The 70,521-nt window shown below is 52.0% G+C and overlaps 1 protein-coding gene and 1 long non-coding RNA gene across 3 annotated transcripts; one reads left to right on the top strand and one right to left on the bottom strand.

The window, feature by feature from the left end:
• The first annotated feature begins 19,955 nt into the window (after positions 1–19,955).
• On the top strand, positions 19,956–22,278 carry LOC147363953 (uncharacterized). Its single transcript, XR_015133603.1, has 3 exons — positions 19,956–20,023; positions 20,379–20,669; positions 21,835–22,278. It is a non-coding gene; the product is annotated as an uncharacterized LOC147363953 (long non-coding RNA).
• A 13,442-nt stretch (positions 22,279–35,720) lies between these two features.
• On the bottom strand, positions 35,721–46,284 carry IRF2BPL (interferon regulatory factor 2 binding protein like). 2 transcript variants are annotated; one of them, XM_086318906.1, is made up of 2 exons: positions 46,120–46,284; positions 35,721–44,522 (listed from the first exon to the last, which is right to left on the bottom strand). In XM_086318906.1, exon 2 carries the CDS (start codon positions 38,903–38,905, stop codon positions 36,581–36,583), a length of 2,325 nt encoding a protein of 774 aa, XP_086175032.1. In that variant the 5' UTR covers positions 38,906–44,522; positions 46,120–46,284; the 3' UTR covers positions 35,721–36,580. The 2 variants fall into 2 exon arrangements, with proteins under 2 accessions (XP_086175032.1, XP_086175031.1); XM_086318905.1 differs by lacking the exon at positions 46,120–46,284 and having other exon boundaries at positions 35,721–43,558; positions 44,296–44,771.
• Positions 46,285–70,521: the final 24,237 nt, after the last annotated feature.

The following is a 70,521-nucleotide window of genomic DNA, read 5'->3' as shown; positions in this document are numbered from 1 at the left end:
AAAACAGCATGGAGGTCTCTTGCTGCTGCTGCTGCTGCTGCTAAGTCGCTTCAGTCGTGTCCGACTCTGTGCGACCCCATGGACAGCAGCCCACCAGGCTCCCCCATCCCTGGGATTCTCCAGGCAAGAACACTGGAGTGGGTTGCCATTTCCTTCTCCAATGCATGAAAGTGAAAGTGAAGGTGCTCAGTCGTGTCCGACTCTTAGCGACCCCATGGACTGCAGCCCACCAGGCTCCTCCATCCATGGGATTTTCCAGGCGAGAGTACTGGAGTGGGGTGCCATTGCCTTCTCCGATGGAGGTCTCTTAGAAAACTAAAAATTAGAGTTCTCATATGATCCAGCAATCCCAGGCCCCTCAGGAAGAACAGGCTGGGGGCCTGCCCTTGACATTTCATGACATTGGGAACCCCAGGCCTGTCTGAAAACCAAGGTGATCTCTAGCCCACCTTCAGCCCCTCTTACCTGTGTTGCAGGCCCAGCTGTGTGTAAGGCTGGCCCTGGGGCAGTGAGGAGGGGAGGGGCAGGCTGAGGGTGGAGCCGCCCAGAGTTCTGCCGGGGGCCTGAAAACCCTAAAGCGTCCAGTGGGTCTGCAGCCCAGCAGGCCCCGGCTAGCTTTTCATTGAGTTGCTGGTGTTTCAAGGCTATCTTCCCTGGTGTTTGTATTCCAAATAAGAGCCTGGATAGCCAAGAATGGAATTTCAGGGGTAGTGACGTGTAGTTTTTCCTGTGGTCACGTATGGATGTGAGAGTTGGACTGTGAAGAAGGCTGAGCACCGAAGAATTGATGCTTTTGAACTGTGGTGTTGGAGAAGACTCTTGAGAGTCCCTTGGACTGCAAGGAGATCCAACCAGTCCATTCTGAAGGAGATCAGCCCTGGGATTTCTTTGGAAGGAATGATGCTAAAGCTGAAACTCCAGTACTTTGGCCACCTCATGCGAAGAGTTGACTCATTGGAAAAGACTCTGATGCTGGGAGGGATTGGGGGCAGGAGGAGAAGGGGACGACAGAGGATGAGATGGCTGGATGGCATCACTGACTCGATGGACGTGAGTCTGAGTGAACTCCGGGAGTTGGTGATGGACAGGGAGGCCTGGAGTGCTGTGATTCATGGGGTCACAAAGAGTCGGACATGACTGAGCGACTGAAATGAACTGAACTGAACTGACGTGTAGTGGTCGTGCACTTGCACGCTGCTGCTGCTGCTGCTAAGTCGTTTCAGTCGTGTCCGACTCTGTGCGACCCCATAGATGGCAGCCCACCAGGCTCCCCCGTCCCTGTGATTTTCCAGGCAAGAACACTGGAGTGGGTTGCCATTTCCTTCTCCAATGCATGAAAGTGAAAAGTGAAAGTGAACACGCAGGAAGTTCAAATTCTCCATCTTGACTTTGGACAAGTTTAACCTTCTGGTGCCTCTGTGGCCTCATCTGTAAAATGGGGAAATAATAACACCGACCTCACAGGGTTGTGGTAAAGGATTTAATGAGTACCTGGCATCTAACATGTATACATGTGGAAGTGTGAGTAGCTATTGTATTTTGCGGTATTTCTAGGAGACATCTGTTTAGAAGTGGAAATGTCTTTCAGCGCTTCTCAAATCGTCTCCAAAGGTGCTTAACTCATCTCTTGAGAGGCCATCCCAGCTGCCAGGCCAGGACAGGGACTTTCAGAGACCAGGTGGATGGGGTGCCTGATCCAGATCAGGCACTGGGGCCTTTGAAATGTAAATGAGGATTGTGTTTTGACTCTCAGTTCAAAGGGAAGCAATTGGATGCAAGCACTGTTTCCCCTGGGAGCAGGGCAGGAAAGCCCCAAGGTTGGGAGGAGGGGAGGTGGGGAGGAGGCCACTGGCCATTAAACCACTATCCGGAGAACTGGAGAAACCGCCTTGGACATCACCAAGTCCAATCCTCCCTTGTACAGATGGCGAAACTTCCTCTCTGATAAGTATTTCTGTCCTTGGAGACTCAGTTTCCCCATCTTTAAAGCAGAGGTGTAACCTCGATTCTGCCCAACTGCTGGGCATGTGTAGGAGGCAGGGAAGGTGGCATGGTGGAGCCCCTGGGAGAAGTGTCTTCTGCCATAGAAGGCACCCTGGCGGGCCCCAGAGCTAGTCATGGGGAGCTGGGGGATGGGGTTCATGGTTGAGGTCAAGTCCCTGCAGCCTGCCTCTGCCGGGCCCTTCCATACTCCAGTGGGAATATGGCAAACCATGAGATGAGTGGATATGGTGCCCCAGAGGGCCCCTCATGGCCACTTTTGCAGCACCAGTCCCTGTTCTGTGTCCTCCTTTGGATCATTTTTGTGCTGCCCTAATTTCTAAGAATTTAGAAACTCCTTCAGCGGCAAAACTCATCATGGGAATAAAAACTCAATTCAATTCTCCACTAAAAGCATCTCCTCCACTGAAACACTTTGCACGCATATTGCTGCTGCTGCTGCTGCTGCTAAGTCGCTTCAGTCGTGTCCGACTGTGCTCGACCCCATGGACAGCAGCCCACCAGGCTCCCCCGTCCCTGGGATTCTCCAGGCAAGAACACTGGAGTGGGTTGCCATTTCCTTCTCCAGTGCATGAAAGTGAAAAGTGAAAGTGAAGTCGCTCAGTCGTGTCTGACTTTGCCATTGCCTTCTCCATGCTCGCACGTTAGATTCTAACAAATCCAGATTTGAAGTCCCATTGCACCAGTTACTGGGGCAACAGTGTTGAACAAACCTTGGCTGTTGGAGCCTCAGTTTCCCCATCAGTAAAGTAGAGAAAGTCATCTCTGTTTCACAGATTATGGAGAAGATAAAATTAATTCAGGCATTCATTCAACAAAGTTTTACTAAGCATCAATGTGCCAGGCATTGATGATACAGCTCTGACCAATATTAACCAGTGAAAGTGAAAGTGGTTGTCACTCAGTCACGTCCAGCTCTTTGCAACCCCATGGACTATATAGCCCGCCAGGCTTCTCTGTCTGTGGGATTCTCCAGGCACGAATACTGAAGTGGATTGCCATTCCCGTCTCCAGGGGAATCTTCCTGACCCAGGGATTGAACCCAGGTCTCTCACATTGCAGGCAGATTCTTTACTGTCTGAGCCACCAGGGAAACCCATATGAACCAATAGTGACCCCAAAATCTGTTACCGATTGTGTTGAATGCTATGGAGGAAAAGCACTCATGAGGAAGAACTGGGAAGTCTGTTCTGAAGGATAACAGGTGTGATCTTTTTCACTGAATCTAAAGCACTATTATTTTATATATTTAGTTTTAAAATAACTAAAAATTGTAACGTATTTAGTTTTGGCTGTGCTGGGTCTTTGTTTCTCTAGTTTCAGGGGGTGGGGGCTACTCTAGCTGTGATACTCGGGCTTCTCACTGTGGTGGCTTCTCTTGTTGCAGGGCATGAGCTCAGGGCACACAGGCTTCAGTAATTGTGGCACGAGGGCTTAGTTGACCTGTGGCATGTGGAATCTTCCTGGACCAGGGATCGAACCCAAGTCCCCTGCACCAGCAGGCGGATTCTTAACCACTGGACCACCTGGGAAGTCCTCTAAAACAATATTATTTTAGATATCACCAAGAAAGAAAAATTTTACTAATTAACCATGACACAGAGCATTCTCACCTTTAGAAATGTTATTTTGTGCTTACTGAAAAAACTCTTTTAGACTTTCCTTCAGCCCCAGAGGAGTTTCCTATCTTCCACCCAATTCCAAACAAAAAAGATCTGTAAAGACAGAGGTCAGAATACAGTAAAATCCAAGAGAAATCCACTGTGCCCTGCAGCAAGCTTGTTTGGTGTAAAATCGGGCTCTCTGGCTGTGGTTCAGTGGAAAAGGAAGACAGGACAGAAGGGTGTGTGAACTGGGCAGAGAAAAGGGCAGGAAGGGTGGGAATGGAGTCCTGGCAGAGGACTCACTGCTGAGCTCAGCTTCAGGTTGAATAGAAAAGTAGCCAGAAGGAAAAAGAGTCAAATGCCAGACCAGTGGATCGGTACACACCGTGGTCTGTAAAATGCATCCTGTTGTCAGAAATTTAACAGGTGTCTCTTCCTCAGAAGCACAGAGCACCCCAGTTCCCAGACATTGGTTTCTAAATGCCATTCTCCACTAAAAGGAACAGTGGCACTTTGGGAAAACAGCCAATTCCAGGGCTCACTCGGGCAAAGTATAAGATGACCCTGAAACATTTTGTTGTGCCAGAAAGTGATGATGTGCTTAAAGGAAAAAATAATATCAAGAACATGTCAATAAGAATGGAGCCAGCCTGAGATCAGAGAAGGCAATGGCAACCCACTTCAGTACTCTTGCCTGGAAAATCCCATGGACGGAGGAGCCTGGTAGGCTGCAGTCGATGAGGTTGCTAAGAGTCGGACACAACTGAGCAACGTCACTTTCACTTTCAGCCTGAAATGGTTTCTCCTGGACAAATCTGGCATAATTTGAGCACTGAAATAAATCATGAGACTTCTAAGTTATAACCCAAAAAACAAAAGAAGAATCCATGAGTTCATCTTGATATAAATAAATTAATGAATAAACAAATGAATAGGGAAGGAAAGAATATTCTTTAGGAAAAAATTATCAGTGGATGCTATAACTAGCAGGGGATACAAAACAAGATATTTACATAATACACACAGCAGACATTTTTTCTTTTTTTTTTGCTATAAAGGACATTGTCAGGACATTTGAAGACGTTTGAAAGTAGGGAAACCACCAAACCATTCAAGTATGACCTAAATCAAATCCCTTATGATTATACAATGAAAGTGACAAATAGATTCAAGGGATTAGATTTGATAGAGTGCCTGAAGAACTATGGACGGAGGTTAATGACATTGTACAGGAGGTGGTGATCAAGACCATCCCCAAGAAAAAGAAATGCAAAAGGCAAAATGGCTGTCTGAGGAGGCCTTACAAATAGCTGAGAAAAGAAGAGAAGCTAAAGGCAAAGGAGAAAAGGAAAGATACACCCATCTGAATGCATAGTTCCAAAGAATAGCAAGGAAAGATGAGAAAGCCTTCCTCAGTGATCAATGCAAAGAAACAGAGGAAAAAAATAGAATGGGAAAGACTAGAGATCTCTTCAAGAAAATGAGAGATACCAAGGGAACATTTCATGCAAAGATGGGAACAATAAAGGACAGAAATGGTATGGACCTAACAGAAGCAGAAGATATTAAGAAGACGTGGCATGATACACAGAAGAACTATACATAAAGGATCTTAATGACCCAGATAACCATGATGGTGTGATCACTCACCTAGAGCCAGACATTCTGGAGTGCGAAGTCAAGTGGGCCTTAGGAAGGCCCCCCAACACACACAAAGAGAGAGAAAGAAAAGAGACTGATACAAGGGTAGCATGGTGGTAAATGTTTAACAGCACTTCCTAGGGGGAAAGTCCCTGATTACTAGTTTCTGTTCTGTAAATTCTCTGCCTCCACACGAGTTAGTTTCAAGCCTCCAACATGAAGTCACTACCCAGGGAGTTGGGCAGAAATACACAAAAATGGCTCTAGCATCCAATACACCGGACAGATGTAAGCATGCTAAAAACCAACGATGGGGGAAACTCAGTGAAGGAAATATGGAAATTATTTGTACTAATTTTTGCAATTTTTATGTAGTCCGCAATTATCTCAGAGTACAAGTCGGTCTTTTTAAGCGTGTCTCTTACAACTGATAAAACTGGGGAAAGCTAGTAAATGTGCATCCAGGTAAAGGTATCTACGTGTGCAAAAGCTCTGAGGCTGGAGAAGCACAGTTTGTCTGGAAAAAACAAAACAAAACAGGGATTTCCCTGATGGTCCAGTGGCTAGGATTGTTGAGGGTCTGGGTTCAGTCGTCCCTAGCAGGGGGACCGAGATCCCACAAGCTGCATGGTGAGGCCAACAAAACAAAAGCCAAAGAAAGCCTGAGTGCTGGGGGCAGAGTGGCTGAGGACAACGTGAGCTGAGAGGTGGGCAGCGGCCAGGACACGAGGGTCGTGTGGGCTGCACGCAGGGTTTGGGTTCCGGTGACAACAGCAGGGAGGACCCATCAAAGAGCTTTAAGCAGTGGAGGGCAGGGGGTATGTGGCTTCATTTGCATTGATCACTCTAGCCCCTGGCTGATCCTTAGTAAACAGTGGCCATTAATTCGGCCTTGCTCGTTGGGCTCTCTGCTGTCACTTCCCTTAGGGTCCCGTTGGCTCTATTGGAGTTGACAGCAGGTGGCCCCATACTCACTTCTGCCAAGTGGACATCCAGAATTCCAGGCCCTGCCCTACCTTCTCCCCTCATCCCACTCAGCCCTGCTCTCTGAGCGCATAGACCCGTCCCTTTCTGGGAGTCCCAGAGCCCAGGGGGACCTTGAGAGGTTTGAGTTCAAGGTGGAATGAATGGGCTATTTGATGGGGATCTCCCAGGGCAACCTCCAGGCTTCATACAGTTTGAGTGGCTGTGGGCTTCCTTTTTTTCCATATGAATCACTGTTCTGTGTGTCTGTGATGGCGTGTGCCCTCCCACTGACGTGCCCTGGGGCCCTGCAGTAACAGGAGCAGGCTGGATCTGTGCACAGAGCAGCTCCTCCTGTGAGTCGCCTTAACTGAGCCAAGGATCCCACTGGGTATTACCGTGAGTTCCTCATCGAACCCTTATAGCAACCCCTTGGGGGTCCCGGACTGTTCAGGTTCACACAGTTGGCCCCCAAAAATCAACTCAGGCCCTTGGGCCCCTAAAGCCTCCACTTCCGCCCACAGTGCCACCTCTCATCTTTTAGTGGCATTCAGGCCACGTAGACAGGCGACCTGGTGTGACGGAGGGCCCTGCTGTGTCAGAAAAGGGTTAATTGGGATGCCTCAGCGAGCTTCAGTTTGGTGAGGTCAGTTGTCATGGCAACAGGAAGGTTTGAGGGGAGAGGGAGGCGGGCACAGCAGGATCTTCTGAATCACTGGATGTACAGCCTGTATGTTTATTTTGTGGTGAACCCCTTCCTTCTGGGGTCCTCGGGGACCGCACGTGGTCAGCAGGAGCGGCTGTGCAGGGCCAGGGTGACACCAGGGCTGCTGCAGCCCCTCCCCCAGGGTACTCTGACCAGCCCACCCTGGGCACCTCTCCCACCAGGAAGACCCAGGGTTTTTGCCGGCAGCTTCCAGATCCCCAGACTAGGTGGAAACCGAGGAAAGAACACAGACTTGGGACCAGAAGGAGTTGCACGATCATTCATGTATTCATTCTTTTACCAGATACTTATTTCTTGCCTACAACACACCAGTCACTGCGCTAGGTGCTATGACCTGGGTTTTAGCTGGAAGCCAGATGGGCTCTGCACACGCACTCATGGGCCAGAAGGCCCCACCACTTGCTTTCTGTGTCACCCTGGGCAAGTCCCTTTCCCTTCTGAGTGTCTGCAAAATGAGGCCCATTTTGCAAAACGGGGCTGTGTGGATGAGACCATATATTTGAAGCATTTACCTGGGTGCCTAGCCCATAGTCCCCTGGAGAAGGGAAAGGCTACCCACTCCAGTATTCTGGCCTGGAGAATTCCAAGGACTGGATACTCCATGAGGTTGCAAAGAGTTGGACATGACTGAGCGACTTTCACTTCACTTCAGTAGCCCATAGTAGGACTAAATATGCAGTTATGACAGAAAGGCCTGTAGACTGTTCCCCTTTCCCTCCACCTTCAGAAGGAGCCAAGTGATGGTAAGAGTCACCCATGAGGGGCCCCAACTCTGGACCCCGAGGATCACTGTGAGGCCAAATCTCCACACTGACTCAACTAGAAGGCCAGGCTCTTCCCTCACTGGACATGTGTGGCCTTGGCTTCCGTTTGCCCATCTGTAAGGAAGGAAGGATCCTCCAACACTTACCAGAGGGAATGGATCTGAGCTGACAGACAGCCTCACAGTGGGCACGTGACCATTCCATCCCACCATCTGATCCGCCCCCAGGTCAGAGGAGCCTGAGGCTGCTACCTCCAGGCATAATTAGATCCTACTTCCAGCCTCACACTCTAGCCTACATTTTTGTCTGCAATGGACCTCAGCATCTATCTGTTAATTTGATTCAAGTTTGATTTTCTAAGCTGAGCTACCCTAGCCAAGGAGAAAGACCCATCCCGAGGCTCATCCAAGACCCTGCCCTTCCTGATCCCTAATTATTTCGTTCCTCATCAGCCCTGAGCTTGACTATATGACCACCCCCCACCCCCACCCCACACCAGGCCTGTTCTCCTGTACCGACCCCTGACATCCTCAAGGTCAGCCCGGAGCCACCCTCTGCAGCTTCAGCACAGGGCAGGCCTGGTGGGGGACAGGAAGTTCAGCTGGGCTGATTACAGATACGGGCAAGACGAAACCCACCCTTAGGGACCCGGCAAAGAAGAAAAGCATTTAAGAATTTTACATATTTCAAAACACACAGAACTTCACCATAGTCGTGATGGGAAAATTCAAAACGTTGAAGGACTTCATCACACTCGTTTGTGCTCAGTATTGATTTATGGTGTGCTGCTCAGGGAGACAGAGAAGGCCTAACCTTCTTGCAGCTTGATGTCTCCAGAAGTTTTAATGTGGCCTGGGAAATGGAAATGGCGCCCAGTCTGTGGACGCCCCTCAAGTTCTGTTCCTGGAGACAGGGAGGGAAGGTCTTTCCTCTTGCTTCACTCTGACATCAAAGGAGGCAAGATAAAGCTTCTCAGTAGGTGCTGCTAATGAGGCATCCAAGATTTTCTTCTCTCTCTGCTCTTGAATTTCCTTTTCCTTAGCTGAGCGTTGGGGGACATATTTATACCAGGACAGGGCTTCTAGAGCAGATCATAGCTGTCCTTTGTTGGTGAGATTCTAGAAGTTTCATAGACTGGGAGGAAGCTGAAATGAGGGCTTGCAAGATTGGCAAAGGAAGGGCAAAGATGAAAAAGCTCCAGGCCAGGCTGGCCCCTGAGCTGGAAAATCTCTATTTTATTTATTTATGTATTAGTTTATTGGCCGTGCTGGGTCTTCATTGCTGTGCGGGCTTTTCTCTGGTTGTGGCGAGCAGGGGCTGCTCTCTAATTGCGGTGTGCGGGCTTCTCATTGCAGTGGTTTCTCTCGTTGCAGAGCATGGGCGACAGGGCACACGGGCTTCATAGTTGCAGCTCCTGGGCTCTAGCATGCAGGCTCAACAGTTGTGAAGCATGGGCTTGGTTGCTCAATGGCATGTGGGATCTTCCCAGACCAGGGATCGAACCCGTGTCTCCTGCACTGGGAGGTGGATTCTTTATCACTGAGCCACAGGGGAACCCCCTGGAAAACCTTTAACAAAGACTTAGGGCAAACATAAAAGAGAAGGACAGACAGATATGCCTAGCAAATGTGTCCTCCTGTGAAGAAGTCAGAAAATGCTTGCACAGCAGAAGGACAGGGTAAGGGTGGGAAGAGAGGAGAAGGGCGTCCAGGGGAAAAGTCTGAGGACTTTCTTTCTTTCTTCCTTCCTTTTTTTAAAATTTATTTTTATTTATTTATTTGACTGCACTGGGTTTTAGTTGCAGCATGTGGGATCTAGTTCCCTGACCAAGAATCAAACGCTGGGAGAATCCCCCTGCATTGGGAGCATGGAGCCTCACCCACTGGACCACCAGGAAAGTCCCCTTTCTTTCTTTTTTAATAGACTTTTTAAAAGAGCATTTTTAAGTTAACAGCAAAATTGCACAGAGTTCTTACATACTCCTGTGCCCCCTCACACACAGCCTCCTTTCTATCATCAACATCCCCACCAGAACGGTACATTTGCTGTAATCGATGCACCTACGCTGACACATTATTATCACCCAAAGTACATAGTTCACACTTGGGTTCACTCTTAGTGTTGTACGTTCTATGGATTTGGACAATATGCACCACGACAGTGTCACACAGAGGAGTTTCACTGCCTTGAAAATCCTCTCTCCCTCCCGCCTAACTCCTGGAAATCACTGATCTTTTTTACCATCTCCATAGTTTTGCCTTTTCCAGAATGTCATATAGTTAAAATCACTATGTAACCTTTGAAGACTGACTTCTTTCACTTAGTAATATGCATTGAAGATTGCTCCGTGTCTTTTCATGGCTTGAAAGCTCATTTCTTTTTATCGCTGACTGAGAGCCCATTGTCTGGATGTACCACAGTTTATGTATCCATTCACCTATTGAAAGACATCTTGCTTGCTCCCAAGTTTTGGCAGGTGTGAGTAAAGCTGCTACAAGCATCTGTGTGCAGGTTTTTCTGTAGACACAAGTTTCAGTTCCTTTAGGTAAATGCTAAGGAGTGTAGTGGCTGAATCATGAGGGAAGAGTATGTTCAGATTTTGTTTTTGTTCTTTGTATGTTTAGTTTTGTTTAAGAAAAAAAAAAACATTAAACCATCTTCCAAAGTGGCTGTACCATTTTGATTCCCACCAGAAATGAATGAGAGTTCCTGTTGCTCTACATCCTCAACAGCATTTGGTGGTGTCATTGTTCTGGATTTTGGCCATTCTAATAGGTATATAGTAAAATCTCATTGTTGTTTTAATCTGCAATACCCTGAGGACCCATGATGTGAAGTATCTCTTCATATGCTTATTTGCCAACTGTATATTTTCTTTAGGGAGGTGTCTGTTTAGGTCTTTGGCCTATTTTTTTTTTTTTAATCAACTTACTGAGTTTTAAGAGTTCTTTGTGTATTTTGGATACCAGTTCTTCCTGAGATCTGTCTTTTGCAAGTATTAATATTCTTCTCATCTGTGGTTTGCCTTCTCATTCTCTTCAACCTTAGCTTCTGTGTTGATGGTTCCAGCCCTTGACTGAGGCCAGGTATGGGGTCAGGTTTAGCCATTTCCACCCAGTTCAGGACTCCTCTCGTGGACGGTCTTTGCTCCAGGCACTTAGGAGGCTGGCAGAGACCTTATCAGATCTATATTGTGGTCAGCTGGCCCTTCCCTGCTCTGCCCATTCTGGGGTCCTCTCTATTCCTTTCTAGGGGCTGCTCCCCACAAAACCCTGTGCACACCTCGCTCTGTCTCAGCACCTCTTTCAGACCCAACTGACTTAGCACTAGAGAGAAAAGAAGTTGGAGTGATAGCACAGAGGGGGCCTGGAGGGAGGTGGTCAGAGAATGCCCCATGGATAATATCAGGCTGAAATCTGGAGCCAGGAGAGTGCCCAGCAGCCAAGGGAGCCAGAAGAGGGAAGGACAAGAACAAAGGCTCTTGCCTGTGTGACTGAGGCAGCGGGTGCCTGCCTGCGGAGTGGCAGGAGATGAGGCCACAAAGATCAGACTGGGATGGGGGACGTATCCGCCAGGCCATAATCAGAAGTTTGGATTTATTCCAGTAGCCCTCAGAGGGCTTTCAGCCTAGCAGTGACGTGATCTGATTTGCAATTTTAAAAGCTCACACTGGCTGCAGGGTGGAGAACGGATTACAAGAAGGGAAACAAGGAGACCAGTTGGGCATTTTATTGCTTTGGTTAATGGATGTATCCCAGCTCAGCAACTTCTGCCCTTCAAAGACAATCATGCTGGCCAATTGCATAGAATCCCATGCACACTCACTGCGAGCACTCACATGCTTCAAGGACCCCCGCACTCATAAAGACCCCCCAGACTCTTCTGGACACATGTGCATATGTGTGCATTCATGTTTCCCCGTGTGCACAGAGGCTGACAAGTCTCATGCACAAGTGCTCCCCCATACATGGCACCAGCAGAGATATTTGCATGCACTCGCAAGCTCACACACTCCCATTTATACTTCCTCATGCATATATGAGATACTTTCATGCACATATCCACACAGAGCTACACACATTTCTACACAGCTACACAGGCACACCAGCCCCATTTTCCAAAGAGAAGCAAGTCTGGGCAGGGGAGGTGCCTGGGGAAAGGTGTTAGGGTTTTTATGAGAGGAGGAGGGACCTGTAAACCCACTTAGTCATTGGAGAAGGAAAATGCCCAAACACATGTCTGCTTTCCCCTAAATTACTCCTGATGGTTGGGTCAGCCAGTTACTAGGGAGACTGCACTAAAGCCTTCATTTATCAGGTTACCTTGGTCTCCAGCTGTGTAGCTCCTCTTCTCTCAGCCACCCTCCTGCCCATCCACCCCCTCATCCATCAGTCCTGCGAGTAAGGACTCGCAGGGCATGGGGGCAGTCAGCCCCCAAATACCTGAGAAGGCCTACAGTTCCCAGGAGGAGGAGAATGGAGGTTTTCTTTGAGGCCTCGCTTGCTAAGCCCGGTGGAGGGCAGAGGACAGGCTGGAAGGTGGGGACATAGCAGGACTAGGGGCTACTCTGGGATACTCTGGACTCCTCAGAGAGGCCCTGGAGGACCCCCCTACCCCGCCACCCCACCCTGCCATCGGCTCCTCCCAGAACACCTTCCCTTCTGGCTCTAAGCCGCAGCCCCAGTGACCTGGCAGCTGCTCCTCAAACTCACACCCATTCAGATCCTAGCACATGCCGCCCCCAGTGCCACCTGGAGCAGCTTCCTTTTCCCTCCAGACTGGGCTCAGGAGAGCCACCTTCTCAGGAAAGTCATCTCTGCCCCACGGTGTGGCTCCAATCAGAGCCCGTCCCCCCGCCCTCACCCCACCGTGCTCATCTCCATCTCAGCACTCCTGCTGAGCTGCTCAGCACCCACCGGCTTCTACTTGGCTGTCTCCCTTTCAGGGCAGACAGCTGTCTGTACCCAGCCCATAGAGGTGCTCCGTAAATATGTCTTGAATAAGTGAATAAGCAAAGGTTCCTTCCACGTGCCGGTGAAACTAGAAAGAACATTCTGTGTGCAAAGGATTTCTTATTCCCTTCTTCCTCTAGTTACTCCAGGGGCCACGTGGTGATCACTGAGGCTTCTTCAGCTCGCCCCATAGGATGCCTGTGGCTGTGATTTCTACTCCTTCTACCTTCATCCAACTCTGATATGTGTTGCTGGAATAACGTCAGGCCCCCTGAGTTGGGGCAGGCGACAATGGGAGATGTGGATAGTGGGGTGATATGGAGTGGAAAAACTTGAGTTAATATCAATAATTCCCTGTAACTTACTATGAGGACGTGGTGGTGAACATGGCAGGGTGTATGTGTGTGTGTGTGTGTGTGATCTGTTGGCAGGGAGGGTAAGGTTGGTATTTGAGGATGAAAAGAGCAAGAAAGTCCCGGGAGGAAGAAGACCTTAAACAATCCCGACAGGGCTGACGCAGTCTGCTGATTAAAAGATAGGGCTGGCTGGAGCATCCTTGCTGCCAAAGAAGTCTGTGCTGAGCCAGGACAGCAGGCTCAGTGACTTTGGGACCTGGGCAGTGCTGGTGGAAACAGCCACTGGTCCAGCAGGATCCTGGCCTTTCTGAGGCCAGCAGAATCCTACGTCTTCTCCCAAGGAGCAGAGAAATAGGAAAACTGATAGCCATACTTCAGTGAGTGTCTGCTATGGAAATGTAAGCTCATTCTACTGCCGCTTTCTGGTCCACACCATGACCGCCATCACCAATCGTGAGTGTGCCCATCACCTCCAGGCCAGGATGGGGAGTCAGAATTCTTCTCCACACAGGGCTTCAAGGAGCCATGACTGGTCAGTTGGAGCAGACACACAAGGTGGACCCCTTGGGCCATCACCGGTCCCCTGTGTGACAAGTGCTTTAATAAATCTCTCATTCAGTTCTCATGACAAACCCAGGGGATACAGATTAACTTTTATTTCCCAGGTAAAGAACAAAGGAGGGTCAGCCTAGCTGAGGAACTTGACCAAGTTCACACAGGTAGTGAGAGCTGGGGTGAAAATTCAGACTCCAGGAGGTCTGTCTCCCAAGTCCATGCTCTTGCCACCTAATCAGGCTGCCTGCCCCCCTGGGCATTGGTACCACCATATTGTGAGCATTTGTTGGGGCTCTATTGCCTCCCAGTCTCCCAACTTCCTGTATCATTTGAGGTTCCAGCTGGAAAGAGGTGTTACCAGCAAACAGGGCAACAGGGGAGTCTTTCAATAAGGGACTGTTTGCCAAGGGTAGGCAGTGCCACAAGAAACGAAAAAGAATGGTTAAGACCCTGATGGACAGGAGGGAGATGATTGGAAGCTGGAGAGAGCCATACCTCCAAAGGAAAGTGGCAAGGGGAACAAATGCCCCAAGCTCTCTCCTCGAACCCTCTAGACTCCTCCAGTGGGCCCTCCCATTGGACAGACCCAACCAGAAGCCAGAAGGCATGAGACTTCAGCTCATGTTGCCCACACAGGTCAGCCTCCTGGGTTTCAGAGTCAGCGGGGAAGGATAGAAAGATGGAGCTCTAGATGAGCAAACTGACAAAGCCTTCCAGAATGTTCCTTTCCTATTTAGGGGCCGAGGACGGGAATTTCCCTTCCTGAGAGGTGTTTATGAGCTGATAGTTTAAGTCCCATTCCAAGGTCAGGAGAAGATCGAGGTCTCTGCTCAAGCGGTCAGGCAGAGAGAGACAATTCTTCCTTCCTCCACCTTTTTGTTCTATTTGGGCCCTCACCTGATTGGGTGAAGACCACCCACATTAGGAAGGACAACCTGCTTTATTCAGTCTAGAGATTCAAGTGCTAATCTAATCTAGAAACACCCAGAATTATGTCTGACCAAATATCAGGGCATCCCGTAACCCAGGGAGGTTGGCACATAAAATTAGCCATCATCACACCATGAATGGCAGAAGGGTGGTGCCAGCAAAGGCATGCTAAGCAAACTGCCCTGCAGTGTGACCTTGGCAACGACGTTCACTACCTCAGTTCAGTTCAGTCGCTCAGTCATGTCCGACTCTTTGTGACTCCATGGACTGCAGCACGCCAGGCCTCCTTGTCCATCACCAACTCCTGGAGCCTACTCAAACTCATGTCCATTGAGTCAGTGATGCCATCCAACCATCTCATCCTCTGTTATCCCCTTCTCCTCCCGCCTTTGATCTTTCCCAGCATTAGGATCTTTTCCAATGAGTCAGTTCTTCGAATCAGGTGGCCAAAGTACTGGAGCTTCAGCTTCAGCATCAGTCCTTGCAATGAATATTCAGGACTGATTTCCTTTAGGATTGACTGGTTGGATCTCCTTGCAGTCCAAGGGACTCTCAAGAGTCTTCTCCAACACCATAGTTCAAAAGCATCAATTCTTCGGCGCTCAGCTTTCTTTATGGTCCAACTCTCACATCCATACATGACCACTGGAAAAACCATAGCTTTGACTAGATGGACCTTTGTTGGTAAAGCAATGTCTCTGCTCACTACCTAGCATCACCTAGATCCTGCTCCTCCCGCCTCTTTTCGAGCTGGACCTCCTGCTGATGTTGCGCGCATCCCTAGATCCTTCCAACAAATCTTTCCTGTGCTTAGAAGTGTCAGAGTCCATTTCAGGGGCTCACAGTAAGAACCCTGAGAGGACAGAGTGCTGATGCATGTGGTGGTGAGTGGTACTTTGACAGGAGCACCAGGAATGACCAGAGGAGGTGGCATCTAAGCCACACCTCAGGGAGGCCCTCAGAGGCTCCCAGTTCCCCTTCTGAACGTCATGGCTTTGCCATGTTAGGCAAGCTTGCTCTGAGGTCATCTGTGTTTTCAGCTGAGTTGCCTCCAGGACACCCCAGGAAAGTGAATCCTCCTGTGTGTATCCCATTCACAGATGTGGTTTGCCTTTGGAGGCTAAAGAAGGACAGACTGCCCTGGCCCCAAGCCAAGACCCTGTCACAACCCTGTGTGGCTGCCCTGAAGTCAACGGTCCTGCGGCAAACATTTCCTCCCAGGAGGAAGCCTCATCCTTAAAGGGAAAGCTGCTTCCCTGCCCACTCACCCCTCAGGAGCCTCCCTCTTCCAGAAGCCTGCAGCTGAGGTGAGTTTATCTTGACCGAACTGCCCTTAAGAAGTAGCCAGCTGTGTGACCACCCCAGCCCCACCCAGGATTTGGGTGTCTCTCTGGATGTTCAATATTTGCTCAGGGAATTACAAGAAAAGCAAAGCGGAAACCTCCAAAGTGACAGGTTGGTGCCTGAGGTAACTAGGCCACAGAGCCGGCAGGAAGGCTGGACACGGCAGCCTGAGGACTGGCCAGAGGGACCAAGAGGGGTCTGGAGACCCACGGGGCTCTGGCCTCTCCCTCTGCACACACCCCCTCCCGGGGCTCTGGTCCACAGGGCCTGTGCACACACCATCACTGAGTCTGACCGGTCAGCAGGATTGATGCCCCGCACCAGGGCCCATGCTGTCACCGGGCTGCCGTCAGAGCCCGCATGCATGTTCCTGCCCTCAGAAAGCCTCCCCTCGGGCTTGTGGTGGATACAGCGGGTTAAGCGCTCTGGTGGGAAGATGCAGGGAAGCACTGGCCTGTCGCGAGGGTACCTTGAATCAGCTCCTCCCTCCCTGAGACCCCTACCTTCCTCCTCTTCCTCCAGCCCCAGGGGCCCAGAGGACGAGCCCATGGCTGGCCTCCCAAACGTCTCCCCTCACCTCCTCCATCTGCCCTCACGGCCCGGCTGGAGGCAGGGCCCCGGAGCTGGTCCGGGGAGACCTGCCCTGCCCTCTCACGGCCCAAGACACACTGGCTGCCTCTGCCCGCTGGTGTCACCATTCCACCCAGAAGCCCCCAAGTTTAGGTCAATAGGAAACCCCCACCCTGTTCCAGGACATAGAGACTCCCCAGTCCCCACGGAGTCCTGCATAGAGCACAGCTGGGCAGTCTTTGCTGAGACGCAGAGAAAAAGGCCCCATTTCGTAGAGGAGAATAAGGATTGGGAACCATTGGACCCCACCAGGCCCAAGCCCATCTGTGTCTGGGCCACCTGTCGACCCCACCGGGGACCACCAGCCTGCCCTTTGTCTGAGGTAGCCGACACAGTGGAAGCCCAGGGCAGGGCACGCACCTCTGCCCACCCTGTCCCCCCGCCCTTCCCTGTCTCCCCAGCCTTCCCAAGCTGCCCATTCGGGGCTCCTGCCTGGCTCCAGGCTGCCCAGGACGGACGAGCAGGGCTAAGCCTTCACGAGCTCCTCTCTGCCCCGGGGTCTCTGGTGGGTCAGGAGGGAGGGCTTGACTAGGTCGGGGGGCAGGACCGGGTGAGGAGGGCCGCTGAGCGCTGGAGAACCAGCCTTTCATCTTGGCTTCAGTAAAGCCACCCCCCCCTCCTTCAGCCCAAAGCTGGCTGGCATTGGCATGCACCATAAATCTCCAGGATGCTGCAGCTGTGACTGGATTATTTATAGCTCCAGTCTTAGATTTCTAACATGAAAATATCACACAAAGGGAAAGGTAATGAAATCTCACCTCTCCGCACACGTCCCTCACTCACTCCAAAAGGCAGGGCTTTCCAGAAGCCGCTGTGGCCGAAGGTGGCATGTGGGGAGCCCATCGCCCCCCACCCCTGCCTGCCTACCTCCTGTCAGTCACAGCACATCTCTCCTCACCCCTCTCGCACACACCCGCTCCTGTTTCTTTCTCTGTCACTCATGCATTTCCTCACCAAGGATCCTGTTCCTTCTCTCTCCCTCTCAGCTCTCCCTGCCCAAGCCCTTCCTCCCCCTCCTCCCACCCCCAGACACTCACACATCCTTGGCCTTTTCCTTCCACCACTGCTGTCTCCCTGCATGACTCACCCCCTTGGCAGGCGTGTTTGCTTTTATTTTTGCTTTGTCAATGAAGACGCCGGCACATTAATTCCTGGGCCTGTCCTCCTCTGTGAGGCACCTCAGCTCCTTGTCATCAATCGTGGGTGGAAGTGGCCGCTTTCATCCATGTTGCTCGGCCTTTTAAAACTCCCGTGGGCCCTGTCTCTCCCCAGAGGGACCCTTTCTGCAGCCCATGGCTTTGACACACACAGACATGCCGAGAATGTGGGCCAGGGAACACGCCTCTCAGCCTGAAGGAGGGAACATCAAGGCCTGGGCCCTGTGAACTGGACTCCAGCTCAGGTGCAGAGGACCGGGAGATTCCTGCCTGCTCCCTCCTGGGTGGCACTCTCGGTGGTGTTACGGGAAGATCGGCCTCACACCGCCCCTCGGGCACAGGTCAGAAAGTCTGAGCCTTATGCAAGCTCCCACAGAGAACCAAGGCCCCGCCGCCTCCCTGCCAGGCCTCTTGGCTCAGCTGCCTGGGCCCACAGAAGGAGAATCAGAAAGGGACACGGCAACTCCACCTGCCATGGCCCGCGATCCCTTCTACCCAGACAGTCACAGTGGTTGGGGATACCCTGTGTGTGTGTATGCAGTTGTGTACGTCTTGTGCCAGGATGGAGGGTAGAGAGGCACAGACAAGAGCAGTTCACCCCGGCTAGGAGCTGAGAGAAGAGTGTGGGGACAGAAACCCTGCAGCTCCCCGTCAACTCCCCATCCAGGCATTTCCTGGAAAGCTCTCTCCTTTTTTATCTTAAAAATTCACTTGGCTTTGGGTTTTATATCTGTCATCATTACAGTATAAAAATGTCTTAAATTACTTGTAATTAAATACTTAATTTTTTTTTCTGAAACCTTTGCTTAACTATTACCTTCGTGGAAGCTGAGTCTCAAAAACCTTCTAGCTCATCCCAGAGACTGAGAGCACAAATGTCTCAGTTAAAGATCTAGGAAACCAGTCTCTGAGGTAAGGGTATGGGGTGTGAAACAATGGGGTAAGAATAAGAACATTGGAAAAAAAAAAGAATAAGAACATTGGGTTTACATTCTGGCTCTACCAATTATTAGCTGTGTGACCTTAGCCAAATCACTTAACCTCTCTGTGCTTTAGAACCTTGACCTATAAAACAGCATCCATCCCACAGGGCTTTTATGAGGAGTAAATGCATTAATGTATATAAAGTGCTTAGAACAGTAACTAGCACACTACTAGTAAATAGTACTAGTAGTCCTACTAGTAAATACTACACTATTAGTAAATAGTAACTAGCACTATTCAGTTCAGTAGCTCAGTCATGTCCAACTTTTTGCGACCCCATGGACTGCAACACACCAGGTCTCCCTGTCCATCACCAACTCTCCGAGTTTACGCAAACTCATGTCCATTGAGTTGGTGAGGCCATCCAACCATCTCATCCTCTGTCATCCCCAGATGTTTGCAATTGGTTTTCTGTAGAAGACCAACATGAAACCACTGGATCAACTGCCAGGAAGTGAAATTAGAGATCACTCCTGCCTCCCTCCTAGCCTGTGCTTCCGTCCCCCAGGCCCGTACCTCGCCCCACCCACTGCGGGCTTCTAATCATGCATTCTATCTGCAGCGCAGTCCTTCAGAAACTTTCTCTATTCCAGGCACTGTTCCTGGACTGAGCCTGGAGTATTTCACGAGCCCTTCTGGGAGCGGGAGGTGGAAACATGCAAACAGCCCTTGGGTCACATTCAGAACTGAAGACCCAAAGATGAGTAGTTGTCATCCTTTTTATCAAAGAGTCCCTGCCTCACTGAACGGAGCCAGCAGCAGAGAGATAAAAGAATGAGGGCAGTGCAAGTGTGGTTATGACGTTGACACACAGCATGGAACACCCTAGCCTCGTGTATATATCAGATCTCTTCTCTGACGTCACCTTCCAGAACCAACTGTATAAAACAACGCTCTCCCCATCCTGTCAACCACTCTCCCCTTCCCTACCTTATCCACCTAAATAGTATATGACATGTACTGACACATTTTGAAGTATTTATTTGTTGTTGGTCTGCCACACCAGAATGCAAGCTTCCTGAAGACAGGCCCTTTGTATTGCTTCCTCCTGAATGCTCTGTGTTTGCAGAGACAATGGCTGAGAGTAGGTGCTCCATAGGTGTCTGCTAAATAAAGGAATTGTGAGCAAATCCATCTTTAATGTCTTGATTTTTGCTTCGATAAAATAGGTGACGAAGCACCATTCTCACTTGCCACATGGGGAAACTCTAACTTGAAAAGAGACACTACATGATAATCAGACACATTTGTGACTCGTCTAAAGGCAGATGCAAATTAATTTAGCTGAGACCGAGGCCGTGCATGGTTTGCATTCCCTGATGTTTAAGTGATGAGGGGCCCATGTTCACAAACAGCTCAGGTGTGCCTACTCCACAAGCTCTGCCCTGCAGTTGATCCACCTGGTCCTGAAAATGGTGAGCGTGGATGCCGGGGAAGTGACTGCCTGTGGTCAGTTTTTGTAGCTGGTTTGGGATTGTGGGCTTTTGCCATTCAAGAGGACTTACCTGTAGAGTTCTTATGGGGCTGCAGGCTAGTCAGGCTGTGTGTGCAATGCCAGGACCTAAGGAATAACTGGAAATGGCCATCATTAGTCAAGTGAGAGGCCTAGAAAAGGGCATGTCAAGGATTCAGCCAAGCTATTTCAAGACCAAGCAAGAACAGGTTAAGAGAGATGAAGTTGCCTGGTGGCTGCGGCCAGGGCAGGTGGGGAAGAGGGCAGAGGGTAGGGAGATGGGGAGGGCCTCCCATCTGTGTATTTTTATTCTCCAGGGCACCAATTAAAGTCCTCCCTTGACCTCTGTGCTGCTAATTATCAAGACACTGGTTGGCCCACTCAGAGAGAGAAATTTGCTTTGGGCCAAGTTTTCTTTCAGCAGAGCCCAGAGAAGGGCTGGAGGCCTGACCAGGGGGGCCGAAGCCAAAATTGCTATATCCGGAAGATCTACCATCAGACCCAGAACAGCCTCATCCCTGAGTCACACTTTCCTGCCACCTCGGTGTACCTCCCAGCACTCATGTATTCTGCACAGGGCTGTTTTTTCATCTTAAACCAGCGGACAAGTAAGACTCGGGATTTTTCCCTTCCCTGCTCGGTGAATTCCTATCTGCTCATCAAAACCCAAGCCAAACTACCCAAGCTAAAGCGGTTGCCCCTCTATTACCAAATTTTACGTTTCTGGAACTCTTCCCCGAGACATTGTAAGCCTATCAACATGGACTTTTGCTTATTTATGACCACATTCTCCCATCCAAGTATTAACCAGGCCTGACCCTGCCTAGCTTCTGAGATCAGACGAGATCAGACGCATTCAGGGTGGTATGGCCATAGACTACGGCCACATTTTAAATGCTGAATAAGTGATAATTGAGAAGATGACCCAACACAGCAAGGACAATCCATGCTTCCTGGCTTCAAGAGCCTGATTACATCACTCATTCCTCCCCCCATAAGCCAGGCGTCTGCTCAGCTGAGAGGGCAGGATGTTCCTGTTTGGCAGGGACAGTTCCAGGTTTTGATGACCTGCCTCAACCAGATCGATAGCTATTCCAAGTTATTGTTTATGTATGTTCCGTGGGGGCCAAGGGGAATGGTTACATAAGCCAGTGAGACCACATTCACCTGCAGCAGCTCTCTCTTCCTGGTGCCGTGGTCGCCTGGCTCCATTTAGGGGAGGGTTCCTCATGTCTTCCCCCAGCCTCTAAACTCCCCGCAGCCACCTGGGCAGATTGGGAACAAGAGCTCCTGTCAATTGCAACCCGTCAACCTTTCAGACAGGCCAGAAGCCCCTCCCCTCTGGGGGACCCTGGGGTGGAATCAGCTGGGAGAATGTCACTGCTGTTGTCTGACAGTGAGCACGGAGGCCCTGTGCTCTGGAAGGGCGAAGGGTGCACTCCAGGCTGGGCCTTGTAAGAAAATGCAGCTTCCTAAGGCAGCCCAGGCAAAGCCAGCTTCTTGATCCACCAGGGCCCCGGGGGATAGGGCACAGGCAAAGCAAATCTTGAACCATCTGCAGCCTCTCCCCTGTAGCTCAGAGGTCTCAGGGCTCTGGGACAAAATTCACTTTATCAACAGCCCGTCTGCCCAGCTTGTCACTACCCCAGCCACTTTCACTGTCCCTCAAACTGACTTCTTCTTTTAGGAAGGTAAGAGGATCAATGCGTTAAAACTGACCATAAATGACTTCACTGTTTACAATAATCTATCATCTCATTTGACCCGCTTTAGCCTTCTTCGAAGCAGGCACTATTCTCTCTACTTAAAAGAAATTCAAGGCTCAGAGTGAGAACACTGGTACAGAAGAAACGCTTGCCCTCGGTCTAATCCCAGAGCCTGAAGGAACTCTTTCCAAGAATCCACATTTGTGTATTTCATGGACGTTTCTGGAGGGAAGCCCCTCCTGAAGAAGGAGACAAACTTCACCCCCCAGAACAGCAGGTACAAAACTAAAACTCTAAAAAAAAGGGCGAGACACAAATCTCAAACTCCACTCTCAGCCCCTTCCTTCCCTGAGCCTTTAACCAGAATGGCTGCAGAATGAGAACCCACAGCCAGGAGAAGATTCCAGGAGGCCAGCCTGAAACCCACACCTCCCAGGCCAAGGTGATGAGGGGCTGAAAGTATTGGGAAGGGCTCAGATTGTGTCCGATTAAAAGCACAGGCCTGCAAGAAGCCAAGTGTCCCTAGCCTCAAATTCTAGCTCCTCTGTCTACTGGGGGATGGCCGTCCCTTAACTTCACGGTGTCTCCGTTTCCTCCACTGTAAAAGGAGGTGGCAGCAGTAGCTCTCTGGTGGGTGCTGCAAGAGTGTAGTCACATCATGCCCAGAGAGTGCTTGCTGCAGCAGACCACATCCTTAGAGCTGGGCTAGGAGGCTGCAGTGCTGTGGAGGCAAAGGAGTGGGTGGGAGACAGGTTTCAACTGAGCACTGCTCCTCTGTGAACTTAAGCCAGTGCCTTAAAGCCCTCTGGCTCCAGGGCTCACCTCTCAGATGGATTATCCTTTGCAGCTCTGCCCTAAGCCTTGCTTGGAAGTCACACGTAAGGGAAATGCCTTGCACGCATAAACTGCTCAGAATTCACCAACCCTTTCCTTCTCTTCCCTGGAATACAAAATGTCCTCCAGAAAACATCTGACCTCCAGCTTTGGTTTATTATCAAGAGGGATACATGGCTTCATATGCACCATGCCAGACACAGTAATAAATGTCCCTTTCCTTGAGGAGGTAAAAGGGGAACAAGCTGGATAGGTGCTGGAGGCAGGGGAGGAAAAGAGCTGAGCAGGAGAGTGGGCAGCAGTGCGCATGCTGGGGATGTGGGTGGGGGCGCTTTCTGGCTTTATCAGGGGGTGTTCAGGGAAGGTGTGCCCCGGAGGCGGGGGGCAGTCCTCAGGCCTTGTGCATACGTGCTCAGTGGGTCCGATTCTTTGCGACCCCAGGGACTCCTCTGTCCATGGGATTTTCCGGGCAAGAATACTGGAGTGGGCTGCCATTTCCTCCTCAAGGAGATCTTCCCAACCCAGGGATGGAGCCGGCTTCTCCTGCATTGCAGGCGTATTCTAGACTTGCTGAGCCATCGGGAAGTGCCTCACGCTTTACTCAGAGCAAAGGGAGGAGCTAGGGCCAGGCCCAGAGGGCTCTGTTCCCCTGACAATTATGGAAATGACCTGCCCCCTTTCTGGGCCTGTATTATCTCTGCAAAATGAAGTGCTCTGAAAGGTCCTCCCACTTGGAATTTTCTAGGAGGCTGGATATCAGCTAGGAGGCTTGGTCTTCCTGCTGGTCTGCAGCCTTCTGCCTGCCTTCTCCGTCTCCCACCACCTCACCTCCCTACCCTCTCCTGCTCAGACACGCAGAGATTATTTTTAACCGGGGTTTATAAGCAGGATCTGGAAAAGCCTGTCTCAGAAGTTCCCTCTCCCACAGCAGGAAGGGGAGGCGCTAGGGCAGGGAGACCTGCCCACAGGTGTGGAGTGCAGGGCGGCAGGCCTGGCCACTAATGCAGCCTGGCCGTCCCTGGCCAGCTGGAGGACTGGAAGGGGGCCCAGGGCTGGCCCTGGCTGCTCCGTTCGGGAGGACAGGGTGCGCCCATGGCAGGGGTGGAGTGGAACCTTCTGGGCTTTCCTGACATCACCTCTTCAGGAGGGGCTGATTGGCCCAGGGCTTCCCTCTCCCTGGGGGAAGGCTCCGGGCAGAGTGGCCCAATGCCCCGTATTGCAGGCCAGGCCTCTGTGCCGCTCTGGCACAGGGGCGGGGGCAGGCGAGGCCAAGTTACCTAACAGGCAGATTAAGCATGTGCTTAGGGCACTGGCAGCAAAAGGGCATCAACAAAGTGTTTGGTTTGGCTTTTTTTTTTTAAGCTAATTCTTAGTATTTCAAAAATAGCAAGGCAGTAGTTGTCCCGGAAAAAAAATCAGAGCTTGGTTAGACTTTGTCACACTGATTTTCAGGTTTAGGGTGGTTTTTATTTTGACTTTGTTTGTGAGTGTGTGCGATGGGGGGTGCACCCTAACCTCTCAGCTCTGAGGGAAGCTGGAAGTCTTAATCCAGCTCAGAGTAAGTCAAGGATCAGAAAGGGGGTAGAGGAGGGAACAAGAGGGTGTTGAGGAGGAGGAGCAGGAGATCTCAGCCCACAGCTCTATCCCCTGGAGGGGGAGGCCTTCCAGAGAGAAGGGCCATGCACTGTCACAGGGAGAACAGCTCTAGCAGGAGGGGATCTGGGGAAACTACGATGTGAGACCGTTATGTGAATGAGGGGTAGGAATGCTCAGGGCCCCAGGGCGAGTCTGGAATTGCCACCCCTGGGCCGGGCCTTGCATTTGTTCTCCTGGATTCCCTGATGGCTCAGTGGTAAAGAATCTGCCTGTGCAGGAGATGCGGGTTCAATCCCTGGTCCAGGAAGATCCCCTGGAGAAGGAAACAGCAACCCATTCTAGTATTATTCTTACCTGGAGGATTCCATGGACAGAGGAGCCTGGCGGGCTACAGTCCATGGGTCATAAAGAGTCAGGCTCAGCTCAGTGACTGAACAACTGCTCACTTTGGCAGTCAAGTGCCCAAGGATGGTGGCCCCTCTGGAGGGGGACCTGGCAGCCCATTTCCTGGAAGACAGTTCCCAGGATGGTACTCAGCCCCCTGTGTCCCCTCCAGGGTAGGGCAGGGACTTGGTGCCTTCTCTCCCATCGTCTCCTAGAGTAGGAGCATACTATTCACAAAGCAACAGCCTTCTGGGCCCAAGAGGCACCCACCAGCAAATACCCGCTGTGCACCTACTACGTACCAGGCACTCTCTGCCCGTTTCCTCATTTAACCCTCAGAGCGCCTGTCATGTGGTCACTCTGGACCCAGTCTGCGGATGGGAAAACAGGCTCAGAGAAGTCCAGAGCCCACCAAAGAGCACACAGCTGCCTAGTGAGGACACAAGCCCTGTTGTCTGACTCTTGTCCAGCCTGCTGCACTCAATACCACAGGACTCACTCCTGCTCTGGGCCTCTGGAAGGGCAGAGCCCCACACTGCCTCCCTCATCCCTCTCTGAGCCCATCACGTCCAGGGCCAGGGGCCAGCGTGGGCCCTGCCACATCCGTTATGGGCTAGGGGACATTCAATCACCCTTGACCTTAGAAATGTAACAGGCTATGTAACTTGCAGGGCTCAAGCCGAAAAGAAAATGCAGGGTTCCTTGTTCAAAATTACGAAGAATTTCAAGACAGCAAAAGCATTAAACTATCCCTTTCAAACATGGTGCCCAGTGTGCCCAGGTCCATGCTTATGAAACCTGTCCTGCCCAGAACCCACACTCTCCCTAGAACAAACTCTCCCTTTACCGGGAAATCCCAAGTGGGATTTCAAGGGCCGCAAGAGGACAGACCTTGGGAAGTAAACTGCCCACCAGCCTGGTTGTCCCAGTGGGCGGTCCTCGGATGTTCAGGACCCTACACCCTCATCTTCCAAGTCACATCCACGTGTAACTAGGGCTCTGGAGAACTCGGCCCATGGCGTGCCGTCTTAGCTGGGGTGCGGCTATCTGAGAGCCCAAGTTACAGAGCAAAGGCTCTACTTTCTTCTGACTAATGCATCCTAGCACCTCCTCCTTCATTTAGTTCCTAATCCTTGCTGGAGACACCCTCTTTCCTCATCTGCCGAACAGTTAACCATCTAGGCCCTTCCCTGAGGCTCCAGGGGTTAACAGTTTCATTCTAGAACAGTGCCTGGCCACTGCTCCAACATTTGTAGAAGTGGTGGAGGTAGCTTCTGTATAACAAGCATCACCTGGGTGCCTGACATTGCTCTGGGCATGTCCACTCACACACGGGACCTCATCCTCCCCATAGCTTGGCAGGTGGGCATCACACACCCCTTTGGCCTGGGAAGAGATGAAGGCTCTGAGAGTGTAACCAGCCAGGGTTTCGTGGCCTTCCCCAATCAACAGAAATTGACTAGAGGCCAGACAAGTTCAGGCAAGGCTTTATCGGTTGCCCCTGCTACAGCAGGGGGAGCGAGAACAAACGACAGGTTCCCTTGCTGGCTCTGTCCCCGAGGGGGACAAGTTGGTTCCTTATATGCAATGAGGGTAGGGGTTGTCCAGGGGTTGAGCCAGAGGGGTGGCTTAGGTGGGTTGCCCACCCCTTAGGTTGCTGTGTGCAGGGGGCATGCCTAGTAGCCTACTTTTGCTCCTGACTCCCTGCTTTTGCTCCAAGATCTTCAAAAGTGGCAGTTCGGCTTTATGGTCTCTTTATATCTTTTGAGTCCAGAATCTGCCCCAACTGCACATGCATGCAGTTATTTTTAATCTCATATTAGCTTCTTCGCATTTTGTTGCTCAAGGAGAGGTGTGTCCAGGGGCAGGTATTGCAGCTCTGCAGCAAAGGGTCCCGGGTCCCAGTCTGTCTCAGGAGGAACGTTCAGGAGGTCCCATGGTGACTCAGTAGAGCAAAGAGACTGGGGTCTGGTTCCAAGGGGGGCTCTGACTCCAGTACAAGCTACTATTATACCTGCCTACAAGGTGCCCTGTCTGACCTGGGAAAGGGCCCATTATGGTGCCCGGCACACAGTAAGCACTTAAGTTACTATTAATCTGACTTTCCAGTAGCCTCTACAGCCTCTCCTGCTGTCTTCTCCCGTCTTCCAGCCTGTCACTCATTCATACCCATCCCCCTTCTTGTATATTCAACCTTTCCTTCTGACCCTTTCCCTGTAAACATGCTTACATCTCTCTCAACTTGCATCAGAGAGACTCCTGTCCCCTGCCCCCTGGCTGCCAGGTTCGCTCCTTCCCTCCAGAGCGAGGACCCTGGGACCAGCTGTGCCTTCTGCCTTCCCCCCAGTACACTGCATCCCAGCTCGTCACAAACCTCTCTGGCCAGGGTCTCCAGGGACCTCCGTGCTGCCAAGTTCAACAGACACCATTTGGGCCCTACCTTCCTCCATCTTGGGACTTCCCTGGTGGCTCAGATGGTAAAACATCTGCCTGCAATGCAGACCTGGGTTCGATCTCTGGGTGGGGAACCCCTGGAGAAGGAAATGGCAACCTACTCCAGTATTCTTGCCTGGAAAATTCCATGGACAGAGGAGCCTGCTAGGCTACAGTCCATGGAGTTGCAAAGAGTCAGACGCGACTGAGCAACTTCACTTTCTTCTTTCACTTTCCTCCATCTCGGCGCAGCACCTGGGGCCCCATCCCACGGCATCTGCTTTGGCAGGCGGGACTCGACCTCCTGTGATTGTCCTCCCTTTCCTCCTGCTGCCCTTCTCCTCCCAGGCCCACCTCCTCCAACCCTGCAAGGTGAGTGCTCCCGGCATTCCGCTGTCTTCTCATTTTTCTGCTCAGGGACCTCACCTAAACTCACAGCTCTGACGACCACCCACAAGGCAGACCTCGCCTTTCAGTTCCTGTCCAGACCTGTCTGCAGAGCGGAGGGCCACAGGTTCACCTGCCATCGCCCCGAGCTTGCCCATGGCACCTCAGGCCAGTGTCCCAAATTGACCAGACTGCTTCCCCTACACCGGTGGCATTTCCTGGGCACCTGAGCTGAGGATGAGCTTGCCTCTTTCCTTCCTCCGCCTCGCCCTCACGCACCTGCCAGCTCTCCTCCTAACAGCTCTCAGAACGCCCCCAACCCCTCCCCAAGTCCCTCCCCCACACAGCCCCTCCTGAATTGGCTTCATCACCTCTTGCCTGGATCACCGCAGACGCCTCCTAGCTGGCTTCTCATGCTTGCTTCTCCTTCCAGATAGTCTAGTCCTCATGCTGCTGCCAGAAAGATCTTTCCAAATGGCACATCAGACAGTGTCCCTCTGCTCACACATCCTTTAGTGCCCTGCAGGCTTAATCTCAAGCCCCTCAGCTTTGCTCAGGAGGTCTTGCCTGCTGGTTCTGCCTCACTTCTTCCCACATTCCAGCCAAACCAAGCCAACTCTTCATCCTTCTGTGGTGGAAACTTACTCTCCTGCCCCCAACCTCTTCCTCCCCCTTCTCTCCTTCCTTCACAGGCCCCACTTTATGGAAGGGGGATCATCTTTCCCAGTGATCCAGATCTGTGCTCCTGGGGCCCTGTGGTCATAACACTTAGCCATCCCCTCCCTGCGCTGAAAGTGTGTATGCAGGGGGGTGGTGGTGCTAAGTGTTGTCATTGATGGGCGGGGCCCCAGCGGAGCACAGCTAAGGGTAATGACAACCGCCGACTGGCAAGGTGTTGCAACAAACTGACACACACTGCGTTAATTCTTCCAGCAGCCCGGTGAGAGGTGTTCCCATCCGCCGGGAGGACACTGAGACTCAGAGACCAAAGGATGTACCCAAAGTTAACAGCAGAGCCAGGTTTTTAACCCAAATGTCGATGGATGGGGCCTGTTGGGTGAACATAAGTTTTCAGGGAAGTAGGGACTTTTGCTAAGTGTTGAAGGAGAAGCAGGAGGTGCAAGGAAGGTGAGGCGAATGGAAGCAATGGCCTGGCCATCGTCCTGTCGGCCTCTGCCGCCTGCCTGGGGCAGGGGAGGGGGTGGAGAGGGGGGAGGAGACAGGAACCCTGCTCCAGGCACTGTGCCTGCGTGGGGAGGAGAGAGGGCCCTGGGAAGAAGCCACTGGCAGGTGGGACAGGAGATGAAGGGATAAGGAGTGTCCACAGGCTCTGACTCAGCTGGTTCCCAGGGAGAAGGGCTTGACCTGGACCATTGCAGGATTAGGAAAAAGAGACACAGGCTCTCAGAGGCCCTCCCCGCCCCCCCGCCACCTGCTGACCCCTTCTGCCCCTGTAGGGGAGGGGGCCCCCCCAAGCACAGGTAGGAGTGGATTAAGGCACCCTGCCTTTCCCCAGCTCTGGCTGTGTTACTCAGTCGCCGAGGAAACATGGAGGCCTTTTGGGGCTGGAAGCAGCCTGCAGTCTGAGGAGCCACCTCCCGGCAGATGGCTTGGCCAGGTATTTTAGCCCCCTGGCTAAGGGGGGGAACCTAAGGCAGCTCCAGCTCTGGGACCCCTGGTCCCTGGGAAGCTCCCAGCCAGGCAGTCTCTCCTCCTCCTCCTCCCGCCCCTAAAACGATCCTAATTCCAGCATTCTCCCCCACCACCCCCGCTAGTCCCTGGGTCCCCTCGCCCCACTGGAAGGGGCATGTTGGCAACTTTCCAAGTTAAGAATCAGTTGCCTACACTCTAGGCAAACGGTGGTGATGGCTGGGGCTGGGTGACGGGGGGAGGGTGCGGGTTGCACATTTGTAGGAGGGGGTCACGTGACTGTCTGGGCTGAGACCCAGGGGCGCAGAGCTAATTCCTCTGTGTTCACATGGCCCGGCATTCCAGAGCTGCCTCTCCCTGGGTGCTGGCCGCCAGCATGGGCCCCCAGCACCCTCAGCGCCCCAGACCTGTTCTCAAAGCAGTCCGGACCTCCTGCCTGGAGCTGCGGTTTCTGAACCACTGCCCATGGTTCCGGATTTCACAAGCTGGCTCCTCCTTGCAGGGAAAACCCAGGCCTCCCTGGAAGGGTGTGCCCTGGTAGAGAGGGAGGTGTGGGGGCCGGGGGCCTGGGGAGCGTGTGAACAACCTTCAGAAGTGAGAGGGGCAGTGAGGGCAGGCCGGCGGAGGTTACTCGCTGCTCTGTGACCTGGTTGCCGTGTCTGTAAAATGGGAGGATAATAGTACCTACCGTGGGTATTTTCCTGTCAAAGGAGATTACAACAAGCAGTCTCAAAGCCTCCGTACTAAAGGAAATAGCAGACGACAAAGCCCAGCCCTCTGTGGGTCCAGAGGTTGCACTCAATACTGTTTCTCCCTCGCTGTTTTATTTAGCCACCGTTGGTCAGTCTGTCACTAGGGAAGCCGCTCTGCCAGCTACACCGAGTTGCCCTGGGGCATGGCAGAGGGAGAGGAAAGCGACTGTAGAGGAGAGTGCTGGGCACTGCAGGGGATACTTGGTCTTCATGGCCACTGCCCCCTCCTCCACACCCGCATTCCTTCCAGAGACCCCCCCCCAAGCCACAGTGAGGCTGGCGTAGGGACCCCAAGGCTGGCACCATAGTGACGTAGATTTAAGTGCACCGGTTGGGCCAAGGGCATGCACATGCACACATACACAGACACACACACACACACACACAGACACTTGCCCAGGAGCCAAAAAAAAACCTAATAGCTAATCCCTGACTGTGGAGGAGAGGACACCCCCCTGCCCCCAGACTCAGACCGGGGCACGGACCCAAGTCCACTTCCTTGCCCTGGACCTTCCTTTCTGTCTTTGGCTTATCCTAAGATCTACACCCAAGAGATATATATTATAAATCTGAGCTTCTTTGTGCGTCTAATACTGTCGAAAATACACACAAGATAACTGTCAACAGTGCTTCCCTTGTCGGAGGGGAACTGAAGGCCTGGAAGGGAAGGAGGCTGATGGACTTTTCACTGAGCGCCTGTTCATGCTGTTGGATTTTTTTTCTTTTTGCCATGTATTTGGAATACCTTTTTAAAAATTAAGATACTCTACTCTTGGGATGGAAGAATGGTGGAGGGCTTTGCTTGCTGTGCTAAAGAAACTGGACTTTATTCTGCAGGCAATGGAGAGCCAAGGGAGGTTTCTATGCAAGGAGATGACATATTAAAGGCATGTAAAAGAAATGCCCGCTGCAGAGTCCTTGCCCTGGAGTGGGCGGAGACTGGAACCCATGGGAGGCCAGTTGGGAGGTTGTGACACTTCTCTAGAGTCTGCAGTGCGGATCCACCAACTGTGGGCTCACAATATGGTGCCCCCAGGGAGGTAAGCTGTCGCAGATCATTTTTTACTGAAGTTTAGGGGTAGGAGGCAGCTGGGGGGAGACTCCTGAAGAACAACCCTGCTCCAGAATCCCTGGTTGGAAATATGGCTTGGACAGCACTGCAGTGTGTCCCTAGCACAGCGAGCCTAGAAAGTGCCCTCTCCTGGGGACAGCCTCACTCACTAGCCTTGGAGACCGTGGAGACTGGGAGATGGGGAGAGGGCTGGGGAACCGGCTCAAGCTCTGAAGCTGGGTTTCCTGGGTCCTGTGGTGTCAGAAGTCAGAGGCTTCCTGCATGGAGCAACAGAGGAGTTCTGGCTCTAGGCTGCCCTGGGCTTGAATGGAATACCAAGGATGGCCTTCATTATTTAACATCTCTGAGCTCAGATGGCATGTCTATAAAATGAGGGTCCTCACACCTTCCTCGAAGGCTGGCCTGAAGTGTGCACTTACCCAGCACCTGGCAGGCCACTTGTTTCCTAGGTGGCCAGGCAGAGAGGCGCGACAGGGAGGGGACAGAGAAGCTCCAAGTTGAAGGAAAGCTGGCAGGAGTTCAGGTCTCCCTACCTCTTATCTCCATACTCAAACGGTTCCTTATCTGACCATCTTTAAACCTTCAAAAGTTTCCAATCAGCAAAGGGGAATGTGGTGTGTGGGCCCATGGCTCAGAGGTTCAGAGCTGCAGCTGCTGCTGCTAAGTCGCTTCAGTTGTGTCCAACTCTGTGCAATCCCATAGACAGCAGCCCACCAGGCTCCCCCATCCCTGGGATTCTTCAGGCAAGAACACTGGAGTGGGTTGCCATTTCCTTCTCCAATGCAGGAAAGTGAAAAGTGGAAGTGAAGTCGCTCAGTCATGTCTGACTCTTAGCGACCCCATGGACTGCAGCCTACCAGGCTCCTCTGTCCATGGGATTTTCCAGGCAAGAGTACTGGAGTGGGTTGCCATTGCCTTCTCCGCAGAGGTTCAGAGAGGACTCCACTAATCAAGACCCACCTGATATTTACAGTCAAAAGCCTAGACACTCCTCTCAACATACCCTTCTTCAAAAGCTATAGCTGCAAAAGAGACCAAGGGACAAATGCTTGTTCCCTGTCCTCTGCTGCTGCTGCTGCTGCTAAGTCGCTTCAGTCGTGTCCGACTCTTGGCGACCCCATGGACTGCAGCCTACCAGGCTCCTCCGTCCATAGAATTTTCCAGGCAAGAGTACTGGAGTGGGGTGCCATGGCCTTCTCCGCCCTGTCCTCTAAGAGCTACTAAAAATACTGAGCCCCACCCCACTAGGTACTCTCTCACGGTTTGCCCATTTGATCACCACCTGTTCTCATAGAAAGCTCTACTTAAGCCCAATGTCCTTAATTTTTAAAAGTCCATTGGAGTTGTTCCCTATTAGGAATCTAGCCCAGGCTCTGCCACTGTGTGACTTTAGGCAGGTTCCGTCATCTCTCTGTGCCTTGGGGTCCTCATTTTTACTAGGTGGACGGACTAGACCTAGGTTCTAACCTCAAGGTCCGTGGATGGATTTTAGATGTGCGTGAACCCCTTTAAAAATCAGGTAACGTTGGTTGTGTCCCAGAAGAGAACTAGGTGGCCAAGGGGCCACTTGTAGAATGAAGACCTTACAGTTGTACTGTATTCCCCTTTGCATCTTTTGAATTTTGAGCCAAAGGAACATATTACCCATTTAAATATAAATACATAAAATTTGTATTAAAAAGGAAAGAAAATGTATGCAAGACCTTGTGTGGGGGCACATAGTTTTGAAGGAAGGATCCATCATTTTCATCAAATTTTTCTGACCCCAGAAAGGTTTAAAAACATTGTACTAGATGCCCATAAGCGTCATTCCCTGTTCCGATTTCCGTGATTTGACAAAGTATTAAGAGAAAACAAAAGTGAATTTCAGTACTCATTACATCAACAGCCTGGGCTGAATGCTTGTGAAAATGCACCCTGAAATCATGTTTAACAACATAGGTGTGCATGCCTACATGAGCTGAAGGTTTTAGATGTGAATGCCAGACTTATTTGACAGGATGAGTTGTCCTCACTGGTGGAGATCAAGGTCAAAAATTGACCCCCATCAGCCTATTCTGTCAAAGCTGTTGAACTAAGTCCTCCTTGCCCCACCCCAGTACCCACTCAAAGAAACATCCAGCTCAGATTCACTGCACAAACAATGCCTATAAATAAAAGCGATATGGATTTTTTTTTTAAGTGTTAGCCACTTTGGCGGGGAGCGGCGGGAAGGCAATGAGAAGCAGGAAATGGAGGAGGTGGGCAGATCCAGGGTGAACTGGAGATGAAGGAAGCCTAGCTCATCAGAGACCTACGTCTGAACCTCTGAAACCCACAAGAATCCTCTTGTGCTGGAGAGGAAATCACTTCCTGGGTGTACAATTGTGGATGGCGTCAGGGTGGAATCTAGCTGAGGGATCAAAGCAAGACTGGTTAAGGCAACCAGACTAGCAGCTGAATAGGTCAGAGCAATGAGAAAGGTCACAGTTTCAAAAAAAAGAAGAGCGAAGAGGCAGCCGCCATTTAACAAATGGCCCTGGGCAATGGTAAACTTTAATTAACTGCACCATTATAATTCACTTCCACTCCAAACTCCAGCTCTCCCTCTCAGCACCTCCCTCCTTCCCTTCCCCCAGGTCTCATCAAGGCAGGTTTCCTTAGTGAAACCCAACTGGCCGCCTGTGCTGGAGGCTTCGTTATTACAGCTCTGCCTCTTCTGCTAATAATGCACCCAGCCACAAGAAGGAAGAGCAAACTACAGTTCTCAGCTCTTAATGACAGGCCCCTTGTCTACCTATGGGCACTAAATCAAGGATTCTGTAATCCTTCAAGTTCCTGAAAGGAATACCGTAGCAATGAAGCATTCAGTGGCAGGTGAGCAGGAGCAGACGTGCACACAGAGGCAGGTTAACAGGGCCAACGTCCCCCTGGAACCACTGGGCAGTGCTCACCAGGTTCACACCTAGACCCCGTCATCCACACGCCCAAGGTGCCATGAGCAGCTCAAGGGCAATGGCTGCACCCACCGCACCTTCATTCACTGGTGGTTAAATCACACCAGTGACACTCTATCTCTGTATTCTCAGGCTGCTGAGGTTTACCCATTTTATGTGTGTGCGCAGTGGGAGTGGGGGTGGGGAGCACCTCAGAGGATCTTCCAGGCAAAACATGCTTGGTTTTTATTAATGAGCTTATGAGAAAAAGCCAACCCAGACCTTTAAGTGAAATGTGTGATTGGTAGCCAGGCGAGGATAGGTTTTAGAATTAACTCTTCCTACGGTCTGCTATGCATTATCACCCCCCAAGATAATTACCCCTGAGGATGAAAATAGGTTTCATGACTCATAAGCACCAATACAACACTTGGCAGCAGATGAAAATGCAAGGACACATTTGCAGGAAGCTGACACGCACATCTATTTATATGTGGGGAGATTCTTAAAGAGGTGAGACAGGCACCTCCCGAGTACCAGGATTAAGAGACTGCTGCAGATCCATCAATTGCCATTTATCCACACCCTCAAACACACACACACACACACACACACACACACACACACACACAGTCATGGTTTCCACTACTTCAAGGATGGTGGTGGCAAAGCACGAACAGAAACCAAAAGGGTTATTAACAGCAAGTCAGAACACCAACCCAATCTTCACATGGGTGTTCTGGGCCAACCAGTGATTTGTTTTTCCCCCGAACTCATCTGTACCCATACCCACCGCCCTACCCTTTGATTTGAGTGGGGTGGGGATTGCCCAGTCTCTTTCCTTATTTGCTATACCTCTGGCCTCTGCTATTCCTCTGGTGATAAAGATCTGGGTCCAGCTTACCTCCACCAGGAATGGGGTGTGGCCAGGAGTGGATTTCTGATAGCATCTGGTTTTTTGCTTCCTCCATCTCATTTTCTACTTTCCTTCCATTTAACTCTCCAGGAAAGTACAAGGTTCAAACCAGGTTTGTTTGCCTTCCCTTGGTTCCCATCTAGGCTCAATCAAGGGGCTCTGAGTCCCTAAAGGATGTTCCAGTCCCATCCCCTTCCTTCTGTACCTCACAGATGCCACCAGAAAGTTGATTAGATGAATAACTGCATTTCAACCAGTGGGAATGGGTTCTATTTGCTGTCATAAGCCACCACTGCCCCAGGAACAGGGTTTGGGTTTTTCCCCCCTTCTCTCTCCCACTCTGCAACCAACTAGGTGTTCTGCTTTAAAAATCATCGTCAAAAGCGGGGCGGGGAGGGGGGGATGTGGGGCGGTGAGAAGGAAACGTATCACGAATGAAGTGAAACTGCTTCCAGTGCAGAACTGGAAGCTGCTAGAACTCTCCTGAGTACAATGGATGTTTCCCACTTCCACAGCCCTGCTGCCGGCTCCCAACTCCATGGCACTTTTTGCTTTAAATGTACGACAACAGTGATTTCTGCCACATCTAGGAGGCAAAGCACCCCAGTTTTTTTTCTGCTTTCCCTCATCCCACTTCCTTAAGTCACAGCTGCACTGGGTATCAGCATATACTCGGGGCCACAGGGCAAGGGACCAAAAAAGCATCCCTGACAAAGTCATTTGCAGCTGGGGTGCGCATGGCGGGGGTGGGGAAGCAGAGATGCTGAAGAGTAAACAGAGATCGCTTAGTCAGCAACTGTCCCGCCCCAGAGGTGAATGTAAATAGCCTGGTACAGAAGGGGAGGAGCGGTCAGCCAGCACTGGGCCTTCTACAGAGGCCACCGCTGAGGGCTTTCAAAGGCACCGGTGCGCGGCTGTACTCTCTGTCTGTCGGAAGTAGTGAGGCGCTGTCCCTGCTGGTGCAGCTGTGCAGTCTTAGCCCTGGAAAAACACACTTGCTGACTCGGGGCAGAATTAATATCAATTGAATTTATTACAAGTTACTAAGCTCCAAGGCACATTACAGTGTTCTGTTAACTACAGAAATGTATAAAGGACAAACAGAGCAGATTCTCCATGTCTAGCATTTCGCTCTACTGTTCAAAAAGCATCCGTGCATCAATAAAGCAAAAACAAAACAACACGTGAAGATCCAACACATTCAGGTCAGTAGAAACAAACCAAAAAACATTTTCCCTCACCAACTTGCAACAAAAAACACCCACCCACCCCCAACACCCCCCTTACCATTTTGCAAAGGAAACAGAAAACAAAAACAAAAACAAAACAAAAAAAAACAGAACAAAACTGAACAAAATAAAGTGAAGACTCCAACACTTGGGGCTGTTCAGAAAGAAGCTCTCACCATTTTATAGCATCATTTTTTTTTTAGGCAGCAACACTGGCCTTGGCAAAAAAAAAAAAAAAGTCACTTTCTTTTGTGTGTTTTTTTTTTCCTTTCAGTGAGTGCATAACATTTACAAAAATACACACCAGCAGCAGTCGTTGCTAAGGGCTATTACTTCTGTACCTAGGCAAACACTCTGCCACCAATAAATGCTAACGAATATGATGCAAATGACCCAACCAATTATTATACTTAACACAAACCAGCTTATCCTTCAAATGAAGAAGTTAACATACCTTTGTTTCAAAATATAGAAACATACAACGAAAATAATGTCTATACATAAGACTAACTTTTTGCAGTTTGTTATATTCACAATTCTACATCTTGGGCGCGAAGGGGTGAGGGGGGCGGTCAAGGGGTTGGGGAAGGGGCCCTCTGGACAGGAGGAGCTGGTCTGGGGCAAAAGGGGTGGTTATCTTCTGGTTCAAGGGTCTCTCTCCTTTTTCACTTTAACATCCCCAGCTAAGATCGTCGCGATTTCGCCCTGCATGAAGGCCCAAGGTACATTCGACCCGACTAGGGGACATTTCTCTCCGCTGGGGCAGTACACCTCGCCGGTAGCCCCCTGGGCCTTGATACTCTCTCTAGAGCAAGGGAAGCAGAATTTGTGGCTGGGAACGGAGGGGCACTGGACGAAATGCGTGTCCTCCAAACGTTCGTGGCAAATGGTACAGCAGAGGGGCCCGCTGTTGGCCATAGGGGAATCCGGAATGTTTTGGGGATGCACTTGGTCCATGCCCGGGTGGGTGCTAGGCGGCGGGGGCGCCACCTGTAAATTCAGGTCCCCGTTCCGCGACGTCAGGCGGCGCTGCCCGGGTACGGAGGCCGGTGACACCGGGCTGCTGCTGTTGCGCCGCGCGGAGGCCGTGGTGGAGTGCACCGAACTGCCGTCCTTGGGCGAGTGCGCCGTGCCCAGAGTGTCTGCCACCGACATGAGGGCGGCCATGGGCGACGGACCGTTCTGAGGGGCTGACTCGGGCGGGGTGGTCCGGTTGGAATGGGGTCCCAGGGGTGGGGGCGGCGGGGGCGGCCCCCCTGCCGCGTGCCCCGGCGCCGCGAAGCCCCCGGCCGACATGGTGAGCTTGAGGGCCTCGCTCTGATTCGCCATCCACTGCTGCCTCTGCTGCTCCTCGCCCAGCTTCAGCGCGCCCTCGGCGGAGTCCGGGGGCTCGGGGGACGCCTTCCTCTTGCGCAGGCTGGCGGCTGCGCCCCGGCCCGAGGGGGTGGCGGGCGGCAGGGCCCCGGTCCCCGGGGGTGCGCTGGGGGCGCGGCTTAGACTCACCAGGGCCGTGGGCAGCATGGGGCAGCTGGCGTCCAGGTAGGGCTGGGGCAGCATGTCGGCGCCGGGCACGCCCTCCTTAAAGAAGCGCACGGCCTCGGGAAGCAGGTCTCCAAGGAGGCGCCAGTCCCCGGAGCCGTGCTTCTTCTCATACTCCAAGTACTTGAAGCCAGAGGAGAGACCCCGGCCAAAGTCCTTCATACAGTCCTGGTACATCTGCTTGGCCACCCCGGAGGCGCTGGAGTACACGTTGCCCGAGCCCGTGGGGTACTCAATGAACAGCTTCAACTCGTAGTCCATACCGGGCTTGGAGACGGCGTCGAAAGCGAAGACGCGGCCCAGCAGCGAGTGGTCCTTCTTGAAGCGCACCTCGTAGGGCGTGCAGCCGGCCAGCGTGAGCAGCGTGTCGCGGACCATCTTGGGCTTGTTGGCCCACTCCTCCGCGCGGTTGCGCAGGCTCTCGCTCAGCTCCGCCAGAGCCTCGGCGTTCCGCTGCTTCTCCTTCAGCTCGCGTTCCTGGTCGGTGCTCGACACCGAGCCGGGCCTCTTGCCGCCAGCACCCACGCCCACCTCGGCCACCGACGACGAGGTCGAGGACGCCGCGGAGGACGAGGCGACCGAAACGCCGGGGGCACCCCCGAGGCAAGCGGGGCCCCCGGGGGCCCCTGGGGGCGCAGGCGTCGGGGGCCCACGGCTGCCCAGGGCGTGAGGCGGCGGCGGAGGCAGCACCGGAGCGCTGGCTGGGCCGTTAAGCAGCGTCTGCGGCAGCAGGTTGGGGGGTACGGTGAGCTGGGGGCCTCCGCCACCCCCTGGGTTAGGCAGCCCTGCCACTAACCCGCCGTGCGTCCCGCGCCGAGACGCCACCGATGCCGCCGCCGAAGAAGAGTTGGGGCTCTGGCGGTTCAGCTCCGGGGGTCCCTCCTCCGGGTTGGGCTTGGGGAAGCCGTTGGGGCCCCCCAGGCCGTTGGGCAGCCGCGCGGCGTGGCTGCTGCTCCCCAGGCTCACGGGCGGTGGCGGGTACTCGAAGCGGCTGCGTTGTTCCACCGCGGCCGCGGCGGCCGCGCTCAGGCCATAGCGCTCCAGGCCGGACGGGGCCGCCAGAACCGCAGCCTTGCTGGAACCATCGACGTGGTTGAGCTGCTGCTGCTGCTGCTGTTGTTGCTGCTGTTGTTGCGCGGCGGCCGCAGCCGCTGCAGCTGCCGCCGCCGCCTCCTTAGCCGACAGAGCCACCGTCTTGACCCCGACGGGCGGCGGCGGCCCGGGGGAGCGGCCGTCCTGGAAGCAGCCGTGCGCCCGTTTCAGCTGGCGCGCTGTCTCAATTACAAACTCGATGCGATCGGCGCCCTCGTAGTTGACGCAACCACGGCATACGGGTTCCGAGAAGTCCCAGATCATGGCCCAGGGCATGCGGGGCAGATCGCACAGGTAGCAAGACTGTCTCCGAGACGAGGACACCTGCGCCGCCGACATGATGCCGGCCCTGGGGAAGGGAGGCCCCCTCCCCCGGCCGAGCTGTCTCCGCGGCGCCTGCTCCTCCCGGAGGGCCGGCCGGCTAGGGCAGGAGTCCGGCTGCGGGGGGAGGAAGCGGGGGGTGGGGGGGGGCGAGAAAGTTCTGCCCCAGGGGCTGGAGCGAGCGCTAATGTCCACCGCCGGCGACTCCACCGCCCGGGCGGCAGACGAGTGCAGCCCGGCTCCTCGCCCCCACCTCCTCCTACTGCGGCTGTCTCGTCGCGAGGTGAGCTCCGGCGCCTTCTTCCTGGTGTCGCGGACCCAGACTGGAAGCTCCGGGCCCGGGGCGGGGGAGGGGGCGAGGGTGGCCGGGTGCTGGCGGCCGTTGGCTCTTGGCCCCCTCCCCGGAGTATAAGCTGGTGCGTGGAAGCTCGCAAGGGGTTGTCTCTTCCTCTCCCCTGGTTGGCGGGGTGTGGGGGGGGGAACCCCCTACGACCTGCGTCCTCTCCCCTCCAGGCTCCCCGGGACGAAGGCTAGAGGGTGCAGTGCCACCCGGCGCTCGGGTCCAATCTTGCTGAAGTCGCGGCTTCCCCGGAGGGTCGGGGGAGGAGCTGGCAGCCGCGAGGCGCTTCTCCCCCTCCGCAGAGGTCGGCCGGCCGTTCCGCTGGCGGCGGCTGGGCGTGCACGGCCGCGAGTGCAGCCGCCGCGGTCACTGCTTCCAGGACGCACTAGAGCCGAGGAGAGAAGGCGTGCACGCCAGCAGGCTCCCGCCGCCGACCCCAGCCCCTCCACCCACCCGCCCGCCCGCCCCGGGCCTGGCCGGCGGCGCCGGGGGGCTCCCCGCAGCTGGCGGCGCTCACGTTGGCTGCAGGGCGCTCGCGCGGCGCCTCGGCCCGGGTCGCATCCCTTTCCCCGCTAGCGCTCGCCCGGAATGTGGGGTTGTGATTGTTAAAACTCTACGTTCCGGAGGCGCGGCGCGGCGCTCCCGCTCGCGCTGCGGCTCGCGCTGTCCCGGGCTTGGCCGCGCGGGATGCCGCCCGGGCGGAGCGCTGACGTCACCACCGCGCTCTGCACCAGTTCTCCCCCCACCCCGCGCCGCCCCTCCCCTTTACACTTCCTCCGTGGAGCCCACTTGTTGCTTGGAAAAGCGCATGCGCGGCAGGCTGCCCAGATTCCTCCCAGTTGGCCCCTCCTCCGCGCCGCCGCCCTCCCCTCCCCCCCGGCCTTGCGCGCGCGCGCGCGCGTGTGTGTGTGTGTGTGTACAACAGCTGAGGCCCGGCGAGCTGATACTGGAAGTCCAGGGCTGGGGCGGGGAGGGGGGTGTTGGAAATTAAAACAGACGATGACCTTTCCTTTCCCCGTCCGGCTTTCCCAAGTTTAAAACGCTTTTCAAAACCACGAGCGTCGCTTCCGATCCCGCTCCCCACCCCATCCCCGCCGCCACCCACCCCACCCCCCGGACAGTGAATTTAAATGTGTCCTGTCTCAAGGTTTTTTTCGCTGTGAATTTCATAATATAAAATTTGCATATTTCATCTGCAATCAAACCTCTTTCCCCCCATCCACGCCCCCCCCCGTGTGAATGTTACACTCATTACTACCCCTGATGCCGAAGCACCTGCAAAACTAGCTGTTCTCCAATTTTCCAGAAACTGCCTTTTCGCTTTTGTTTTTGTGCCCTGGTATAGGAACCTGAGCTTCAACGACGGAGCTAAAATGAATTCAGGGTGAGATACCCCTCCCCCCAAGCCGCACTCTTTAAAAATTTTGGCTGAGTGTCTAAAGAAGCTACGAGCACCCCCGGAGGCCTTTAAGGAAAACAGTCTACTGGCTGCGCACAGCTGCAGTTGGGGGCAGGGAGGGGGAGGTACTGGAGAGACCAAACAGGTGAGTGGTTTTCCCCGGTTTGATAAAAAGAAGGTGGGGACAGTCATTTAATAATATCGATAGAGCTTTGTAAAACACCGCCGCCGTTTTCAAAATTCTTTTCTCTGTGCTGTGATTTCATTCCATAGGGCCCCAGAAGGCTGAGCAAGGTCATGATTTCTTTTCGGTTACAAGATCACGTCTCATCATTAGTGTTTATTGCGAAACAGATATGATGGTCAAAGGGGCATTTCCATTGATTCTTTCAAGTATCGGGTCTACTTAAAATTTTTTTTTTCTCTATGAAGACTAAGGTAGTCCTGGGCAAGGCTGGAGAAGGGTGGCCATGTAATGGAATTTCAGATTTTGGAGTCTGACACACTTCGAATTTTCTCTTACTGGCTGTGTGACCTTGAGCTATTACTTAGCCTAACATAACCTCTGTTTTCCATCTGTAAAATGGGATCCGAGCTCCCAACTTAATTAGGAATGTTTGAGCTGTTATTTTACTTCTTGTTATAACTCATTTTGACTTGCTGTGGGTCAGACACTGTTAGGTGGTTTACTTATATTATCATTAAACCTTCAATATTATCTACAAGGTAGATTCTACTACTAACTGTGTTTTACAAGCTCAGAAAACAAGGAGGTTAAATAACTTGTCCAAGGTCACACATCCATGAGAGACAGAACTGGGATCTGAATACTGTAAATCTGTTTTGAATGCTGCTTTTGACAAGTTTAGGTTCTCAGTGGTATTTTGGAGTGCTTAAAATTTCCATCAGTGTGCCCCCCACCCCCAGTTTGTTACATACAATTCTCATGTAAAGTGCTATGCAAATACATCTTCATAACTGCAGGGCACCATCCCCTTTCAAATAGATTGTGCCATTTACTTCTTCCATAGAAGCTGTGGACCTGCCACTGCCAGAGACTGTAGCATAAATACGCCACACAGTGTGTGGAACAGTGTCAGGTATACAGGAAACTGTAAGTGCTGGTTAGTATTGATATTGATGGTACTATTGCTGATTAAGGTATAGAAATACTTTGTAAATTACATAGAACATAAGGATCCCTGCTTTTATCACTACTAGTACTACTAATTGTAAAAAAAAAAAAGTTCAGCTGAAGCAACAAGAAGTATTTTGATTTTGACGCTTGACCTTCAGAACCTGTTTTCCCCCATTCAGCCCTCCCCAGCACCCTGATATTCCACTCATTCTGGGGTCCTAGGGTGCAAAAGAAGGTGAATTTTTAAGAATAGGGAGAAGGGGGGGAGGAAGAGCCCTAGGGAGCCCCTCTTTCATCTCAAAAGCAGTCAGATTTCTGTTTCTGCAAAACAGTGAGCTCACTGTGCAGTCCCCAACAATAATAAACTTTCGCAGGCCGCTGGCTCCCGGCAGTGATTCCTCTGTAAAGAGCTGCTGGAAGCATTGCCTCACCCTCCCAGACTTCAACCCTCCCCACACCACAGCTACCCTGGAGTGAGTCAAAACACAGGGCTAGGAAATAGAGCGACATTCCCACCAGCCTGGGGCTCCAGGCTGCTTAGCTTTAGCTTGGCTAGTTAATCTATGCCTTTATACTTATTCAGCCTATCCCATTATTAAACCAAAAAATACTGAAGAAAGCAACTTAGCCCCAACCCTCTAGCCAGGCTGCTAGAGAAAGCAAGTCGGATTCTGTGTCATAGTGCTATGTTTGGTATGCACACACATATGTCTCCATCTCCTTGTCTGCCTTTGCTGTTACTAAAGAAGATACACACACACACACATATATGCCGGGTATCCTCAGACACACCAAGTTAGAAATAAACATGCATTTAAACAAACTTCCATTACAGTCTTGTAATCCTTTAATTTAAAAGGCATAGCTCTCTTGATACTTTTCCCCTCAAAGAATCATCATCACTGAAGGTGATAAATTTCATCTTAACCACTTGAGATAGCCCTGTTTGGGGATGTGTCAGTGATTGTGAGAGGCAAGAGTATCAATATTTTGGAGAGAAATTTCCCTTGGAGAATTGTATGTGACAATATTGCCTCCACAATGGGAAGTAATTGAGCAAGGTGAGGGAAGGGGGGCTTCTACCTAAGACACTAGGTGGAGAGACCCACAGCTGGGACAGAATGGTTGGGGGGCGGGGAGTGTCTTGGAGACTGGCCAAGTCAGGGGTCAATCTGGCGCAAGGGGAAACTCCTGCAATTTCCCAAAGTTTCAACTGTGGCTGGTCCCCCCACACCACCCGCAGCTTGGCATCTGAGCTGGCATCCTCGGAGGACCCAGCTTTAAAACTGGAGCAAAAGGTCAGCTCTCCACTTGGCCTTTCCGGAGGCGACACCTCCGCTAGAGGTGAGAAGGTTGCAGCTGGATCCATGCACCTCGAAGCTCCCTGCAGTCTCCTCCTGTCCGCGCCCCCGCTGGTTTGTGGCAGAGTCAGGGGAGACGGGGAGACCCTGTCCTGGCATCCTGCAGCCAGCTGGCTCGGCCGAGGAGGCCCGGGCTGAACCTCGCGTCACCCCACTGCAAAGTGCGGGCCAAGCTCTCAGGCAAGAGAAAGGCCTTTTTTGGTAACACTCAAGCCAGCAGTCAGCAGGACCCATTTCTTCGGCCCGCTAGAGCCGCCTCGAAGTAGATGAAAATAAACGTGTGGGCTGGGCGCCCCCCATCCCCAGGCCAGGAACCCCCACCCTCAACCCCGGGGGCTGGAGGAGAGGGAATCGGGTCAGCACGGTGATTTACACATGTACTCCCAGGCCGGTTCCGTGACGGAAGTATTTGCCTTTTCCTAAAGGATTAATCCTGGTATTTAAAAAAAAAAAAAAAAGTTAATTTAGGCCAGGGCATAGGGTTACGCAAGAGCCACTAGATCGTGAAATCCCAGGAACAACGTGATTCGCTAAGAGCCCCGGGGGGAGGGGAGGCTGCACCGCCCGCCGGGACCTGCCCAGCCCCAGGCGCGCGGGCAGCCGGGCGCTCCGTGCAAAACTGGGTGGAAGGGAGAGGAGGACGTAGTGCTTGGTGCTGGCGCGGCGGCCGCAACGAGCGATCAGATCTCTTGACTGCTTTCTTCCTGAAGGGGCGGGGAGCAGGGAAGAGAAGAAAGGCGCGGGGCGGGGGAGTCGCGTCTGGTTCCTGCCTCCTCCCCGCTTCCTCTCCTGGCCAGCGTGCCAGGGCACGGGGGGGGGGGGGGGGGGGGGGCAACGCTGGCTTTAGCAAAAGCGCGTGTTTTTTCAGGTCCCCAAAATCAAGGAACCCTGGAATGAGCCTTTCAGGGACCAGCTCTAGAGGTTGGGGAGGAGGAAAGCGCCAGACAAGGGTGCTATTCACCGATCCGTTTGGGTTAAAACAAACACCCACACACCAAGGAGTGGGGTAAATCGGGAAGGGGGGCTTGGAGGGCGAAAGTGGGCGGAGAGGCGGGCGGCGGGCGGTCAGGACCACAGGTGCTCAGACCCTCCCGCCCCATCCCGCGTGCGCCCGGGGCCTGAGCAGGGAGCCAGCGTGCCCGCGGGTTCCCACCGGCCCACACCAGATACCGGGGGTTTCCACCACCGGGCTTCGGAGACCCGTCGTCGCCGGCGCTTTCCTGCCCTGGGGCTGCCAGAAGGCGGGGCGTCAGAGCGGGAAGCCCTCGCGGCGGCCTCACTGTCCTCGGTCAAGTCTGGTACCAAGGGCAGCCATCAGTGCTGTCCTCGGTTGGGGTGCATGGGCTAGGAACATCGCCAAGTATTTGGACTCATCTTGCTTAGCTAGGCGGTTCAACCTGCAACTCGGGAGAGAGAAAGAGGAGGCGCTTAGCATTTAGTATATACTTAACATTATGATGTTCCACTTGGACTTGGCTGACCCTAAATAGCTCTGTGACCTTGGCCAGATCACCTGACCCTGTATTTCTTAGTCTTAGGTATAATTGGTCTCACTGGCCTGTGTGGAAGATAAATATTATAATGTACTTAATAAAATGGAAGCGATTATGAACAATAGAATGACCAGCAGTTGTTGAGAGCTCTGAAATGCCTTCCCAGACATTATCTCACCAATCACCACACCAGCCTTGTGACTTAGGTGTTACTTTCAACACTCCTGTGTAGGTCAGGAAAGCACATCCAGAGCTAGTCTAGAATTATTGAAAACCAGGTTCTCTGGCTCTAAATCCAGTGTTCCTTCTTCTGATCCAGTGGTGCCAGCCTTTTTTGGAGGGTGGGGGTGGGGGTACCCTACCTGTCTGTAAGAAACTGCAAGAAGGTTAAAATGTCTCTCCTGCAGAAATTTCCAGGTGAAGAATGCCACCACTGTGCCCGTAGATAGGAGATTATGCATAAATTAGCACTAGTTCTGGGGGAGTTAAAATCAGTCACCATTCGTCTTTGAGCAAAATTGTGTAGCCATGATTCCCAGGCATCCCCTGAGACCTTCCTGGGTATTCTATACCCTGCCTCTAGGTAGAGGTGATGGAGGAAAATCTGAAGCTGTACCACATGCTGAAGTATTTAGGAACTTCCTGAGGATAGCTATTGATAGATTTTAAATGTCCACACCTGAGAAGGACCCCCAGGCTGCATGATGAAAGAAGGAAGTGGAGAAGATCCACTTAATGGTGAGAGTAACCTCTTTCCAAACCCGGACGTCAAGTAACAAACCTTTGCTTTCACCAGATTCAGGTAATACGGACTCTGTGTGCAGCCACCCAATAGGTACTGTCCTGTACTCGGTCTGGGGGGGCCGCTTGATGACTATGGCAGGCTACTCCTCAAAGCACTTCTAGCATAGGAGAGGCCTGTACCTTGATAATCAAGCCTGGCATAGGTACCACAGGAGCTGGAAATCAAGGGAATAAGATAGCCCTCAACCCTGACGCATCTAGAGGACCGCCATCTGGATAACCTCAACTTCCCTCTCTGGCCAGACCCAGAGGATTCAAGCCTGGCGTGTCTGGATGAGTGTGAAGCTATTCTCATCACTTACATTTTGTTTAAAAGCTGAAACTTGGGTGCCAGAGGGCCTAGTGGGTTTCCATCTCCTAGCTCCTCAACGTGTGCCCTTCCATTGCCATTCATTAGGTTACTCAACTATTTAGAGAATACTTTCTCAGCCCTAGGAATCTAATGATGAATGAAAACAGACTGACTCTAGCCCAGAATCTAGAAGCTTCCATTTACTCCTAGGTGTCTTAGTTTTCCTGAAGAAAAAGCCCCAAAGTCATCAGAGACAGTGCTTGTACAACACAATCCCACCAGCCACATGACTGACATACAGCAATCTGTTTATTTCTCGAGGCCCAGTTTCCTCATCTGCCAAATGTCGATATTACCTGTTTTCCAAACTTTGGGGGCTTACAGTGAGTATCTCTATTTTAATACCTAGGGGTGTAGAAAGTCAAGCCATTGTCAGGAATCTCCTTTCCAGCACAAAATCTTTCTAGGTAAAATAGAAGAATTGAGGCCTGATCCATACTCTTCAGTCGTCCCCCTGGCCAGCTCAGCATCTCTGTTTTTCTGGGCTGATGGACAAACAGTGACTGCCTCTGGACCTAAAAAATAGGAGGAGACAATGGCCAGGGTAGGCTGTCTCCTCATCTCTCCCAGACCAACAAGGATTTCCCATCCCCAGTTCCTGATGCTGCCGAAGCTCGCGGCAGTTGGGATTTATTGGGGGCTTTTACTTTTTTGTTTTGGTCAATTTGAAATGAAAAGAGGCAATGACCTCTTCTTTAAAAAACAAAACTAAGCAGGAAGTGTGCTGGGCCTTAGTGGCAGGGACTAAGGGTGTAATTACAGGTTTTTTGTTCAGCATTTTCATGTAATTAAATCCAAAGGAAAACGAGCCTAGCCGAGGCGGCTTGGATGCAGGGTAGACGTGGGGTGGGGTGTGTGTGTGTGTTGGAGAGGAGAGGCAGGAGGTGAGGGTTTGCTTTTCAGGCTGAGAAGACGCGGGTTTCTCGCGTTTGTTAATAATTTTACACTACACTCCTTTCCCAAAAGGTAGCCGATTATTCATCATTTATTCGGTGCCACTGCACTCTCCTTGGTGACATTTCCCAGCCGCGCGCAGCCTTCTCGGCACTGATTTCCCTTCAGCCCAAGACTCTTCCCCTCCCCACGTTTTCATATCGCCGCTCGCTGCCTGGTTGCCCACACAATGAACCCGCTGCAAAACCCACAGCCAGTGTTCTTGCCTATGGAGTTTCCATACCAGCGGCCTTCGAGGCCGCGAAATAGCCCCTCTCTTTGCTGTGAACATCTTCTGGCTCTCCCAGTTTCGCTTTACAATACTTCTACCGCCGCCGCCCCCTCTCCCCACCCCGAGACTTCCCGGTGGCTGCCTCGGTTTCCCCGCTGGGCGGCTCCCAGCGTAGGAGCCCGCGGTCGGCCGCGCCGGAGCATCCGACCTGGGGTCTGAATCCTCAGGCACGCGGGCTCCCGTCCCCTCCCTTTCCGGAGCGCTCTCCAACCCCTCCCCGAGCCCTCGGTGTCCCTCCGACGTTTCCTGGACGCCGTGAACTGGCAGCAAGAATGGGCCCAGTGTCTGCGCACATTCTGAAAGCCAGGAAACCTGACCCACCCCAAAACCACGCGCTCCAAAGGAAGGGCAATTGCATTTGCCGGGAGGGCGGGACTACAGAGCCCCCTCCCCTCCCCTCCTCCCCCTGCCCCCAACCCCCCAACAAGGCCCGCAGATCACCACCCCCACTCCCTCCCTTACGCCACTTTCACCTACTCTTCCCAAGAACAGACTGTTTATCAGAACGGGCAGCCAAGAAATCTACTCCTGTTTCTGGCCTCTGCCAGAGATTAATCACACTTGGGAAAGGCACAAAACTCGACTGTGTTGGGGCGGGGCGGGGCGGGGGTTGCGAATGGGGAGAGTAGTTAAAAGGAAAAGACCAGAAATTCTGACATTTGACAAGCTAACCAAACTGGTGCTACCTTTCCCCTCCTTTATTTTAACAAGTCGGCGCAGAGGACTGAATTATATTCCGTATATTCCATTCCACTGCCTCTACCCCTCATATGCCCCCTCCTTCTCTAAGTCTTCATGTTTGATGCTTTAATAGTACTGACTAGCTTTTAATTCTGATTAACATTCTCAGGTGTGTGTGTGTTGGAGGCTGGAAAGACATTCACAAACCTGTGTGTGTGTGTGTGTGTGTGTGTGTGTGTGTGTGTGTGTTGGGGGCTGGAAAGACACATTCACAAACCTGACCGCCTGACAAATCCCCCCTTTTCATCCTTGCCTTTGAAATGACATCAACATGGACTGGGGAGGGGTGGGAATGAAGAGAGGAGGCATGGAAAAAAGAGGAGGGGGAAGCAATTTATGTGCTTTTCTAAGGCAGCTAGTAAAATTCCTAGGGAGAACAAACGCCAAAATTGACTGTCTTGGTGTATTTTAGACCGGATGGTCAGGGTGACTCATGTCAGGGCTTTGCACTGGACCTGCAGCCTGGAAGCCCGGGACAGACACACAAAACATCCCTGTGGCTGGGAGGTACCCTTCTGAAGGAGGCAGGAGACAGATATTTGCTTTCGCCAGGATCCTCTCCATCAGGATTTTTTTTCTCCCTCAAATTCATTGCAAGATGGATTTAAAAGAAAAAGTCTGATTAAGAAAAATCAGGGACAGAAAATGCCCCATAAAACATGGCCCCCAAAGGCAAGGTGCAGAACCCATTTGATTCAAGATATAGATGTCTCCTCCCTGGATTTTTTTTCCCCTTTGCTTTACAACTCTGAAGACATCAGGTTAGCAAAAGGTAATAAATAGTCCTTGCACAGCAGGGTCTGGACTAGTGAAAACAGTTTACTGAAATTAATGGGCCTCGCTTGAACCAAAACCTCCACTTTGGAATTAATGCCAGACATAGTTTTCCTGAACTCTATCCAACCGCCTAAGCAGCAGACAATTTTCGTTCTATTTGTGCTGGAAAATAAAGCCCAAGCCCTTGATCTCAGTGTAGATTATGATTAAAAAAAAAAAAGATTCAGCACAGTGAATGCTTTGCCAATTTGCGGCTTCTGCTAGTAGAAGCCCTTGTGCTCTGGGCTGTGCCTGACAGTCAGAACTTATCGGGTAAACTTTCCATTGAAAATCATCTCCCAGCTTCCTTCCCATCGGTGGTCTCAGAGCTCTCACCGCGGACACCCGAGATTCGAGGAAAGCTCCGGAAAAGACTCCGCTCTCAATAACAACCCTCTTCCCCAAGGCTCTTGGAAAGGCTGGATCTGAACAACGCTGCCTGCATGACCTCAATTCCCCAACCTAAATGAAAGCTGAGAAGCACCCAACCAAAACCCGCACCCCCCACCCCAACCACCCTACGGGGCGGGGGGCGGTCCCATACTCAGGGTGTCTACAAGCTCTACTCAGGGTGTCTACAGTCCTGGAGCTGCTTTTATTTTTATTAATGTATTTTTCAGGCCGAAAAAAGGCACATGCACGCACGCACACCGCACACAGGTTCACACCCAGTGGGTTCTGGCAGGTACAGAGGAGACCTGGTGCTCCAGACTGTAAAGTGTCTTGATCCCAGCCTGGCCTCCCTCGCCCAGTGATTAATAAAAGACCGGCCATGGGGAGCCGGCGTTCTGGTTTTCATTGTACAGGCTGCACTGGGTGACACAGGACATGTGGAAAATTTTTGAGAGCGCTGCTGCGGTGAATGGCGTGGAGGGGGGGAGGGAGCGTGGGGAGGGGGAGGGGAACGAGTTACTTTTTAGCTTCCGCTAAGCACTTGGCAGCGCGCCAGGCCCGAAGGATTCTGGGAAGCGAGAGCCTCCCCGGTATAAACTGCCAGCTCTAAGCAGCCCTGACAGCTCTGCTCCTTCCCAAACCTGGCAGCCGTTCAAAGTGCTCTTTCATTCGGGATGCTGGAAGCCTGCCATGTGCAATGCAGATTTCGCTGTGCCTGTGCGCAGAAGGAACTGATAAATGCCGTTGCGGTTGCCATGGGGACGGGAGGCTATCAGAATGGCCTTGTGATCCGCAGCCTCCTCGCGGCGCGGCAGGCTCTCGCTCCGCGCTCCCGCCCCGCCTCCCGCGAGTCGGTGAGATGGTGAAATCAATGTTCTGGAAAAAAAGGTTAACCCTCCCCGCTCTGGTGCCGAGCTTCGTGAGCCTCTGAGCACTTCCCTGGCCTTCAGTGCCACCGGCAGCCCCACGGGCCTCCTTAACCATCCCCTAGGCAGGTCACCATACCCTCCAAACCCCCCACCTCCCACCCAAACAATCGCCACCCCTCTCCTGCTTCCTTCTGCTCCCTGGCGGGGCGGGGTGGGGGAGCTCACAAAGCTGTGTTTTTAATAGAGCTTTTCAGCAAGTCCAAGTCTTTTGAGTCATCACAACCCGGATGTAAACACACCAGTCCTGCCTTCTGCACAGTTGCGTGTATTATTTTATCTTTTTAATAATATTTGGCTGGCAACTTAAACCGGCAAAGATGCCAGATATTTTAGCCAGCCACTTACATCATGGAGCATCCATCTTGGGGAGAGTTGGGTGCCCGTTCCTTTCCTTGTTCTCCCTACCTACCCAGAGACTTCAGGAAATCTTGGGTCTTTCTGAAGGCATCCTATTGCAGCAGAGGCAACCCAGTCCCTTAGAACTCTTGGGCTTTAGAATGAGCATGACATCACCCTAGGCAACAAAAACAGAGGATATGTCACTGTCAGAGACAAGACGTTGGGTGATCGGAGGTGGAACAGGTCTTTGATTTATGCTGAGAGTGAGGGTGCGCCTGTCTGGTTGGCTGCTTCCCCCCCACCCCCATTTTGCCCAAGCTTCTGTTTGAAACACCGTCTGATTCAATGTACAGAAACAAAATAGCACACTCAGATTTGGTACAAGTTCAGATCTGTAATACCAACTCTCCGGGTGGCCTGTTTAATGGGGGGAAAAAATGAAATACTCCATTCCAGCCAAGGCCTGTGGAGGCCAAGGAGGTTTAGTGATTTATTTACATTGAGCAGTATTCCTTCTCAACCCAACTCGCTATTTCCTGAAGGTTTCCTGAACCTAAACCTTCGTTAACATCCCAGGAAGAGAACATATTTTTCCTGTGGCTTTCAATATTTTCTGCTAAATATATTTCAGCATACTGTTTATCTAGGGTTTCAGCTTTCAGACCTTTATGTACTTTTGACACCTTGAGGCTGTTCCACTGAAAATGGTGTATGTTTATTAAAGAGGACTTTCTGTGCTGGGCGTTAAGGCAGTGGGAATTTCTGTTGGGTCTGTCTGTATAATGAGGGCTTCAGGATAAGAACCAAGTCAGAGGCCTGTTTGGTTTGTGAAGCCCCTTTGACAAAGCAGGCTCTACAGAGCTCACACAAACCCTTGAATACCACAGAAGGTTGAACCAAATGAGGTAGTTCTTCATAAATGCATGGCTGACATGGAGGCTGGATGGGAGAAAGATGGAAAATGCCCGGGTTCCTGGGGCTTCGCCACAGTGTCTTTTAACCTGCCTGTCTCTAATTGTCTGCTTGTGATTGTCATGGCAGTTCTGGTCTAGGCTTTCTGTCTCGCTGGAATTTCCTTACTTCGAGGAGCCCCTTCCAAATAAATAAATTAATCAATAAGAGCCATCTGCTTCACCTTGCCAGCAGGCGCGAGGCTGGAAGGGATAGTGTTGAATGCAATTTTTAGGAGCATTTGGCTTTTGAGACGTTTCGAGGTGGGTTCTGGCTTGGAATTAAACAGGAATTGGAGGCAGAAATCAGGTGATTCAGAAAGTCCCTCTTTCTCTCCCACCCCCACCCCATACCACCCACCCACTCAATACTCACCCCCACCTTCCCCAGAAAATCCAGGCAGCTGAATTTTTGGCTCTCACAGCTGCTAAGCTTTGGCAAGCCAAAAGCATACTTCGCGGTGGTGATTTCTTTCCCAGGTTGACCGACATGTTTCTGCACTGAACGCAAGGGATGTTTCCTGACTGTGTGTATGAATCAGAGGCTGTATTTTTCATCCAGGGCTTCTGGTGACAGTTTTAAGCTGGAAAGAACAAAGCAGACCATGATGAGCCCCTATCAGCAGGGTCCATAGATAAAGAATCTATCCAAAGTGCTGGCTACGTGGAGCTCAGATGTATGATTTCACGCTTTACCCATGCCCAGAGCAGCCCGTGCCCCCAGAAGGTGGTGCCCATGCTCACATTGCAGACACTATCTCCTCCCCCCACTTCCCCCCATCTCTCTCTGTCCTTGTGGTGTCTGCTGCTTTGTTGCCTACAAAAGTTCTTCCTTTTTTCAACCTTCCTCTCCCAAATGGGAAGATCCGAAAAAGCCATTTTGGGGCCTCAGTGTCTTTCTAAATGGAGGCACACCCTGAGATCCCAAACAGCTTAGACCCTACCCAAGCTCTGCCTGTTAGAGTAGGATAATGACCAAGGGGAGTCGGTGGTGTGGCCCTTCTGTTGCAGGACCCAAGGAGTGGGCTTCCCAGAAGTCCATGGATTAGGAAGGTCTGCTTCAGGGGCTGCCAGGGAACAACTCCCTTTTGTTTTGCTGTCTAGCATGTGACCAGAATGCTGCCAGCTAATTTTAACCCCACCAAAGTACTGCTGGAAAAAAACAAAAAACAACAACAACCAAAAAAAGAGAAAAACACCAAACTGTCTTGCATCTGGCAAGAGAAATGCTGTGGGCTGGATAAAAGCTTTTTCAGCTTGTGTTCCTTCCTGTTTCAGTTTCCAAACTTGCATTATCGGTAACCTGAAATATGATGAGTTTCACCAAATTCCTGGATATTGCACAAGAGGACAATGAGTCTATTTCGGGTCCTGTGAATGTGTCTGGCACGGACCCTGGAAGTCATTGTTTTCAGGAGGGAGCAGATTTGGGGTTTCCTGGTGCTTTCCTTCTGGGGTCTCAGAGCCCCCAAAGGTACCAGGGGTGGGAGTGCTCTCCATGGCAACCATCCAGACTGCATCTAAAAGGACACGCGTGGAAAGTGAGTGGGTTGTGGGGTGGGGGTGGGGTGCTGGCCAAGGCACTGGTGACCTTGGGATGTTAAGTGGCGGATGGTAAGGCAGTGTCTGAAGTGGGACAGCAGAACCAGGAAGAAGTAGGTAGAAGGAAGCTTTCACAATAGCTGGCAGGGGTGGGAGGGGGGCCTCCCTGGGACACAGGGCCCCAGCTCTCCTACTAAATTTCCATATCCGTTTTCAGCACCAGGAATTCGTGGAGGACTTCATGGAGGTCCTCACCTTGGATACTGAGTTCTCAGAGCATTTCCATGGCGGTTAATTTGTTGCTGTCTGGCTGGGCTACCATGGATGCTAGGGAAAAGGGATGGAATCTCAAGAGCCAGGAAATGAAGAGGCCAGGATAAAACAGTGTGGAGCTCAGCAGCTGCTGCCAGCTGTTCTCGAGCCAGATAGTGAGGTGGGCTATCCTCTACCTGAGGGGCTACGGTGCAGTCGCGGAAGATAATATGATGGCAAAGAGACCGAAGGGAGAGACCCCAGTTAAGGCTGAGCACTCCCAGAAACCAGGATGGCCTGGTGGCATTTGTCCTGACAGCTGCTGAGGGCTTCAGCTTCCAGAAAAGCCATTTGCTCAGGCTTGCCCTGTCTGGCCAACTTCGATGCACTTAAAGGACCCTGGTTGGCCTCTGAGGTCCCCCTCTCTGCACCTGAACCCTCCCATCTTTGGAAGACAAGGCAAGTTCCTAGGAGACATTCGCCCCACCGTCTGTCTCGAAGCTGCTGCTGTAACCTTCCCACAGTAGTCAACATCAGCTGGCAAATCCCTAAATTAAGGTTCTGTTTACTCTGTTGTTCCAAAGGCTTGTTTTGAGCAAGAGGCTGTGCTTTAATTAAAAAGATGAGCGCTCATGAGTAAGTGAAAATATTTTTTGACTGCCTCACAAATCTGTTTGACTTTCCTTTTCTTGCATTTCTCAGCGGGGGTTGGGGGGGAGGGGAAGGGGGCAGGCAGCACGTTTATCCGTAAGACCACTAAAAACCTTTCCTGTTAGCTGACAGCTGGCTCTTCGCCTAGGGAACCCAAAGTCCAGAATCTGTTCCTCGGGGTGTCTCTGTTTGTAGATCCCCGCCCACGTTCAGGTGTCATGAGGACACATTTCTCATCTACCTTTCTGGCCAGAGGATTCTTAAATGTTTCCTCACGACGCCACAGCTGGAATGCAGCTGCTGCAGGGTGGAGCAAACGAAACTCCTGTGGGTCACCCGGGTGAGGGAGGGCAAGGAATCTTGGAAGGTTGGAAAAGTCCTTCTCTCTGAAGCCAGAGCTCAAGAATGAGTAGGGCCCCTGGTGTGAAAGCTTTCCAGATGGGGGAAGGGACGGTAAGTTTTTGCCCTCTGGGTAGATTCCAAAAAAATCGCTCTGGGGAGGCCAGCGATTTTGGAATTGCCTTTAAAGCAAACAGCACAAATGTTTAAATTGACCTGGAAAACCCTTCCTTTTTTCTTTCCCTACAATCCAAGTCTGTTCCCTTGAACATTAATCAACTGGAACGTTTGCCCAAACTTCTCTCCTCCCCCACCTCTTTATTATTATTATTATTATCTTTGGTTCAGAAAACTTTTGGAAGCTTTCCCAGGCTGGAGCTATAGAATGCTTCCAGGAAAACGCATAACGAGTGTCTGTGTTTTGAGTTTCTCTGGAGGGGGGACTAAGCATGTTTTTCAGAAAGACTGAGCTGGGGGCAGCCAGGTCTTATGCAAGAGGCCGGCCAAGCAAAAGGGCAGACGGTACCGGAAAGGTCTGTGCACACCCAAAAAGCGCTGAGACGAAGGTATGGTTTAGCCGGTCCACCAGTTCTCATCTTTCAGTCTCGTGACCGCAGCTGCCTCTGTGTCAGTTTGTGTGTGAAGCACCCCAGTCTCCAGGAGATGGGCGGAGAACAGCTGGGTGCCAGGCTCCAAACTTCGTTCTCAAGTTAACAGCACTTGTAGTTTCTGCCTAAAGAACACTTGGAAATTTAGCTGGAAAAGTGCAGGGGGTCAGTACTCACCCAGCAGGCAGAGAGCCCAGCCAGGCGTGGAATGTAATGGACAAAAAAGGTGTCCTGGGGCTCTTGCTGCCAAGGTGGTGCCAACCCCCAGCCCATGCCAGCACAACTTTCCTTGGGACCAGAAGCACAAACACAGCTGCATGCACGCATGTATCAGGAACATCTGCACACAAAACCAGAAGGCGCGTCCGTGAGACCCAGGGTGATGCGGACCCCTCACCGGCAGACACAGCTCTTGAAAGTAAAGGGAGCCGGGCTCTCCTGGAAAGACACTCCACTGACGCTGGTTCTTGAGAAAAGGAGTGGGAACAGTTCCATAGGAGGGCCACCCTGAATGAGGGCAGAGCTAGCCGCTCCCGCCAACCTTCAGTGCGAAGGCGGCTTCCTTCTCAGTCAATCCTCTGTGGCCGGCAGGGCCCAGAGACCTAAAGAGAGGAAGGAGCAAGCAGGGGTCTGCAGTGCTGGAAACCAAAGGACACAGCTCCTGGCTCTGCTTGGCCTGTGAATCTGAAGATTATTTACCAATAACATTGTCATGGTTCCTGTAGTAGAGTCTCTTTCCTTTCTGCCCAGGGAACAGACTGACTTCAGAAGGCTCCACCCCCCACATCCCTAACACACACACACACCAGCCCCCAGCGGGTTGTGCACCCGTGCTAAGATACTTCAGTCATGTCTGACTCCTTGGGACCCCATGGACTGTAGCCCGCTGGGCTCCTCTGTCCATGGCGATTCTCTAGGCAAGAATACTGGAATGGGTTGCCATGCCCTCCTCCAGGGGATCGTCCCGACTCAGGGATCAGACCTGCATCTCAATCTCCTGCATTTGCAGGTGGTTTCTTTACCATAGTTCCAACTGGGAAGCTCCACAGTGGGTTGGGAAGGTGCTTAACAGCCCAGCCTTTGGATAGTAATAACAATGATGACTGGCACAGCTGGCATTCATTGGGCACCTCTTCTATGTCTGGCATTGTATTAGAGTTTTTTAATGCATTCTCTTTTCCAATCCACACCTAAGGAAGGGGCTTCCGTTATTATCCGCACTGTATAGATAAAGAAAAGGAAGCTCAGAGAGGTCAAGCAACCTGTCCCAGGTCACACAGCTGTAATAATAAGTGGTGGCTGCAGTTACAACTCAGGGTTGCCTTACTCTAGAGTCCTTATCACACACAGCTGAGTCTGAATCCAGAGTCCACACTATGTGATTGTGTAACTCGTGCCAACCTCCAGGTTCCTCCTATTTTCATAAATTATACACATCAAATTTTGGCAATGTGATTTATCCCAAGCTTCCTTGGCTCAGATGGTAAAGAATCCGCCTACAATGCAGGAGACTGGGTTTGATCCCTGGGTTGGGAAGATCCCCTGGAGAGGGGAATGGCTACCCACTCTAGTATAATTCCCCGGAGAATTCCATGGACAGAGGGGCCTGGCGGGCTACAGTCCATGGGGTCGCATAGTCAGACAGACTTTTACTTTGTTTTCTTTATAAGATTGTTGTAAAAATTAAATAAGATAACATATATCGAGTATTTAGCAGAGTGCCTAAAATATAGTAAACAATGTGACCTTTTAGTAGTAATCTCAGAGTCAGTATGTTCGTTCAGTATGGATACTTTAATCAAGTTATTCCTGGAGAAGGAAATGGCAACCCATTCCAGTATTCTTCTGGGGATAATCTTACGGACAGAGGAGCCTGGTGGGCTACAGTCTGTGGGGTCGCAAAGAGTCAGACACGACTGAGCACACACACAGAATCCAGTTATTCACAGTCTCTGTGGTTTTCTCGAGCCTTTGGAAGCTCCTACACACCTTAGTGTGGGCACATCGGGCCCCAAGGACAGCCGGATGTGGTGCTGATGTGGGGAGAGCTCTCGTTCCTTCTCTGTGACTTAACTTGCACAGGGATCCACATGTCTGAAGCATGCATCTGTGTCTGAACCATTGATTCCTTTCTTTCACGTTGCCCACTCACATTCACTTGGGTTCATTACGGGTTCCAAGTCTTCAAAATCACTCAAATCTGATCGCATTACTTTCCTGCTTAAAAAAATCTCCCAGGCGCCTAACAGAATCAAGGCAAACTCCTTAGCTTAGAACGCAAGGCCCCTGGGAAACTGCCTCCAATCTCCTTTCTGCCTCTTCCTGCCCCTCAATTCCTTTCTGACCACATTAAATCCCCCTTTGTTCCATGAACGCCGCATGAACTTTCAAGCCCTATGCCTTTGCAGGGCTCTTTTCTCTGCCTAGAGAGAATGCTTCCCCTCCATCTTCTTTGACCAAACTTCTATGCATGTTTCAAAGCCCAACTCAGTATTTTTGCCTTTCCTGTGAAACTGGTCTCCAGCACATCCCTGCTCTTTCTTCAGTGACAGTCTGCATACTTCACAAAGTATTGTTATCTGTTCTTGCAACTCCCCAACTGGGGATTCATGAAATTTAGGGCCAGAGCTTACCCTTCTATCCCCAAGCCACCTAGAAGGCCCTAAATAAATGCTAATAAATACATACCTTAATGTAAATTCTGATAATTTTATTGATAGTAAAATAAGATGTGTGTCTGAGCATTTATACTGTTCCTTGTTCCAGCAAGAATTTGAAATAGAGGTGCATATAACAATCTTTCTTACTCACAAGGAGATATAGAATAGTGTTTTGTGTATCCTATAGTAGAAAGAGCTTTAGAGTTGAACAATTCTGGGCTCAAATCCTAACTTGGCCTCTTCCTGTAACTTTTACTTTTTTGGCCACACTGTGAGGCATACAAGTCTTAACCACTGACCCACCAAGGAAGTCTCCCTCTTACTGTGACTTTTAAGTCATTACTTCATTTCTGTTTGTAAAATGTAGATAATAATTACCTGTGTGGCAGATACTGTTGATAACCACCCAATAGTCGCTTTCTTCCTTAGTGCCCTGAACTTTTTTTTCAGGAATCCACCCCCTCTTCCTTGTACACAGGGTCGAGAAGGGGGAAACCCTAATTAGTCGGAATAAATCTTGGTATCTTGTTCCGCTTGCCAGGGATTCTTTGGGGGATGGATCTATGGCTCAGTTCTAGTCCATGAAATGTAGGGAGGGATCTTTGGGGCTATGTCTGGAGAGTTGTTTTAGGAAATATTCCCTTCCTCTTAAAACATGAAGGAAACAATTGTCCTTATGCAGTTGGCCATTATGTCTGGATTGATGGCTGGAGCCACAGCAGCCATTTTGTTATGATGAAGGCAACTACTTAGAGAACTAAGCCAACACGCTAAGGATGACAACGGAACTGTGGGAAGAACTGGGGTCCTGGTGGCATCATTCAGCACTTGGGGCCACTTATCTCTGAACTTTGTTCTGAGATCATCAGTCCCTTCACTGTTCAGTGAGGGACCCCATCTTCATCCAATATTGTTAAGGTTGCTGTTACTTGTAGCTAAAGGGATTCTAACAGATCAGCTTCGCAGAGTAGTGGTGATGACTAAACAAAATAAAGTTGATAAAGTACCTGCACATGTTTAATTCTTAGCAATTATTAAGGAGCTTCCTCTGAGATGTTCTGAGGTGAACGCATGAAGGACCCCAAAGACATGACCGATGGTTATGCAGTGAGGTTTAGAGCTGCACAGAGATGGGCGGGCACTGCAATGACAACTAAGATGACAGTGAAATTCGTCCGTTATGTCAGGAAGCGTCCTGATGGGGCTTCCTGGCACTGTAAAAATGGCGTTCCTTTGTACTGCTCAGGCTTCCTCTTACCCTGGTCAGAATTAAACCCTGCACGACACAGGATTTTCTGATCGTGGGCGGCCACACTTGTGCAGTCGGGGTGGTCCCTGATTACCCTGAAGCATGGAAGCCCTGCTCTGGGACGGAGGCTAGAGTGTAATTTGTAGCTCCAGGAGGAGCCAAGATTTGGAAGCAGAACTAACATGCCCACACCACGCAGAACATGGCCTGCCACTGACAGAAAGCGCACAACATCCACCCCTCCGAGAGTACCCAGCGAGGCCCCGCAGACTTCAGCACCTCGACAGGCCTGCCTTTGGGGGCCCTGGGGCCGGGCGTCCCGCCTGACTTTTGGCCGGCTGACCGGGCCAGAGCTCTCCTCCGTGCCAGCCCCATGGCCCTTCTGAACCTCGTTCCAGGAGCGCTCAGCCACACCAGTGTCTGCCAGACTCACGTCCGCCCAGCTGTGTGGGCGGCCCTGACAGGGCACGGGGCAGGGTGTGTGCAAGGACACCGTAGCCCCTGTAGGAGGGTTGTCGGGGCAAGCCAGCAGACAACCCGGAGGAGGAAGCGGGGCAGAAGCTACAGATGCGAGGCGGTCTCGCCCTTGTTATGAAGGCCTTCTTCCTTCATAGGTCTGGTTCCAGGCCCCCTTTCCCTCCAGCTGCCCTCTGGCTGTTTACTTCTTGCCTGGCCCCTCTGCCCAGTCAGCTTCAGCACAGCCCTGCTTCCCAGGGCTGACATTCAATTTGGTCAGCAAATATTTATCTAGACTATCCTGTGCAAGATGTCATACCCCAGCTAGCCGACTAGGGGCGAGAGAGATACAAAGGACAGCAAGATTTGAGTAGAAAGGACCTCAAATTAGTGCTCAAACTTCTCTTAGCCTCAGAACCTTCCTCCATTCTACCTTAAAAAAAACCCAAATGCTTAAGGAAAAAAAAGCAAGGTTTCTGCTGTTGAATCTGGTGCAGGGCCCTGTCCTCTCTGGCCAGAGGCAGACTCCACGGACAGCGTCTGAGACGCCCTGACCTGAGACCACAGGGGAAACTGAGGCCCAGGGAAGTGACCTCCCCTGAGGCACACCGCAAGTCAGCAACTCAGCCAAGTTCAAGTTCAAGTGTCTGAGTGCCTGGCTCAGTGCCGTATCCACTGGACTGCCCTATCCCTTGGCGCTTGTCTCAAAATCCACTGGGGAGAGAGGAGGCAAGTTAACCCAGAATAGAATGCAGGTGCAACAGGCCAGTTAAAGAGCCACGGTTCCAACACAGGGAGAGAAGCTCTCACAAAAGGAGGGCAGGAAGCCGGGCCTATATCAGGAGGGGCAGGGTCTGACATGGAGCATGGCAGGGACGTGGTGGGCAGTTGGGTGGTGGGAAAGAGGCAATTCCAGGCCCCAAATAGCATGGTCAGCTAAAGCCTGGTCATTCAAAGACCGGGGTTCCAGCCCTGGCTCTGCCATCACAAGCTAGGTGACCTTGGGCCAGTGGCCTCCCCGGTCTGAGTTTGTTTCCTTACACATAAAATGTCAGAGGGGGCGTGAGCCAGCTGGTCCACCGTGATGTGCCCTGATGCCTTCTCTCCTCCCACGAGGCCGGCCCTCCCCTTCCCACTACACTGCCAGCGTCACCACCCAGGACACCCCCCCGTGTGTGCCAGGTGGCTGGAACGGACACCGAAGAGGAAGTGTCCCTGGGTGCCCCACCAGAGCGGCACGAAGCTGGCAGGCCTGCTCCAGGGGCCCGCCCAGAGCTTTGGGGAGCAGAACTGGGGTAGGAACTGTCCTCTTCTAGGGAGGGTTCTTTCCAATCCTGCTCTCTCTGGAGGCCTTGGCTTCAGCCAGTGCCCCGCCCCGGCCCCCGCCCCAAACATTCTCCCCACCTTGGAGCAGAAAGGGGAGGTCTTAAGGGTACCCACTTAACGGCCCCAAACCTCAATACTCTTGTTTTTAAAGTGAGGTGAAAATACAAGCTTAGCATTCTTTTTTGTAAAGTTGGTGAAGCTTGTCAAGTGCCTAGCCAGGTGCCTGGGTTAGAAACCACTCAGTAAATATTAGATACTATGCATTGCTGGGGGGCTGCCTGCTGGGGACAACTGCACAATTGGAAGGCTCCTGACATTAAACAGGCTGGTTCAAGGTGTGCGGGGCAGGGGGTGCCCTGTGTGTGCAGCCCACAGGCACAGGCGGGGAAGACCGCGATGGGCACCCGGGGAGGTTGGTGCGAAGCCCACTGGAAACAATGTGTGTGCGCCCCCTGCTGGCTTAGGGCAAAAGGTGCAGGCCTGCCCGCTCTGGAGCCCTGGGGCGGGAAGGGGGATTCCTCCTTAGCATAACGTGATTGCTGCTGCCTGGTATGTTGAACCCAACACCCACGGAGTACCTGTGGCCCACCTGGCCACTTGCCAGGTTTTTTGGAGGGATGACTGACAGTGAGTGACAGACAAAATGAGTGACAGGTAAGTTAGGTTTGGGGAGCCAATTAGTTTTTGAGCCAACCCAGCCTCCAAGACCATGTCAGAAGCTGTTTCGGATACAGCAGTGAGCTAAGTTTCCTGCATCTTGGACTTGCCGCGTGTGGAATGACCTTGGACAGGCCATTTAAACCCTTTGAGCTTCAGTCTCCTCATCTGTAGCTCATAAGTCTTCTCTACCCCTCCCCCCTCTACCAGAAGGAGGGACCCTAGGGTGGATCTCAAGGATGCTGTATTTGGTGGGGTGTGGAGGGGGAGGGAGTTAAAAGCCACCACCAACAACTATACTTTCTCAAGGGAGCCTCATCCTTTGTTCCCGTCCTGTGGATCTCTGGTGCATTCGGAAGGGACCCTGTTGTGCTCCTGGGGCGTGCCAGTCTCCCCAGATTCTCCCACCCCTCAACTAGGTACCCCGGCAGACCCCTGACTCTGGACCCTTGAGCTCTAACCTCTAATGAGAGGGCATTGGAGTGGATGTGGGAGGGCCGTGGGGACGGGGGCTGGGATGGCAAGACCCCACGCTGCATGTTCCAGGCCACAGCGGATTTTTCTGCTGGAGTTAACTGGACTGCTTCGCCTTAGTGTCACTTGCTGGGGGCCTTTGTCTTCCCAGATCCCTGTTCTCTTCCAGACTGCTGGGTGAATCTGGTCTCCCTTGGTATGGCTTTGGGGGCTTGTTGAGGATGGGGAGAGATGTTCCCAATGACTTTTTATTAAGATCCACCATCACTGCCACAACCAACAAATTTCTGCTCCCAGTGGCCCTTACTGTGTACGTGCACGGTCACATACAGCAAAAGTCAGGGTTGAAACTCATCAGTGCTAGAGGGATGTTTTAATATCTGTATCAAAACTACCCAGGTTTACTTTTTGAGGAAGTCTGTGGTATCATCTCACACTCTGTGTGTATGCCTACTTTTGCATTCATTCATGTAACAAGGTGTTATTGAGCTATTGAAGCATATTGAAGTAATATTGAAGCATATTGAAGCAATAGCAGTTATTGAGCTATTGAAGCATATTGAAGCAATAGCAGTAAACAAAATAAACACAAATCCCACACAGAGCTTACATTCTACTGTGTGTCTCTGTGTGTGAGTGTTGCGGGGGGGGGGCGGTGAGAGAAAAATAAATAAGCAAATGGAACAAATGTGACATTTGAGGGTAATGTGTGCTGTGGAGAAAACCAAAGAAGAAGAGGGGTTGGTGCCCCAGGATGGGGTGGGGGGGGTGATGTTGAATGGAGCGGTCAGGGAAGATCTTACTAAAAAGGTAACATTTAAGTAAAGATCTAACAGAGGTGAGAGTGGACCTGGTAATCATTTGGTAAAAGAGGAACTGGCGATGCAAAGGCCCCAAGGCAGGAGCATGCCTGATGACAGAGAGGCTGTCCTGGAGAGAACAGGGGCGGGGATGGGACTCACGGTCAGGAGCAGATGGTGCTGGGCTGTGAGGGCCACTGGGAGGACCCTAGTGTTTACTCTGAGTGAGATGGAGCCACTGCAGAGCTTTCAGCAACGGTGACATCATCCCTCCTGCACGGGAATGGGGTCATTCTGGTGAGGAGAACGGCGGGAGAGCAGGGGGACTGTGAAGGGATGGAGGCAAAGGATGGTGGCTGGGACCAGGGGGATAGTAGCCAGGTTAGTGAGAAGTCAGCCACTTCTGGATGTACCCTGAAGTCAGGGGAGATGGCTTGATTTAGACAAGAAATCATCTGTTTTGATTTCGGTAAGTATTTCTTCTGCATATTTTGTTATTAGTCCCTAAGATATGTAGGGAAAAGGAGTAGCGTTCATATACACAAACATGCTGGACACAGCAACAAGCGAGTGTCCACTGCAGGGCCCCACCTGGCTCCTAAGGTCAGGACCCTCACCCCACAGGGGGCCTGGCGACAACGGTCCTTCCCTCACAGGCGTGTTGTGAGGACAATGCATGCAAAGCACTTACAAACTCTTTAGACTCAACGAAGGAAAGCTATTTTTGTTAATGAAGTATGGTCAAGGGTCCTCCATACCCTTTTTCCAACCCATATAGGTAATTTCAGCTCTCTTCTGAAAGTTCAGAAGTTAGCACCTGCCTTGTAAATAGGACACCACAAAACGCTCTTTAGAGACATGTAGTGGGGAGAAGTTAATCAGGATAGGCTTCCTGGAAGAGGAGCTAGGCTGACTTCCTCTGAAGTCTGACTCCTCTTCCAGTGAAGAAACTAAGGCTCAGTGACATTAAATAACTTGCCTGAGGTCACAGAGCTAGAAACTGGCAGAAGACATCCATGCTTTCCTGGTTCAGAAGCTGCTGCTCTTAGCCAGGGTGCTGCCACAGTGACAGTCCGTTTCCATCAGAGGAGAATGATGGCCATTCATGTGAGGGCCTGGAACAAGAGGATTTGAATGGCTGTCACTCAAATCCGTGTGGAGCACAGGTATGGGGACCTTGGCATGGCCTCACTAATACTCATAAATTACGGTTATCTGGTGAGCAGAGCAGTGCGCCAGGCCCTTGGCATCAGGTTTTAGATGCATGATTTCATTTAACTCTCATTTTGCAGGTGAGGCAATTGAGGTCTGACAGGCATACTAGTCTTGCCTATGGGTGTCAGAACTGAGAGAGGAACCCAAGCGTTTTCATTCTCTATTGCAATATAACAGTGGACTCAAGACGTGGCTTTAAGCAACAGTGCACTGGTTCTCCTGATTTTGTGAGTCAGGAATCTGGGCAGGGCTCAGCTGGTTGGTTCTTCTGCTCCATGTGGCACTAGCTGGGATCATTCTGCACTCAGCTGGCAGCCGGACTGGGAGGGAAGGACCAAGAAGACTTATTCACATGCCTTGCACTTCAGCACTTCCCTACGTGGCCTCCCCCATGTGGCCGGTATGGTGGCTTCAGGGTGGTTGGTTTCTTACATGGCAGCTGGCTTCCAAAGGAATGAAAGCAGAAGCTGCCAGGCTCTTTAAGGGGCTTGCCATGGAGATGGCATAGCTCCCTTGCACCGAATTCTGCTGGTCAAAGCAAGTCACGAGGCCATAACAAGTTCAGGAGGAGGGTAAATAGATTTGTCCTGTAGATGGACATGGCCAATGCCCATCCTGGAATGGGAGATGCTTGTGGCCATGGTGGGAGACAAACAACCATCCCCAGCCTCCCCACTGCCAGCCCTCCTCCCAGGCCTAACTCCAGGAAGCTCTCATTTCTAGGAATTCATCCACCAGGCCCCCGCCACGTGGGACATACCTGTGTTTTGTCTTACCTGGCCCCCAGGCCAGTGACTGCTTCATACTCTGTGCCCAACTTCGGAATAATTTATCTTCTTTCCTCCGGGAAAGGTACCATTTCCCACTATTTCTTGGGGCCCCATCACCTGAGTTAGACTGAGCACGTCTTATTCTCAGGACCCTAAAAGAACCAAACATGTGACTTGCAGGCACTCAGCCACCTGCGCAAGAGTGGGTTGGATTTACTTTGCAGAGGCAGCACCCGGCTCCCCCCGGAGGAAGAGTGCTATAAACAGGACTTTCTGGCACCAAAATCCACGTGCTTCGGCCTTGAACAAAGGAAAAGAGACTCCCCTTCTCTAGGACCAGCAGCATCATCGTCCCCTGGAACTGTGTCTAGGGTTGCAGCCTTCCCACCCCAACCTCCCGAAACAGAATTTGCACGTTAACAAAATCCCAAGTGATGCATATGCACGTTAAAGTTTGAGACAACTGAGGTAGAGGTTTCCAAGGTAAAGAACAGAAACAGGTTGGGAAGACAGATGCCAGTGGAGCCCACCTGGAGTGATGAGGCATAGGACTCAGCCTCGGCTGACGGTTGGAATCACCTGTGGGCCTTTAAAAAGAATTCCTGATGCCCAGTGTGCACTTTGATCAGTTAAGTCTTATTAGATCCTGGGGCTGGAGCCCAGGCATCAGAATTTTCGAAAATCTCCTCAAGTGATTGCAATGTGCAATCAGGGTTGGGAGCCATTGTTTTAGGGTTCTTCTTCTTAAAGGGCTTCCCTGGTGGCTCAGATGGTAAAGAATCTGCCTGAAATGCAGGAGACCTGGGTTTGATCCTTGGGTTGGGAAGATCTCCTGGAGAAGGGAATGGTCAACCCATCCAGTATTCTTTCCTAAAGAATCCCATGGACGGAGGAACCTGGTGGGCTATAATCCATGGGCTTACAAAGAGGTGGACACGACCAAGTGACTGGCACTTCTCTTAAAGTGCAGTCTGTGGACAGTCTACACCCAAATCATTTGAGATGCTGATTAAATATGCAGATTCCTAGGTCTCACATTGGATTTTTGAGTCTAAATCTCCAGGCTCAGGGTGCAGGAATCCACATATTTTCCAAAACTTTTACTTTTTGACCACACCAGGCAGCCTGTGGGATCTCACTTCCCCAGCCAGGGATTGAACCCACATTGCCTGCATCAGAAATCAGGAGTCTTAATCGCTGGACCACCAGGGAAGTCTCTAGAAATCCACCTCTCTAACCATCTCCCTGGGTGATTTGAATGCTCCCTAAGTTAGAGACCATTGGTTTAGGGCCCTGAATAAAGAACAATAGTAAACAATAATAGCAAGGATGTTTCTAAACGCTACAAAAGTTCTAATGTGCAATAATTAGAAAATACAGATGAATAAAAGTAGGAAACAAACAAAAATCTCTGTCCTCCTTCTGCCCAGAGATAACTGGGGGCCCCCTCGGCACCCACCCTAGAGAAGGGAAAGAGCCTCCATCCCCCAGAGAAGCCGCCAGCCGTCACGGAGTCGGCTGTGATTCCGGCTCCCCTCTGCTGGCAGGGTGGAGCCTGTCATCTGGCCCGGACAGAATTATTGCCTCAAATTACATGGTTGATTATCAATTACTTGTGTCCGTGCGAGAGCATGTGTGCGTGTGTGCCTAAGTGTCTTTGCAAATCATTAAGGGTCGTAATTCTGGATTATCGTTGATTAACGAGAGGGAGGCCTGGTACCTCCAGCAGCCGGGATGGCAGCCCCGCAATTATGTCCCAGCTGATCGGTAATTGGCGCATCACAAGATGATTTCTGTCTCCAGGCGGCCTCCTCCCAGCTTCTCCTGCCGACTCCACGATTAGCGCCATTGCTCATTCCTTTCAGGCCCCAGGCTGAGTCCAGAGGCCTGTTTTCTAGCAAGTGGAAGAGGTGGGGCTGGCTTTGAAGACCACCACCCAAATGAGGCAGTGATAACGATGTGTGTTGGGGCAGTGGGGGAGATAACGGTGGCAGAGGCGTCACTGGGCGGAGAAGAATGGAGCTGGCCTGAGCTTGCAACCTGGGGCTGCCTTACCATCATCCTTCCCAGGAAGCCCAGGGACCATTCTCTGAGATTGCCAACCCTCTCCCCCTGCATGGATGGGGACACTGAGACCCAGAGAATGAAAGCAGCAAAGTAGGTGGGCGGAGGGGGGGATCCCAAAACAATTATTCAGAACAGCACGGTCACAGGAATCCAACCCCACAGAACCAAGGAAAGACCAAAGACACAGAAGGAGCTTCTCCCCACCTTCATGCCCATCCTGGGGAGGCTGTCACCTCCCAAGTCACCCCAGCCTGCCTCAGTTTCCCTGAGCAATGGTGAGCACTTGTCTTCCCAGGTTTGCAGATAGATGCCCTAACTCCCAGTGGCTGCACAGGAAGTGCCCTGAGGAACATGTGGTGTTAATTCAAGGCAGCAGCATCACCCGCCTGGAGGCAGCAATGGCCTCCGGTCGGTTCCCCTCACTTCTCCGTGAGTCCCCAGTATCCATCACACTGGAGAGGGAGGGATCTTTAGAGCACCCTGTCTTACTCCCCACGAGTTACCGTCCCTCCACACAGCGTGACTCCCCGTGGCCCTCGGGATAAAGTCTGGATCCCCAGCCTTCTCTCTTGCTGCACCCCACCTGTCCTCTCTGCCCAGCAGAGACCCACTCCATGCTCTAGGTACCTCCTGCCACCGCCAGGGTCCTTCACCCAGTCTGATCCCTCCCCCTGGCATCCCTTCCCCCTCCTCCCATCATCTTTCACTTGGGCACACCCACCTGTGGGAGAGGCAGGGATGCTTATGCTCAGACTCGGGCTCCAAGGCCCGGAAAGGGGGTTCTTTCCTTGCTGGGGACCAGCAATGACAGAAACAGAAATTTTAAGGTCGGCTTTATGGGGTGGGGGGTGTTGCGGGAGGATGGGGAAGGCGGGACCGTTCCGGAACCTTCCACATGAAAGACTCTCCCATGGCTGCAGAGCCACCAGGCAGTTTGTTTCTGGGCCTTGCCAGCTGTCTTGGCCATTTTCATTTTTATCTACTTAGGGTGGTCAGCAGGTCATGGCAAGCGGGAGACGTGATGCTAATGACTCCGGCTCCACGTGGCGACCATTCAGGAAAAAGCTGCAATGTTCTTTCTGCCACATTAATCAGAGAAATGCATCAAGAGCTGTTGCGTGGAGACAGCTTTCCTCCCAGTACCTGCCCTGCATACTAATCACCATCCCCTCCTGGTGGTGAGTCAGCTCCATGCCAGGCAGGCAGTGAGGGAAGAGCAGAAATGCCCGCTCCAGGCCCGTGGGGATGGGCAGAGGGGCAACAGCCACGTCCCAACACCCTCCCCCAAGACAAACACCGCATGCAGCTATCACTGAGCCCCGGCAAGAGGGGGTTGCAGATTCTGGAAAAGTCCAGCCAAAGGCAGACCCCTGGGTTAATTCCTTGGTCTAGGTCTTACCTAAGTCCACCAGAGGGAACTCTCTAGCAGCTGACCCCTGGACGGGGTCTGATAAAAGCAAGCAGGGCCTCGCTGGCAGGCACTTTGAGAACAATAAGAATAGCTTTAGATAGCATTGGATGGCATCACTGACTCAATGGACATGAGTTTGGGTAAACTCCAGGAGTTGGTGATGGATAGGGAGGCCTGGCGTGCTGCAGTCCGTGGGGTCGCAAAGAGTCAGGCACGACTGAGCGGCTGAACTGAACTATGTGGCAGGCATACATGGTAAGCACTCTGGGTGGATTACTCAGTTTACCTCATGCAACCCTGTGAGCTGGGTACCCTTGCTGGTTCTGCTGTGCAGATGAGCAAGGCAACACAGAGACAGGGTAAGCAACCAACACAAGGTCACACAGCTGGTAACACCAACTGTGTGTGAACCCCCGAAGCTGTGCCCCAAACCATCCCCCTGTTTCCCCTCACTGTGCTACTAGAGCCCAGAGTTGCCTGAGCCGGTGGTCACTGGGACAAGCCTCTGAAAGTCTTTTGCGTGTATTTATTCATTCACTCATTCATTCCCACAGCAACTGTTTGTTGAACACTTGTTATGTGCAAAACACTTTGCTGGGCACCAGGGAGACAATGGGAAACAAAACAGATATACACTTAAAGAGGGAGACTGGCATCAACTGAACATTTTCACAAATTCATAGTAAATGCAAAATGTGATTAAGTGCCATGAGGAGAAGTGCGAGTTCCCACAAAGGCATATAACTGGGGACACTCATGTCGCTTGGAAAAGTCCAGGAAATTTTCCCAAGGAAGTGACAGATGAGGGGGATGGCTTATACCAGCGCTTCTCAAAGCGTGGTCCCTGGACCGGCGGCATGAGGTCGCCTGGGAACTTCTTAGAAATGCAGATTCTTGGGCCTCACCCAGACTGACTGAATCAGACACTCTGGGGATGAGGCGGAGAAATCTGGGATCTCTTGGGGGTAGATTCTGAGGCCCACTCAAATGTGACACTTACTGGCTTAATGCAAAGGCCCGGAAGTGGGCAGGAGCGGGCACATTGGTGCAGCTGGAAGGGGGGCCTGCAGCTGGCAAGGGGGAAGTGGTCTGAGATGAGCCGAACAGGGTTTGGTCACCTGGGCCTTGTAGGCATCCTAAAGGGTACAGCCCTACACCAGTTCCCATCATCAAGAAGCCCAGCCAGAGGGTTTGCTGGCCCCGGGGACCCTCAGGTATAGTGGCAGGTCACCCAGGGGTCCAGTGTGGCTGAGGAGAGAGGACAAAAGTGACTCCGTCATATGGCTTCTGACCAGTCACCTGACCTCACCAGTGTTTTGACTTCCAGGAAGTACTGATGAGACGGTGGACTCCACTGCTGGAGAAGTGCCTCCATCTTCAGCGCTGGGAAAGGAAGTTAGAATGGAAACTTCTTATTCTCCAGAAGCGTCCGGATCTCAGTGAAATCCCAGCCACAGCAGCAGCAGCTGGCTATGACCCACTGGGTGGAGAGCTGGCTGGGTGTTGACGTTACCAGCAGCTGAAGCCAGGTTCAGGGTGGTGGGGTTGGGGATGGAGGCTGGGTGAAGTCCCCTAGCTGGACGTTTTCGAGGGGTCAGCGCAGAAACAGATGAGAGTTGGTGACGACCAAACAGCCCCTGGACTACCGAGTCAGGTGGCATTTGTGGAGTCCCTGCTGTGTGCTGGACACTGTCCGAGGCCCTTTCACACGTGCTGTCAGAACTTCCAGGCTTTCAGATCCCTTCTCCCATCATTCCGTCCATAGAGGCGTATCGATGACTGTTTGTTTGGACCTGGTATGTCGGGACACGGTGGTGAGCAGGACAGACTGTCTTATCCTCAAGGACAGCCTCGTGGGGGAGACAGAGGAATATGAACACTCCAGCAAAGGAGCTCCCAGGTATTTTTTAGGGCCAATTGTGAGGGTTTGGGAACTCTCTTCCCTTGGACTGCAAGGAGATCCAACCAGTCCATTCTAAAGGAAATCAGTCCTGAATATTCATTGGAAGGATTGATGATGAAGCTGAAACTTGGGCCACCTGATGCGAAGAGCTGACTCATCGGAAAAGGCCCTGATGCTGGGAAATATTAAAGGCAGGAGGAGAAGGGGATGACAGAGGATGAGACGGTTGGATGGCATCACCGACTCAATGGACATGAGTTTGAGTAAACTCCAGGAGTTGGCGATGGACAGGGAAGCCTGGCGTGCTGCAGTCCATGGGGTTGCAAAGAGTTGGACACAACTCAGTGACTGAACTGAACTGAACTGTGAGGGTTCTGGATATTATTTTTATTAACAAGCATTTCATTTCTTCAAGTATCTGTTGCAGGGAGAAAGAAACCAGGAGAAAACACAGCCTATTGGAGATGCTGGCTTTGGCTTTGTCCCCAGGGTTACTGTTAGCCGTCACTGTAGGACCTGAGGGGACTGACGGAGATGCAGTTTGAGCTCATCAGAGGGCCAGGCGCTCTGCATCTCTCTAAGACAGCCTGGCCAGTGTTCCCCGCCGGCCCCTCCTGGGCTGGCCCACCTCTCCATGAGGCTTTTTCACAAGATGCTCAAGGAATTCCTGCAGAAGAGACACCTCCATCTTCCCTCCTGATGTGGAGACCTGCAAACCGGACTGAGAATTGGAGGCCGCAGGCTCGACGGGAGGTAGGGAGCCACAAACTAGAACATCTGCAACGCATTCTCATTTCCCTTCTCTGTCTTCCGCATCTCCCCAACGGGCATCTGAACTTGGACTTCCCTTCCACGAGCTCTGAGGAAAGCACCATATGTCAGTTTCGTCAGGCCCACAAGCTGGTTTCCATCCAGCCCACTGTGATTTCCTCCCAGCTGCAGTTCTGTGGAATGACCCATCCCGCCTGGGGCAC

This window comes from Bos grunniens, chromosome 10, assembly GCF_055505025.1.
Source record: "Bos grunniens cultivar Pamir isolate PY7600 chromosome 10, Bosgru_T2T1.0, whole genome shotgun sequence".
In the NCBI taxonomy this organism is placed as follows: Eukaryota; Metazoa; Chordata; class Mammalia; order Artiodactyla; family Bovidae; genus Bos; species Bos grunniens.
Note: the sequence above shows the minus strand (reverse complement) of the source record. Positions and strands in the feature narration are given on the sequence as shown.

Excerpts from the sequence above, each read along its gene's own strand:
- IRF2BPL (XM_086318906.1), bottom strand. The coding sequence starts at position 38,905 with ATGTCGGCGGCGCAGGTGTCCTCGTCTCGGAGACAGTCTTGCTACCTG.